Source organism: Sesamum indicum, linkage group LG5, assembly GCF_026168435.1.
Source record: "Sesamum indicum cultivar Baizhima isolate 11 linkage group LG5, ASM2616843v1, whole genome shotgun sequence".
NCBI classification, from domain to species: domain Eukaryota; kingdom Viridiplantae; phylum Streptophyta; class Magnoliopsida; order Lamiales; family Pedaliaceae; genus Sesamum; species Sesamum indicum.
The window spans coordinates 11463711-11535799 of NC_142661.1; the positions used below are offsets into that span (position 1 = coordinate 11463711).

At 34.0% G+C, this 72089-nt stretch overlaps 1 pseudogene across 1 annotated transcript; it reads right to left on the reverse strand.

Annotated features, from left to right (window-relative positions):
- Positions 1-43759: 43759 nt before the first annotated feature.
- Positions 43760-49245, reverse strand: LOC105162302 (nuclear poly(A) polymerase 1-like; annotated as a pseudogene). The gene is made up of 11 exons (XR_016065572.1): positions 49089-49245; positions 47546-47672; positions 47391-47452; positions 47197-47304; positions 47017-47079; positions 46761-46922; positions 46241-46491; positions 45804-46130; positions 45401-45565; positions 44152-45296; positions 43760-44033 (listed from the first exon to the last, which is right to left on the reverse strand). The product of XR_016065572.1 is annotated as a nuclear poly(A) polymerase 1-like (transcript).
- Positions 49246-72089: the final 22844 nt, after the last annotated feature.

The following is a 72089-nucleotide window of genomic DNA, read 5'->3' on the forward strand; positions in this document are numbered from 1 at the left end:
GGAAGAGACTATAGGATCACATCAATCTATGTTTCTTTTTCAAGATCAACTTTGAGATCCTTGAGCTTCTCCACAAGAGATAGCATCTTAATCCAATGCTCTTGTACAGAAGACTCTTCAATCAGCTTGGCACCGAAAAATGCTTTTATGACAACATATCTAATATGCTGGTCCGCAATAGCATAAACTTGGCTCATGCGGAGCATTATCAATTGGACATCACCATGTCTATCGTACTGTTTCTAGATGTCATTTGACATTAACGCCAGTATGATATTGCGAAACTTCCGATTGTCCTCATGCCACTTTTTTTGAAAGTTAAACATTCTTTGGATGTAGACCCTTTTGGCAAGACCCGAGGAAGAGAGCTATCCAGAACGTAAGTCTGGTTCTCAAAATCTAGGACAATCCTAAGAATTCGCAGCTTTGTTCTATTAAATTTATTAGCCTCAAGAATTTCAGTGAGTGGATTCTTAGACATCTACATCAAATGTAACATAAATTTAGTAGATTATTGTAATATTAAATATCAAGTTTAAGACTTTGTCTTCAGTTATTAACCCATCCCACAATTTTTTCAAAAAGCCCACCACTCTCATGTGGGATTTTCGAAAAATCATTTCCTAGTGGGTTTGGAGTCCACAAATGCAATTCTCCATGCCCCACTTTTACGATTCACATGGAAAAAGGTTTTATGGGAGGTAGCCTTACCATTCTCATCCAATGATATCTCCAAGTTATTTTGCCTCGCTCAATTAAAGTTGAATGTGAAAATTGAAGGATTGTCCTCGATTCCGAACCTAGGCATATATAATGGAAAAGCGACTCCCATCGGACTTGCAAAAGGAGTCCTTGCTTAAGGGATGCTTGATGCTCAGGATTAAAGCATAAGGACAATCGCAAGGTCCGCAGCATCATACCTACTTCTATCATCCATGAGCAATATAACAGGCGAGACGTTGTTAGTTCAATAAATACTCCACATAAATCATATTTATGTGGCACCGAACCGGCATATTGGATATGCCACGATAGAAGCATTATTGTGAAGCTTAAATGACTGAAGGTTGTCTGTACACAAACATTGGGCTAAGATGAAATCCCTTGTGGAGAAGCTCTAAGACCCCAATGATGATCTTAAAAGGAATGTACTTCATCCGTCCTTCGTCCTATTTATCATAAACTCTAAATGGGCTTGAGAAGACCATTTCATCAATTGATAAAATGGTTGGACCAATACGAGGCAACAATTAAAGAATCTGTACAGACGGTATTGGATTTGGAGGGTTTAACCTCAAAAGCAAAAGGCAAGGGAGCCAAACGTCGAATGAGAAAGAAGGATGAAGCAAAGTTAGCCGCTTCAAACGCTTTGATCGCCCCAGTCACCTTAATGAGCGAATGTAAAAGAAAAAATGGGATAATGGTTCGACAGTCATAATTTATTTATGATGTTTACATAAGGGGCATTAGAAGAGGGAGTATCGTGAACTCCCCTTCACCCAAACTATGGCATTTGTCGACCAAACATGATTACTGTTCATATAAACATGGTTCGATCGGTGGTTCACTAGATATGGACTTTTGAAAAACCGTCCAGTTGTAAAATATTGTGTTTTCTTAAAGTCGTAATCCAGACACTATATTTGATATGGTTTGGCAAACCTGTGTCGTACAAAAGTCTTGAGTATGAGGAATGATCCTGCATACGTTAAAGGACTAGTGGGTGGAGAATTAGACTTACAATCTAATTTATACAGGTTCATTAAGGAATAATACAAACATCACTTGTAATCAGAACTTAATTGAACATGCCTAAGCTCTCCAAAGGACAGTAAAAAAACTCAGTTACCTAAAAGGTTCGAGTTTCTGAAATCGGACAAGAGGAAGCGATGTAGGACATCTATTTGGATAAATGGCTTGGGGCCATAAAATCCTCTATGGAGTTCAAACTAGGTTTGGATGCCCTACATACTTATTTTGACAAGTTCATGAGGTACATGACTTGGTCAAGAACAAGGTGGAAAGTTAATGGGAGCCCAATTGTGTTCCAAGTGTTTTAGAGGTTCAGAATGTCTCGATTATTTGGAATGATATATAGATGTCTTGGAAGTCTAAAACACGAACATTGTTTATAAAATTTTTCATAATTTGAATTGGAATCCTATCTAAGGATAAGCTATCCAAGATTCAGTTATAGTAGACTGATGAGGAGCTTAGATATTTGACATCCCCTGCGTCTTTGTTGTAAACGACATGGAATGCTATTCGGTGCATTAAGCCCGATGTTGCTCATATTTTTTAAGCATAAAAACGTATATCGAGTGTGCACCGACGAAGCAACATATAGTTGTTGAAGGCCTATCTTTAATACCTGAATAAGGATTAAAGAATAGCTCTTGACGCACATTAATGAAGGTTGATTTTGGAAGGCTATAGCAATAGTAGCTTCCAGCATCATATGAATAATATTTAATCTAAAAAAAGAATGTATATTCTAGGATTAATGATAATGTTGTAATATTGGAAAGGTTCCAAGTGAAATACCACAAAGAACCTAATCATGAATAATTGAATGTATGGCATGCCTTAAAAGTTATATTGGAAAAAGGTTACGACTAAAAAACAACGTTCAATTATTGGGTGTTTTACCTAGCATAGCCGCGCCAGTAGTCACCTTGGAGGATGACGGGCTATGGCACAATATAAAAGGCCCGAGATCTCATTACAGGTCTTAGGAAAAATCTTAGACACCATCATCTGCTACGAACGATGATAGGAAGATGTACCATGCGGTTGGATCGCAGAACATCGATAGAAACGAGAGTAGACCCATAAGACCTAGCCGGTATCGCAGTTTGGTCATAATCAGATTAATTTAGAAACATGAGTAATTCGCTTTAAGGTCAAGTCTGAAATTGTTGGAATAGGTGACAAAAAAGCCAATTAGATTTGCGATTTTGTGAACCATTCGAGTAATCTTATTTAAGCAATATTGTCCGAACGAATATGATAAGTATTCGTCTTCGGCACATGTAAGTATTGTGCTTACCAAATTACATTAACTATAACTTTTGACGTCACAACACATGCCCATAGACCACTTTGTAACCCATGTATTTGGGTTGCGCATTGGATGGTGGCTATGAAAGCAAATTCTGTGGGTTGGTCTGAAATGTTCCAGGTTGAAGACCTCCAATCTGGGCATTGAGAGTCCTATTGAGACCTGCACTGAGTATTGAATTCATTGGATAAGTGCTGCGTTTCGTTGGCGAGAGGCGTTGGACGTCTATGAAATTTTAGTAGTTTAGTTAACAAAGTGGTTAACTGACTAAACTGAGTCGCGGGGATCACCATATGGAAGTCTTAGATACTTGGTCGGAATAACTTAAGTCCCCGGCTCCGATAGTACAAGAGTAGTCCTTAGAATTTAGGAATTACGGCAGTCACGTTCATGAGATGACTGCATCTTGGATTAGTACATCCGTACAAGGTATATATACGTATATTAGTTATTTGGAGTAACTAATGAAAACATAACACAAATAAAAATCCTACCCTAGAAGCTCCTAATTCGTCCACCTCTCTCACAAGTACACTTGGTGTGTTCTTTCTCCCTAATTTTCTTCTAGCAGAGAGAACTTGGGGATCTCATATTCCGGTGTGGTGAATACGTGTCTTTAGAGGGCTTCTACGTTGAAGTCTCGCGTGAACTTCGAAACAAATCAAGAGAAAGGTAATCCTTTATTTATGTTTTTTGCACTTCTTGTTTTAATTTCACCATAAGCCTCATTTAGTTTTATTGTTGTTATTATTAACTAGATCGAACGCCCGGGAACTCCAAGGGTACACCCCTTGAAATCATAGTTTTATTACATTTCGGTTTAAATTTACGAATTTTATATTACCACTTCTACTTGCGCGTTCCAAGCCGATCCACTCACATTTTTGTTGCTTTCAGTTCCACCACGTCAGTTGAAAACGATGCAACTTTAGAAGTAGCTAAGGAAGCGGTTTGGATGAAAAACTACATCCGAGACTTGGGTGTATTGCCTAGCATTGTTGAGATAGTTATCTTCTGTAATAACATTGGGGCAGTAGCATAAGCAAAGGAATTGAGATCTTATCACCGTTTCAAATACATTCTTAGACGCTACTATCTACTTTGAGAGATGGTGACTAGAGGTGACATGCGGATGGACCGAGTCAACTTAGCACAAGACACAGTGAATCCACTGACTAAACCGATGTCGCAAATTGCTCATATTCAACATCTTAATAAGATAGGTTTGAGGCCGATAGGGATTGGCTTTAGATCAAGTGGGAGATTGTTAGAATAAATGACCAAAAAGCCAATTAGATTGCTCTAGATGTATTTTATTCTAACAATTAATCAATATTATGTAATATTATTTTTAAGTAAATAAAATGAGTAATCGCTTATTTTGGTATCTCCTTTTTTGTTCTCATTTTGTATGTTTACATTTTCTTAAACATCACGACAAAGCCCATAGACCACTTGATAACCTTGCATTTTGGCCACGCATTGGATGGCGGCCATTAAACCAACTGCCAAAAGATTCTGTCTGAAACGTTGGAAGTCGAGGACTTTTAGAATGGGCATCAAGAGTCCTATAGAGACTTGTATTAAGAGTCGCATTCTATTACTGAGTACCATGTTTCATCAGTGACAAACGCGGGGCGTGTATGCGATCTTGATGGGTTGATTGACTAGGTGTTGAATGAACTGAACTGACTGGCGGGATTGTCATATGAAAGCCTTGGAGGCTTGGTTGGTATGACTTGAATCCCCGGCATCTATAGTACGAGAGTAGTCCTCAAACTTGAGGAATCATGGCAGTAACGTGCATTCTATGACTATGTCTTGTATCATAGATATGATCATCACGGAAGAGGTGATTGTGTCATAGATATGATCATCACAAGCCTTCACCAGTGCAGCGAAATATGTAGCGAGGACGGTGAGTTCCAAGAAGAGGATGCATCCCCTGTGAGTATGTGATAGAGGTATCTCCTATGCATTTGGAGATGCATTCATGCTCTATGAACTTATAACCACAGTCCTTGATCGAATAGAAAGAAGAGGTTCTCATGTCGAGAAACTTGGTGTAATGCGATCTGATGTATTAAGCATAGACGCCTAGTCCATGATGGGAACTGACACCTAATTCCATGACCTAGACTAAAGTCGGGAGATGGTAGATGGAAGGACCGTACCCATATTGACTCGGGAGCCTACATGGTAACACATAAATATTCCTAGTATCTAGTGCCATGGAACCGTTGTTAGATGGCCACCCATGGTGATGGGCTTTCTTGATTAAGGGTTAATAAAGAATTATTAATTAAATTAGATTTAATTAATAATACTATTAGACACTAGACCAAGTCTACCTGAAAGGTGAACCTAAAGAATCACTCACAAATCATCGGAAAGAAACAAAGAATTAATTTTGAATTAATTTCACAACTAATTGGATTACTTACAAAGAGAGATCAATTGGATGGATTAGACTCAAGCATATATTAATAACATTAATTTATATTGGGCTTGTCCTTATTATTTTAAGTTGGATCTTATTAACTAATAAAGACAATTTGGGCTTATCTATTTAATTATATTAAACACAAGTTGGCTCAATTAAATGGATTTATATTAAAATTGAATTTAAAAATTCATTGGGCTTGTATTTTTCTTTGTAAAAATTGGCTGAGCCACTAACTTTGAGCCCATGAAAATTCCATAGAAGAAAACAAATGGCTAGCAAATTTTAATTTTGAAAAATGCAATTCTAGAAATTATTGGGGATCCCTTTATTTGGAATAGAGAGAAATATACCTTGTAGATAAAAGAATGAATCTAGAAATATTTTTCATTAACAATACATGATATATATATATATATATATATGATACATAATATTTTGGAAAATATTTTATTATCACATTATTATACAACACAATAAAGTCCCTTCCTTCCTCACCTACCTCTCGGCCGCCCCTCTCTCTCTTGCACTTGGAATAATTTTTTCTCTTCTTCTCTTCTAGTAAAGGGAATATTAAGATTCCTATTCCGATGTGGTATGGACGAATTATAGAGGTTCCAGTATTGGAGCCTCAAGTGAAGAACATTTCAACCGAACGTTAGAAAAATGAAGGTATCATTTTTCACCCTTTCTATTTTTTGCTTTATGTGATTCCACATTAGCCTCATTTATGTTTTATTTTATTATATATCAAACGTCTGGGAATTCCAAGCTTACACCCCTTGAATTTGTTATTTTATGTGTTTTAATTTTGTTATTATGCTTTTTATTCGCCGCTTCAGTAGCATGTTCGTGGACCGTAGCACAGGATCCTTCAAGTGGTATCAATGTTGGAAATGGTGACCAGAAAGCCAATTAGATTGGCAGTTTTGAAAACCATTTAGCAATCTTTATGAATGTAGTAAGCATTCATCTATGGCACCATGTTATGTTGAACGATGTTTTAACGCCAGTACAAATGCCCACAGACTAATTGAATAACCCATGTGGTTGGACTGCGCATTCGATGATAGCTACAAAACCAACTTATGAGGGTTGGTCTGAAACGTTCGTCGAGGACCTCGAAACTGGGCATTGAGAGTCCTATAAAGACTTGCACTAAGTATTGCATTCATTGGATGAGTGTCGTGTTTCACCGGCGATAGACATGGGATGTCTATGCTATCTTAGTGATTAGTTGACAAGGTTGTTAACTAATTGAACTGAGTCCTGGGAATAGTCATATTGAAGCCTTGGAGGCTTAGTCGGTATGACTTGAACTTCCAGCTCCGGTTGTACAGGATTAGTCATTGGACTTGATGAATCATGGCAGTCGCATGCATAGTATGGCTATATCTTGAATTTAGCAAGAGATGATTGTGTCTTCGATGTGGTCATTATAAACTTACCCAGTATAGTCACATTATGTATTGAGGATGGTGGATCAAGATAGAATCTATCCCCTATCAGTATTTGATGGATATATCTTCTACGCGCACTGAGATGGTTTGGACTCTCTAAGTCTGTGGCCATAATAATTGATTGATTCTGCATAGTTGCCTGGTCCAGGATGGGAACCGACGCCCAATTTCATGCCCTAGACTAAGGTCGGGAGATGGTCGATGGAAGAACCATGCCTGTATGGAACTCGAGAGCCTAAACGTTCATGCTAACATTCACCTAGTCTCTAATGCCATGGACCATTGCTAGACGGCCACCCATGGTGACGGGTGTTTATGATTAATGGTTAATTAAAAATAACTAATTAATTAATTGTGTTGAACACAATGCCCAAGTCTAGCTGAGGGTGAGTCTAAAAAGTCAGACACAAATCACTATGGAAATGGTGGAATTAATTTACAATTAATTTGAGAAGAAATGAATTAATTTAATTGGATTAAATTAATTCAAGGAGAATATATAAATGATTGGATCATTTATGTAATAATCCATTTGATGGATTGCTCAAAAATTAATTAATTGGACTAACTAATTTTGAGCTTAGCACCTTTAAATTAATTAGATTAATTTATTAGATTTGGTTTAATTAATTGATTGGATCAATTAATTAGTATTTCGATTTACATTTATTTAATTGGATTAAATGAATCTTTGGACTTTGACGGGCTAAACTTAACTTAATTAATTATTATCCAATGGACTTTGATTGGGCTTGATTTAATTTGATTAAATTAAGATCGGTGCATACTTGAAGTCCCACCCCATTTGAGGGAGGTTGGGGCAAGTTAAGAAGGAGTTTATTTAATTAGTATTTCGATTTACATTTATTTAATTGGATTAAATGAATCTTTGGACTTTGACGGGCTAAACTTAACTTAATTAATTATTATCCAATGGACTTTGATTGGGCTTGATTTAATTTGATTAAATTAAGCTCGGTGCATACTTGAAGTCCCACCCCATTTGAGGGAGGTTGGGGCAAGTTAAGAAGGAGTTGAAACTCCTCACCACGATGAACATAATGGAGTGGTTATTTCTTCATGCTTGAAGGTTATATACATGCATGTGTATAGGTTGCCTTGGAGGCTGCTAACTTGATAGTTATTGAATTTTGAATTCAATTATATGTAATATACGAAACTACACACATATCAAGCATAACCATGAGATGAGCCACAAAATTTGCTCCTTTTCTCTATCAAAGATATTCTCGTTTTTGTTCTATATTAAATCGGATTCATGTTAGAACATAAACAATCCAGAAGCACTAAACAATAGTTTTAGTTTGGAGTTATTTTTGTTCTTATTCTTTCTTCTATCTAGCATTAGAAAAAGAACTATATCTATTCCATTTTGTGGTGTGGACAACTTAGAGGAATCTAGTTTGAATTCTCAAGTGAACGGAACGGGAGAACGTAAAGGGAACAATGCACGTTGCTACTCAACTATAGAAATAAAAAGGTAAAGTTTCATGTTTTGTTTCTATGCTTTTCGTTTCATCCTCTAGCCACTTTTCTAGCATGTTTATGTGTTGATTATTATGCTTTTGACAAACACTGAACGCTAGAGAATTTCAAAGGGAATACCCTTCTGAACCGTTTTAATATTTTTATTTCACCATATCAAACCATTCCCAAGCCATACTGAGTCTTTCAATCAAAACACGGTTCGATATAGGGGTTGATGGTTATGTGATATTTGCATGTTAACGTGCTTTTATGGCTTTTGAATCATGTTTTAATGCTTTTTGTTAAGTAATTATATGATGAAAATAGCTTGTTTGATTTTTACAATTAAATGGATGATTCAAGCATGTGAAAATTTGAAATTTTCTATATTTATGAAATTTTTTTGCTATTTTACATTCAATACACAAAATATAGGAAACAAAATCGCAGAAGCACTGCCGCTCTGGGGCACAGTGTTCGCCCGACCAGACTTGCGCAAGCAAGGGAGCCTGCACGCTCGGAAGCTGGCAGAGACCAAGCGCGCATGTGAGCACCTGGCAATGCAACCACGCGCGTGCACACGCACAGGCAACGACGGCAGTGCGTGCAACAAGGCTGACAGCCAACGGCTGGCTGTTTTTTGCCTATTATTCAAAGATTTGATTTTCTGGAATTTTCTTCAGTATTAGTTAACTGTTTTAATTTTTTGGGACAAAATTGAATTTTTTCTAAAATTTTAATTGCATAATTAATTGGCCAATGCACAGATTTTCGATCATCCTTTTGATTGCAGCTTGTGTTTTCTTCGTAACATTAATTTTTATGATATTGGATATCCTGGGGTATAATACTACATGGGATGTTTATTATGTGATGTATGGATGGATGATCATGGAGCCCACGACCTCTTGTAAGTTTAAGTTTATGGTGGGCTCGTATGCCCTTGTAATGTTTCTTCTCTCTTCCTTCTCGGTGAAACACTCAAACACTAACTCTTACTTGGTTGGACCAAGTTAAATATTAGGCCTAAAATGGACTTGGATCGAGATTGTCTTGATTTGACTAAGCCTTCCATCCACAAAAATGTGATGAGGAAGCTACTGTTACCCAAGTGTGGTCTTACAAGTCCTGGCACAGTTAGAATAGAGGAAAGCTACACCATCGTTGTGAAAAAAGAACACGTTTAGTATTTTCCTATCTCACGATTCGTGGGGGGGTGACGACTGATGTGTGATTTGGTTTATGGGTCGAGCTTAACATTGTGTAACATGATTCGCTTGCAGTCATCAAGATCATATGAAGAGATGAGGCAAAATATCTTGGAAATCTAATGGAATGAAAATAGCATCGATTGCCTCCCACGGGGCTTTTCCATGTGAGTCATAAAAGCAGGGCATGGTAAACTGTTCTTGTGGATCCCAAGCCCACTAGGAAATGACTTCCCAAAACTCCACTTAAGAGTGGTGGGCTTTCATATAAATAGTGAGAGAATTAAAGACTAAAAGACCATGTCTTGAACTTATCAATAATATTACTATCATATGTTGAAATCTGTTTAATTCTATATTGTAGAACATGTTTAAGAACCCCTTAACCCTGATAATGGAAACTAATGAATTCAATGGAACGAACTACAACAACTAGCTATAAAATCTAACGGTTGTCCTAGGTTTCAAGAACCAGGCCATGTCTTGGACAAGCTGCTCCCGGCGACCTTGCAGAAAGGGTCTTCGCCCGAAGAACGTGTGACGTTCGAGAAGTAGCATGAGGACAACAACAAGGTCTCAGTATCATATTAGCTTCGGTGACCAATGACATCAAAAGCAATATGATAGGTTGGAAAACGTTCCCTTGATAATGCTTCACATGATCGAAGTTTGTACAATTCCTGATAGGAATATTAGATATTCTGCTACAAAACTATTTTTTAGGACAAAGATGACCAAAGGATCTTCTATGCAAAGTCTTACGATCAAGATGCTATCCCTCGTGGAGATGCACGAAGACCTTAAGCTGGACTTGACAATGACACGTACATTGATGTGATCCTCCATTCACTTCCTCCCTGCTATGACCCGTTTATCATAAACTACAACATGAATTAACTTAAAAACTCTATTCGTGAGTTAATTAATATGATGGTCTAATACGAGGCATGATCTGCACCTATGTTACTAATAGGAGAGGCTTCAACCTAGAAGGCTAAAGGCCAGAAGGTCGAGTACTAGAAGAAGAAGAAGGAAAAGGAAAAGTCATCGCAGCCACTGCTAGCGCTCCAAGTGTCCCTATTGCTCTAGCGGGAAAGAGCAAAGGGAAAGAGAAGAACGGCGATTCACAGCGGTCGAGGGCAAATGATGTTTGCATTCATTGCTGTGAAAAGGGGAATTAGAAGAGGGAGTTCCCACAACTTCTCTCCAACCCAGGTCCGTTTGTCTCGAAGTAAATATGATAACTAATTCTGCTTCTTGGGTATTGCATACTGACTGTGGAGCTCACATCTGCAATGATTTGCAGGTGATGGAAAGAAGCACAAGGCTAAGTAAGGACAAGATGATCTAAGGGTCGGTGATGACAAGGTCGTTGCTGCGAAATCAGTGGGATCTCTCAACTTAGGTATTAGTGATCATATTCGGATAGAATTAAAGAACTGTTATTATGTACTAATCATGATCAAAATATTATTTTCGTTCCTGTTTCAGACAATGATGGTTATGCATTTAAGATTAATAAAAATAGTTTTTATTTGATGATTGATAATAACCTTCATCTGCTTGGTACATTAACGAACGCTTTTATATTTTCCAACAGTCAAATTGGATTATAATTGCCCAACAGAAACAAAAATTACATAATCATGAAAATGCACAGATTTGGCATGTAAGGTTAGGTCATGTCTCCATAGAAAGGATGAGGAAGTTGGTAGAACCAAGGAGTCTAGAGGTAGATGACTTGGGTAAACTATCAACTTGCGAGTCCTGTCTAAAAAGAAAATGATCAAGAAACTTTTTGTTTGTCACGCTTGCCACTGGTTTGTTGGACTTAATCCACACAGACGTATGTGGACCACTAAATACTCCGGCTAAAAGAAGATAGTCGTATTTCTTAACCTTTATCTATAATCACTCATAGGATGGTTATGTTTAGCTACTGAGGTACAAGTTTAAGGTATTTGGAATATTTAAGGAATTCAGACTTGAAGTAGATAATCAAACTAGCCATAAGATCAAAGCCTTTCAGTTAGACCGAGGTGGAGAATATTTAACTGGTGAGTTCATGGATTACTTAACAAAGAATGGAATTCTCTCTCACTGGACTCCTCTTAGAACGCCATAGCTTAACGGCGTGGCCGAAAGGAGAAGTCAAACCCTGTTGGACATGGTTCAATTCATGAAGAGTTTTACTGAATTGCCCCTATCCTTCTGAGAATACGCTCTTGATACAGCGGCCAAGTTCCTCATAGCGCCGTCCAAAGCTGTACCCCATACGCTATATATGATATGGCACAATCATGGTAAGAAAATATATCAAAACATAAGGTAAAAAAAAAAAGACAAGTTTTATTAAACATGATTTCTACAGCCTCAACAACGAGTTCCACATGAATTTATTTTAAAATATTCATCAAATAAATAAAGTTGAATCTGTTGTTGAACCCTAATTACGGAAAAAAATTTGTTAATATATTTGAAATTTAAATATTTATTTTTTAAAACTTTGACAGGAAAGAAAATTAATTTAAAACAAATTGAGAAACAAAAAGAAAAATAATTAAATATGTGTCTGAGTTTCCATTAAACTTGCACACGGAGCACAAAAGATGGGATCCAGCAATAGTACACCGGAATCTTCACAAGATGAATTTGAATTGGTGTTGGATGAATTTAGTGTATGTTCTTCAAGAATTCTGTTGGCAAATTATACACGATGACGAATTAAAAAATCGATTCAAAAGGAATTAAAGAAGGAAAAAAAAGAATCAGATGCTTGAGAAAAGGAATAATGGAGTTGCTCGCATAGAATTAATCTTACATTTCTGGAGTGTTTTGCCATTTCTTGGATACCGAAGGAATAAAATGTAACGTTCCTAGGGCTCTTGAGCGTAGTACTTTATGGACTTGAACAGTGTTTTGCAGTGAGTGTGTTGAGGGGGAAAAGGCGTGAGCAAATGTGAGTGTTTCAAATAACAAAGCTTGATTGGGGGTAGCAGAAGTTTTGGAATAGACGTTCTATTTATGATAGTCTACATTATGATAATCTACTAATTTTTCTATTTATTAATAGATGTCTAAAAATCCACTTAGAACCATACTTGATGCTAATAAATTAGATGGAACAAACTATTCGAATTGCCTAGGAAATACACTGAGGATAGTCCTCAATTTCAAGAACCTGACTTGTGTTTGGAAAAGTCCCTACCTCAGACTTTGCCGGAAGGGTTCCTGCCATGAGAATATTAGACGTTCGAGAAATATAGTCAGTGGCATGAGGACAACCGGAATGTAAACACTGGGCACGATGAGTAACAAGATCCAGAAACAGTACGGGAGGTATGAATATTTAGATGCAAGACATGCTTATTTTAGATTTTATTTGATATTTTTCATATGCCATATTTTAATTGTATGAGAAACTGAGAACATATATAATAACAATTATATCGTTTATAGCAGTGTGAGTGTCGTTTTGTGTTCTAATATTTTTAAATTTTCTGTGTGGCCAAATCCGTTCGTATCTTGTCCCTATCGCCGTGTCCGTAGCCACACATCATAGATAACTATATTAATCAAACTATAACATGTTATATAAAGAAAAATTTTAAATCCTTTTACTATTCACACTTTTTATAATAGTATAGACAGTGTTTATCTATGGTTTCATGCCATTTTTTTCTACCTTTTCTTTTAAAAAATGGATATGTGTGGTGATGGTTTAGGAGTAGCATTTACACATTTTGATATTTATTAACAAGGATCAATAATTTATATCGTACATTATTGAAAAGATCAAAACTTGTACACTTACATTTTATTCTATTATATTAGAGATAATAAAAATATTCTATAATATACATAGTAATTACATGTCAAATCTTAATTTACATTTTAATCTATCTTACTACAAAAAGAGTTCACTTTACATTATAAGTGATTTAATTTATTCTCATTATTCTTTTGGCATTTCTATGTTACTCTTCAAATTGTTTTCTTACATGACAATTCATTCAATTGATTTTCATTTGTCATCTAACCAATTTTGATATGTTAAGTGATTTAACTAATTCTCATTTATATGTATACTAGTAAAATTTAAACATTAAATCATTTCAATTTTTGTGATTTTTTATAGGTGTTATATGATAGGGGGAACCTAGTAAATGCGGTATATTATGAATATAATATACAAAAGAATTATATGATTAAATAAATATAATGTGAAAAGTAATTAGTAGGAATAAATGTGAATAATGTAAAAAGTAATTAATAAGAGTATATGTGTAATGTCAAAAGGAGTTAATAAGAAATAATAAGTATATTATTTTACATTTCTATCGTTAAAAAATAATATTTGGAAGGTTAATTTAGTCCAACCAAAAAAAAGAAAAAACTTTATAATTTTGTCTAAAATTTATTGGTGCCGCACATAATAACTAGAGAAAATGTTTTCTCATGAAATGTATTCGAAGTTCTAAATTAAATTGGAAGTTTAGATATTGTTCAAATTACATGGTTTTGTCTTTCAACCTAAAGGTCACCATTTTGAGTTTACTTTTATAGTAGTTTCTTGCATTTAGTAATTTTTATTTAATGTATGCTTTAATTTGAAATTATTTATCTATATATATCGATAATCTAATACACTATTTTCATGTCGACAAAATAATAAGAAAGAATAAGGAGAAAATCGATTGGCTATAAATAAATTATTGGGTTGTTTAAAGCGCAAGCAAAGATCTCTAGCTCTTCATCATCCATTTTATTTGCATTTTCATTGCCTAGATTTAATGGAATGCCTATTAAGATGAGAGCATATAACAAAGATAAGAGTTAAAATTCAACCAAACCAAAAGCAATTATGTTGGTAAGAAATGATTATGATTTAAAGTAGAACATTCTACATACCTTCTATTTTCTTTTCTATCTCAGTAATATTTCTTGTACTACTTCCACTTCCATCCCCACCCTGAATATGAGGAAGTTTTAATATGCGTCATGAAAAATTGACATAGTAGTTCATTCATTTTCTATATCTTATATCGCTGAAAGTTGGAAAATAAAATATATCCATATAAAATTTTGGTCAAAGATAAAATGAATTTATGGATTCTGAATCTACCTGTTCGAGCACTAGATCATTCCTCCGACAGCTATAGAGTATAAAAATTGCAACCTCCTTTAAAGAGCAGAAGCTTTGAGAGACTCTATCATGAATGTTGCATGAAAATTTGGTTGAAGAATGTTAGTTATATTACATTAGTTTTGCATAACTAAAAAATTTACAGATTATTTAGATAAAGTATTAAACAATTATTACCTTATCACTTGCATTTGAGGCATTGCGCTTTCTCTTTTGTAATATCCAACCCTCTAGTCATTCCTGTAGGGACAACTTGTGTCTTAGTTGGATTTTTACTGTCTCAATAATTTCTAGTAGAAGGTCCACGTCTTGTTGGAGAGGGACTTTCTTCACTCTTACGTTCAACTTGTCTTCATTATCTTGTATAATTATGTTATACATGTTCCTTTTCCCTACTTCAACCTGCCATACATATGTATGTCAGTAGAATAGATGAGTTTATTTTATAAATTATAATTTAACATTTTTGAGATAAAGAAACGTAAAAGTGGATAATAACAAAAATGCACGTGATTGCACACTAATATCTAATCTTGTTTCCTTTTTTTTAGTGCATGAGGGGCTAGAGATAAGTAAAAGTGATTACATAAGCTTTTTACAAACAAATTGTTATATGTAGATTAAAGAACAAATAAAAAGTTACCAAGAAAATAAATATATTTTAGAATAAAAAGTAATAAGATGAGATAAAGATTACTTCAGTACTCGAAATCAATAAATCATAATAGCAAATAAATTTCTAATCTTCAAATATTTGGATATATAAACCTAGCTTGCGTCCCAAAAAAATAAAGAATTACTATTATTTTAGTTTTATTGGTCATAGGAATCTCACATTATATCTTGTAATTGAGAAACTTCCCCAAACAAATGTTAAATTAATGGTCATGGACTAAACACATAGTTGCTAGTCGCTGATCAAGATGCCTAAAGAGCCGGGCTCAAGAGGGACTCAACCTAAGATCTGATTGACCCAATCAAGAAAAGTTGGTTGGTCCAATCCAAGCAAATCCTGGACTGATTTTAAGTTTCAATACTTGGAATAGGCCCAGCCTAATGACCTAGGACCTCCTAACCCTGGGTCGAGTTAGCGGGCAGACCTAATCGAGCTACTTCTTTTTTTTTTTCTAATGATACATGACATATAAGTTTTATTTTATTCTTGTAGCTTAACTATTTTATATTTTTTATACTTTTGAAACTCTAAAGAATTTTTCTTTATTCTTCTACTTCTATATTAGTAAAACAATTTACTAAAACTCATTGTTATTATTTTAAATATTTTTTGGGCTTGTCATTATTTAAGTTTATTATTTGTAGCTAGTTGGTTAAATTGTTATTATGTTCTTTATGCGGTCTTAGCTACTTTTTTTTTTTTTTTGTAGTTTTGATTTTTTGTTTGGTTTAATTTATGATTTATTTATTTAAAATAAAAGCATAAATTATTCAACTTTGTTCAAAAAAGAATCTCATCTTCATTAAAAAAGAAAGAAAAGAAAACAGGCACAATCAAGTTTGGTTTGAGTCTAGGCCAGTTCATCACCACTGCTATTGCACTTTGTCTTCATCCCACGTTTTGTGCTTAATTTAAGGTATAAAAATTAGTATTTTCAAATATGGTAAGAAAATATATCAAAAAATAAAGACAAGCTTTATTGAGCATGATTTCTATAGCCTCAAGAATGGACTCCGCATCAATTTATTTTAAAACGTTCATAAAATAACTAAAGTTAAATTTCTTGTTGAACCCTAATTATGGAAAAAAATTCTTAATATATTCAAAAATTAAATATTTATTTTTCTAAACTTTGATAGAAAAGGAAATTAATTAAAAATAAATTGGAGAAACAAAAAGAAAAATAATTAAATATGTACCTGAAGCTCCATTAATCTTGCCAACAGAGCACAAGAGATGCGATTCGGCGATAGCACATCACCGGAATCTTCACAAGATGAATTCGAATTTGGGTCGGATGAAATAATCCAACCAAGATCTTTAGTGTATGTTCTTGAAGAATTCTGTTGGCAAATTATAACGATGACGAATTAACAAATCGATTTAGAAAAAAGAATTAAAGAAGGAAAAAGAAAGAATCAAATGCTTGTGAAAAGGAATAATTGAGTTGCCTGCATTGAATTCATCTTACATTTCTAGAGTTTTTCGCCATTTCTTGGCTACTGAAAGAATCAGATGTAACGTTCCTAGGGCTCTCTGAGCGTAGTACTTTATGGACTTGAACAGTGCCCTGCAGTGAGTATGTGAGGGAGAAAAGACGTGAGCAAATGTGAAGTGTGATTGGTTAAGTGAGAGAGTGCGCATGTCACTACAAGAAAACAAGGTATTCGAGACAGAAACTTCCGTCTTTAAAACCATGATTTTCGTCTCTAAACTAAATTAGCGACGAAAACATCCATTGTCGCAGTCCGTGGCTGAAAGCCTTGTGGCTAAATATTAGCGATGGAAATATTCTGTCTCTAATTTGGAGACGGAACATTTCCGTCACTGATTCTATCGCCAAACAAGAACAGAATTTTAGGGTAAAGATTTCCGTAGGCAATCCGTCTCTGATTCAGTGGATAAAAAAAGAACTTTCTGTCTCTAATCGTCTCTAAAGGTAAAGTTTTTGTTTTTAATTCCGTGTCTAATTCCGTCTCTGAAACGCAGAAAATTTTCCGTCTCTGATCCGTCTGTAAAATCGTACAAATTTCCGTCTCTAATCCGCCTCTGATTCGGCCTCTAAACTTTCAAAATTTTCCGTGTCTAATCCGTCTTTAATTTTTTTTGGTTTTTTTGGCAGATTTTTTAATTCTGTGCCCAAATTAATATTTTGGTCATTATACCATCAAATACATTCAATCAATACCAAAATGTGAATTTTCCAAACCAAGAAATATAAATATTAACAAAAAAGATACTTATAATGCAACAAACAATAATATAATTGATGTCATTGTATTATCCAAATACTACCAAATAATATCAATGTATGCACTCCCAAATCAACAAACATAAGTCAAAGTACAACCCAAATCAACATAAACTAAGACATAAACAACCAACAGAAAAAATAAATTAATGATCTTTTCTGAAATATTGTTGCTCCTGCTGTCCCAGACCCACCAGCAAATTGTTGGTTTGTGTATCCCACATCTTGAAGTAATTTTTGAACTAATTCTTGTAGGTCTGCCTCCCTCTTTCGAGCTTCTTCAAGAGCAATTTTTTATTTTCTTCTTCTCGCCTTGAAAATTCTTCTTCCATCTTTGTAGCATTAGAGCGCATGTACTCCACAAGTACATTAGATACAAAGGAGTATTTATGTAATAAAATAACAAAATTTCTCAACATATAAACTAACCAATATTTAACTATCAATACAAATTATACTTGCACTAATTCTTTTTGATTTATTGTAGATGAACTCCCCAATTCCTTTGTTTTTTCTATGGCATCTTTGAAATACCTCAAGATCAGTCACTTCTCTACCAAGTTTTTTTTCCTATAGGTTACAAAACAATATTAATTCATATGCCAAAAAATTGCATAAAAGATATCTAAAAATTTTATACTTAAAACTTACCATTTTTTGTCTATGTGCCCCTACAGGAATAGAACCACCATTATGTTTTGTTATTGAACCATCTTTTTAGTCAATGTTGTGTATGTGTGTGTGAGTGTTTCTTACAACAAAGCTCAATAGAGGGTAGCAAAAGCCTTGAAAGTTACGTTCTGTCGTTTTCTCATAAAATTTTTCTATTAATTTCTTCTCTTTTGGTTTGTCTTTACATAATATTATTGTAACAATTAGACTGAAAGCATTTTTAGAAAGGCAAAAAATTATTTTCTACATTAGATTCGTCCAGAAAAGGCAAAAAAAAACTAAAAGAGATAGTATTTATGAAAATTAATTAAAGAGTTCATCAATATGTACGTATTGTTATATTGTAATCAACCATTTGTTTTTACAAAATTCTTTATATACAACTCCAGTTTTTGAGTAAAATTGAAAAACTTAAAGTAGTGATGAAGTTAAAATTGACACTCAAAAATGAAAAATTAATAAACCTTTCTTGCAAGTTCAATCATTTTGCCTTTATGAAGTTTGACAATACTTTTAACTAAGGATCTATTGATATTCGGTTTTGAAAGAAACATATGTGGTAGGTGTGTTTTAATATGAAAAATGTAATTAATGGTTTGGTATATAAAGATAGGTATAAATTTTAGTGATTATTACACTTTGAGGATTGGATTTCATTAATGAACTAATGTGTATAGTAATTTAAGTTTGAAATTGAATTGCAATTATATTAAAGTTATACAGATATACAAATGTGTGTCAGAATTTTTTGCACCAATTTATTTGGTTCTCTGCCAGCATAGAACATATCAATTTCAAATATTTTGAAAAGAAAAATAAATTGATACTTTTGAATCCATTAATCCATCAATTTTTCATTTTTGAGTGTCAATTTTAACTTCATCACTACTTTAAGTTTTTCAATTTTACTCAAAAACTAGAGTTGTATTTAAAGAATTTTGTAAAGACAAATGGTTGATTACAATACAACAATATGTACAGATTCATGAACTCTTTAATTAATTTCCATAAATATTATCTCTGTTTTTTTTTTACCTTTTCTAGAGGAAGCTAATGTAGAAAATAATTTATTGTATTGTATTCATAGATAGCATCAATATATACATTTCTTTCTAAAAATGCTTTCTATCTAATTATTACAATAATATTAAGTAAAGACAAACTAAAAAAGTATAAATTAATAGAAAAATATTATCAGAAAAAGACAGAACATTGCTTTCGCGGCTTCTGCTCCCCCTATCAAGCTTTGTTGTTTGAAACACTCACACATGCACACATTTAGTCACACTCTCTAACTCAACCACTCACACTTCACATTTGCTCACTCCTTTTCTCCCTCAACACACTCACTACATAATACTGTTCAAGTCCATAAAGTACTACGCTTAGAGAGTCCTAGGAACGTTGCATCTGATTCCTTTGGTAGCCAAGAAATGGCTGAAAGCTCCAGAAATGTAAGATGAATTCTATACATGCAACTCCATTATTTCTTTTTCAAGCATTTGATTCTTTCTTTTTCCTTCTTTAATTCTTTTTACTGAATCGATTTGTTAATTCATCATCGTCGTATAATTTGCCAACAGACTTTTTCAAGAACATACACTAAAGATTTGGCCGGATTATTTCATCCGACCCAAATTCAAATTCATCTTGTGAAGATTCCTGCGATGTGCTATCACCGAATCCCATCTCTTGTGCTCTGCCGGCAAGATTAATGGAGCCTCATGTACATATTTAATTATTTTTCTTTTTGTTTCTCTAATTTATTTTTAATTAATTTCCTTTCCTATCAAAGTTTAAAAAACTAAATATTTAATTTTTGAATATATTAAGAAATTTTTTTCCATAATTAGGGTTCAACAAGAAATTTAACTAAAGTTGAACCCTAATTATCAAATGACTAAAGTTGAATTTCTTGTTGAACCCTAATTATAGGAAAAATTTCTTAATATATTCAAAAATTAAATATTTATTTTTTAAAATTTTGACGGGAAAGAAAATTAATTAAAAAAAATTGGATAAAAAAAAGAAAAATAATTAAATATGTACCTAAGTCACCATTAAACTTGGGCACAGAGCACAAGAGATGGGATCTGGCGATAGCACATCACTGGAATCTTCACAAGGTGAATTTGAATTTGGGCCGGATAAAATAATCCTGCCAAAATCTTTAGTGTATGTTCTTGAAGAATTCTGTTGGCAAATTACACGACGCTGACGAATTGACAAATCAATTCAGAAAAAAAAATTAAAGACAGAAAAAGAAATAATCAAATGCTTGATAAAAGGAATAATGGAGTTGCCTCCACAGAATTCATGTTACATTTCTGGAGTTTTCGCAATCTATTGGCAATCGAAGGAATCAGATGTAACGTTCCTAGGGCTCTCTAAGCGTAGTACTTTATTGACTTGAATAGAGTTTTGTAGTGAGTGTGTGTTGAGGGAGGAAAGGCGTGAGCAAATGTGAAGTGTGAGTGGTTGAGTGAGAGAGTGAAAGTAAATGTTGTGTGTGTATGTGTGAGTGTTTCAAACAACGAAGCTCGATAGGGGGTAGCAGAATCCTCGAAAGTTACGGTTTGTCTTTTTCTCATAATATTTTCCTGTTAATTTCTTCTTTTTTGGTTTGTCTTTACTTACTATTATTGTATTAATTAGACAGAAAGCATTTTTAGAAAGAAATGTATATGTTGATGCTATATATAAATACAATACAATAAATTATTTTCTACATCAGATTCTTCCAGAAAAGGCAAAAAAAAGAGATAAAAAGATAATATTTACGAAAATTGATTAAAGAGTCCATTACTCTGTAGATATTGTTGTATTGTAATCAACCATTTGTCTTTACAAAATTCTTTACATACAACTCCAGTTTTGAGTAAAATTGAAAGACTTAAAAGTAGTGATGAAGTTAAAATTAATCATTTTGCGTTTATTGAAATTTGACAATACTTTTAACTAAGTATCTATTGAAATTCAGTTTCAAAGGCCAGATATTTTGAAAGAAATCTATGTGATAGGCTGTATTGTAATTTAAGTTTGAAATTGAATTGCAATTATATTAAAGTTATACACATAAACTAATGTCTGTAAGAATTTTTTGCACCAATTTATTTGGTTCTTTGCCACCACAGAACATATCATTTTCAAATATTTTGAAAAAAAAAATCAATTGACACTTTTCAATCCATTAATCCCAATATATATATATATACACACATATATATAATAGACACTTAAAAGAGCGAAAAGAATAATAAAGACTAGAGGGTTGGATATTACAAAAAATAAAGCAGCTTCTAGAATATCCAACCTTCTAAGGTTGACTATTCTCTAGCAGCTTCTGAAACGTCTCATGTAGAACAAACAAAATTATTAACACTTTTAAGCAAGAATTAATTTTTTTAAAAAAATAATATTAATATTGTACCTACTTACCGCCACCTCCAACGTTGTCGGCCCACTCCAACGGCCGTCCACTTTTTTGTTGTAGCACCTCTCCAATCACTCCATCTGCTTGAGGGGCTGACCCAGCTTTGCCTCCTGTAGAAGAAAAAACAATTTAGCATCTTATTTATAAAATAATGGTAAAGCATTTAAAATACTATTATTACTTACCAACTTCCTCTTGTGCATGTCGATAGAGGAAGACTCCCCCCCTGATACACAATTGAGGACGTCGTAGAGTTCGTTGCCCGATTTGCCTTATTCTTTGAGGACTCCCGCTGGAAGTCCACGCTGGCCCAGTACGTTTGGAGCTGGAGCCAAACCTTATTGGCCAGCCAGAGTGGCCTAACCAGGCTGGACAGGGCAACGAAAAGTATCTTCTGGATTTATTTATTGGCCAACATGTGGAAGACCCAAAACATGGACTCATCGTCACAGTCCAACCAGTAGGTCATCTACAATAATAAAATTAAATAAAATATTAGTAAAATTAATTAAATGATTAGATTATTAGATAAAACCAAATTAATTTAAAATTGATTACCTTAGACATGCTAATACTCTCAAACCAGAAATGCTAGTACTATGGCAGCATATGCCTTAGACATGGCTATGGACGGGGAAAGTGTCCCCGTCACGAATGCATTGATGCGCTCATGAAAGCGGCAGCCAGACCTAAAAAGACATGCTATATTAGACATTTTTAAGATAAAATAATACTAAAAATATTTGATAAATAAATTTACCTCACGTCATCAAGGCTGATATAGTGGGCGTGCTGATGGTGCACATATGTTTTTGTATGCTATTACCAAAGAACTATACATTTTTAAATAATTATTAATTATTGGAGATGTTGTCATCAATTTATTTTCTATTTCTAATGATTATGTAATTGTATTTTAATTTGAAATATTACTTTAATATTGTTATTGTTTACATTATTTTGTAAATAATATTATTATTGGAATTATTTGTCTAATTATGATTATTGACATTATTATGTAAAAATATTATTGTTGAGAGTTTTCTAATTTTGCATTGTTATGTAAATAATGTTATTATTGGGAATATTAACTTATTTTTTATGATTATTGACATTATTATGTAAAAATGTTATTACTGGAAAAATTGGTCTAATTTGTTATTATTGACGTAATTACGTAAATATGTTATTGTTAGGAATATCGGTGTAATTTTTATGATTATTTACATTACTATTTAAAAATGTTATTATTGAAAATATTGATCTAATTTTTTTTATTGTTTACATTATTGTTTGAATAATGTTATTATTGGAATTAACTATTGGTCTAATTTTTGGCATTGTTTACATTATGATGTAAAAATTATTTTATGGAAAATATTGGTCCAATATATTTGATTATTTACATTATTATTTAAATTACTTTACTATTGGGATTCTATATTGGTCTAATTGTTTGTTGGTTATTTACATTATGATGTACAAAATTAGCCTATTTATAAAATAAATTGCACATGTATACAATAAATTTCACTACAATTTAAGCAATATTATATAATACACACAAGAATTGCATAAATTATAGAATATTACAGTAAATTGCACAAATAATTACACTATACATTTACTAAATTATACAATAATTGCATAAATTACACAACTATACAATTAATTTTGAAAAATTACACAAAATGTCTATAATTGCAGAAATTCTTATACAACTATATATTTCTATATTGTAAAAATTGAATAAAATAATTTTTTTTTACAGAATTGCTTTTAAAAATTACAAAAAATTGACAGAGTTTTATTTAAAATCACCCAAATTTAAGAGAAAATTTTTTAAACTACCATAAATTTACAAAAATTTAGAGAATTACATAAAATTTACAAAAAAAAATTTAAAACTTTCAAAAATTTACAGAAAATTATTAAAATTACCAAAAAATTATGAAATTTTTTAAAATTTCATAAATGTATAAAAATTTTAAAAAATTACAGAAAATTTAAGAAAATTCTTTTAAATTGCTGAATGTTTTTTAGAATGTTTTATTTTACGCTAAAAAATCAAAAAAAAAAAATATAGCAAAAACCGTCCTAAACATGTTAATGATTAGAGAAAAGTAGACCATAAATTTAATTAAGGTCATCGGAAACATATAATGCTTGAATTAAATTGATACATACTCAGAAGATCAAGTATATTTGTATATATAAGATTGTTAAGTCTTGCGTAGATGTAAGTGGCATCTTATACTATTGTATTGGATTGTTTAATCAGACTGTTAAAATTTTTATCAGACTGTTGGATACTATTAAATCAATAAAATATTACATTCGATTAAGCTTTTGAAATTTTTGTTAGACGGATACTAATATATTGTATCTGATACACAATCAACGAGGTTAAGAACAATGGAACTGTCCATCAGACAATTTGATTTTAGATTAGATCACTAGATATGTTCATATATGGAAAGTATTGTTATGAGTCTAAGTTTAGAATTAATTAGGGTCCCGAATGTTGAGACATTATAATCGGGAAGTGAACGAGCAATCTAAGGGAATATTTAGGGATGGTTTTTGGAATTCATTTGGAAATGCTTTTTTTTAAATCATTTTAGAAATAGATATTTTATACATTTAAGAATGATTTTATTTAATTTCATATTTTGCAACGGTCAAATACCGTTCCTAGGTTTGATTTTCCCTCAAGTTTTCTATTGGCGCGAAATGAAATTTATTGAAATGGTCAAAATATATAAATCGTTCCTATATTTTAATTTTTCCTCTTTCTTATTTGGGACATTGTAATATATTGAACAATTTATTTTATTAATGTCGTTCAAAGTTGGAACGGGCTCTGGATCGATTTCCTAATTTTTTGAGCGTTCCTAAATAAAAAAAAATATGTTTTGTTTTTTAAAAATAATTATTAGCATGGACAAATAATTTGCAAATTCTACTTCTGAATTAGCTGGTAAACTATTTTTATGAATTATTATCGGTAATTTATTAATTTATACTAATTTCTATCGGCAAAATACACAGACACTTGATACAGAAAACAGTAAATGTTAATAATAATAATTATCTTCTTCAGTTTCGTAATCCTCATCAAAGCTATCCTCGTTAGACTCATCATCAGATTTACAGTTCCCCGATCAGGATGTACGTACTCCTTATTGATTATCAATAGAAAGCTCAACGATAAATTATATACCATTTGGGTCATGCAGGTCATAATTATGGTTGTCCTTCGCAACTTGTGGAGTAGGTATTATCTCAACCTCTTGAAACGCAATGTCGGTCCATCGAGATTCATGGGATATACGGCTTTGGGCATCACGTTCGGCCTCCTTTCGTCCAGCTCAAGCTTCAGTAAATTACATATGATCTCCAGGTCCTTCCGTGTATTGAAAGTATCCCTCGTTGTTCTTTTTATATTCATCACGGTATTGAATACATTGTCAAACACGTTCTTCCCAATGTGCATGACATCAAGATTGTGTCGTATCAGATGCATCAACTAGTATTCAAACTCCCAGAAAATACTTTTCTTTGTCCACTTACACTCGCTACCGTACTCGTCCGGGAGCGACAACAACACTTTTAGGGATGGTCCAGGCGGAGGAACTATCTGTCAGTCAAAGCAGCACGCGTTCCTACCTTTCAGCAGGTTGAATGAACGTATGTCTTCCATACAAACTAGACTCCGCATAACACTAGTGGAACACCATCCACATGCCATTCCATAAGCGGCAGATCATTCACAGTCCACATCAACACGGTGTGCATTGAGAATATCTCGTTTTTCAGTGTTGCACGTTAGTAGACCTACATGACGCTGATTCTGCAACTCCTCGATCAGCGACTTCAGAGTAAGCATCGATGAGACGTTCGGATTGGAAGGATCGGGGATCACCATCAGCACGAACATATACTCAGCACACATGCACATTCCTAGTGGGAGATTGTACGGTGTAAGTATAACGGGCCAACATGAGTACGTACGACCGTACTGTCTGTGCAATGCGAGCCCATCCATGCAAAAAACAGTCTAACATTACGGGGCTCTACTGCAAAATGAGAATATGTCCGGTGAAAACGCCTCCATGCATCTACATCAAACCGATGGCACATGGATCCATCTTCCGTATGATTGTTGGCATGCCACGTCATTTGCTCGGCAATCGCTTCTAAAACATACAACCTTTACAGGCGAGGAGTAATCAACAGGTACCTAAGAATGCCATACGGTGTCTTTTGGCGATTAGAATTTCGCTCACTAGTTGACTCGTGTCTAGCTTCTCCACAAAACTTTCTGTAGTCCATATAATGTCGTCCTTTCAGTACATAATGCAACCATTTTCACACACATCAATCTTCTCAATAGGTAAATTCAAGTTTTTATCAATTTCTTCGTACTATAGTAATCCTAGGGCAGGGTGTGCATGATCAGCCTACTAGGATATTTGGTTATATATATGCTGAGATAATGATTGGCGACCTTGATATTCACCAACTGAGTAACAACCCACAATTGTGATTGAGTGTAATCGTTCCACAACGGCTACTTGGCTGCATGCACTACATCATGAAATCAATCTGCCAATCCAGACACACAATTAGGGCCTCCTACTGTAATATGAACTAGGCCCTGCATTAGTAGGACTCGACCTCGTACCATTATCAGGCACAACATCCTAGTTATACTTAGAAAACTAGACAGCCGGCCTGGCAACATCAAAAACCATCCTCTGTGCTGAATCCATCTGCACCGCATCACCCAAGGCTTATTGGTACCCTCCATAACATTAGAAATGAGAGTTTGCTCCTCCTACAATGGGGTAGCGAAGGCGGCCTGAAAATACTCCTACACCCTCTCCTTGCTATGAGAAGTCCAATTATAATACTCCAACATAAAATCTTTCATAAATAAGTCAAAATTTACCTCGTCCATGATTTTGAAAACTTCATTTTTGCACTTGATTTTCTCACCATCTATATATGCATGTTGAGACTTTGGTCATTTTATAAATGTAGCTACACCATTCTCAATGGAGTAAGACCTGCCTATTTTGAAAATTTCTTCTCATACATCCATGATCCATCTCCTCAACTGTCTTAACATGACGACGAGTCCTACACAGGCACACAAATACACACACACACACACATAAACACACACACACATATATATATATATATATTATTATAGCATTAAATTTAATTGACAAAATTACAACAAATATAATCAATTAGAAAATAAAGTGTTAAAGTTATTTTCTTATCAAAATAACTTCAAATATCAATAAAAGTCGAGATAGGTTGACGAACAATAGTAGAAAAATGTTTATGGGATAGTGAGAGATCAAAAAAAATTTGAGAAACATTGAGAAAATAGAGAGAAAATAAGAATAGAAGAAGATAGTGACATTAAATGAAAAGAGCACACATATTTAACTGTTAAAAAATATCCGTTGATATAGATTTTGAAACGGTCCTTTCGATGAGTTTAGGAGCATTTTTTTTACTGTTGAAATATAGCCGTTGTATTTCATTTGCAACAGTCTCAGTAACACTAAATAAATAATACAAAAAAACAATTCCAATTTGTACCGAATTTGGAACGATTTTTGAAACACATTACTTCTTAAATAAAACTAATAATTTGGAACAATTTTTCGCATAATTGATTAAGGGTGTTCCAAAATTATTCCATATTGTACCTCATTTTGGAATACATTTTCTAACTGTCATCTTGTGGACATCCTTTGCCATATATTTAGGAATGGTCAACTCAAGACCGTCCCTAATTCTAATATTATGTTGCAAACAGAGTTCCAACCATTTGCAATTTCTATTTTGTAACAGTATTTGGATCGGATTTGTAACTATTTGTTTGGAACTCATGTTGGCACGGTTTGCCCGTTCCAAAATTGTAACCCAAAAAAAATGTAGATCATGCCATCATCTTTCAATATCTATTCATTATGTGTTCCAAAGACCGTTCCAAGATGAAACGGGTTTAGGAACGGTTGCCCTGACCGTGCCAAATCCCGTCTTTTTTTATACTGTGGTAATGTGCTCTAGTCAAATCCCCTCTATAAAGGTGGTGGGCGGAGCACAAGATCTAGGATCCAATCATAGCACAAGAGATGGGATCAGCAAGATTTTTAGTTTTACAAGTTAGCTTAAGGAACTACCACTATATATATATATAAAAAAAAAAAAAGACAGGATTTGGAGCAGGTTTAGGAACGGATTTTTTGGGTTTGCAACGATTTGCAAGACATCGAACTTATTTGGGGGGATTTTTGGAACGATAGGAAATCTGTCCTTACAAATGGCGTTACAAAATTTAGGAGCGGTTCAGGCAAGATCATTCCTATTTGGGATAGAAACTGTAGCACACTATGAAAATCGTTCCTAATATTAAATTTGTCTAGAAAAAAATATTTTTATAATTAGAACGGTCAGTCTTATTTAGTAACACGTATAAAAAACTTTTTTAGTAATGGAACAGTCAACGCAGTTTAGGAACATACGTTTGGAACTATTTTAGTAATGGTATTTGGAACGGTTATTAATTTAGACTTATAACATTTCTTTACCATTACTAAAATCGTTCCTAATTTTTAAATTTTATAATTTATTCATATATTTAATAAATCGTAATAAATAAATAAATTTATAAATTTTAATATATAATTAAATTAATTTAATAAATTTTTAATTTATTATATTTATGAATATAATTAATTAACTAAATATGAAATAATGAGATGTAGTAAACATTATGGATCATGAATAATTAAGAAAAAATATTATATTAATATGAAAACTTATCTAATTACAAAAATAAAAGAGAAACTAAAACCTAATCTAACCCCTTCTATTCAGCGACATCAATATCGTTCTGGTTTGAGGCCGGAGGGTTTGTCGAAGGTGGTTCTAGAACGTCTCCTGCAAAACAAATAAAATTATTAGTACTTTTAACCAAGAATTATTTTTTCGAAAAAAATAATATTAATAATCTACTTACTACTACCTTAGTCGCCCTCAACCCACTCCAGCCGTCGTCCTCCTTTTTCTTGTAGCACCTTTCAAATAACTCCATCCAGTTGGGGGGTTGACCGAGCTTTGCCACTTGAAAAAGAAAAAAACAATTAGCATTTTATTTATCAATATTGTCTTTTGTTGACAGATGAAGATGGATAAGCCTAACTAGTTCTACTGACAAAATTTACTTGATGGGCTAAACAAGTTTAAAAGCATGTGTGACCTATTTGTACATGGTAATAAAGGAACTATATATTTTTAAATAATTATTAATTATTATTTGCATAAATTACTCGAAATTATACATAGATTGCATAAATTACTCATTAAATTATACATAAATTTCATAAATTACACATAAATAGCATAAATCACTCAATTAAATTACACATAAATTGTAGAAATGACCGAAACCAGAAAAAATGGACAAAAAAATTTTAAAACTAACAAAACTTTTCTTTCAATTTTTTAAAAATTAAAAAATACCAAAAAATTACAATTTTTTTTAAAAATTACCTAAACTTTACAAAAATTTAGAAAAATTACAAAAACATTACAGAAAATTAGGAAAATTAAAAAAATTACAAAACAAATCAGAAAATTTTCAGAAAACCGAAATTAGTTTTTTCAAAATAATTTCAGAATTTTTTTTTTCAAAAAAGCCAAAATTTTATATCGAAAAAGGGCCAAACTTCTTTTTCGAAACTAGCCAAAATGTTTGTAAAAAAATTGGTGTTTATTTTATACGAAAGTGAGGGAGAAATGGAAGAAAAGTGTGGTAAAAAACACAAGAAGAAGAAGAAAAATGGTGGGGGGTATCAAAGAAAAAAGGGGGGGCAAAAAAAAAAAAAAAAAAAAACCTTGCCGTTTGATTCCAATTACCTCTAGACGGCGGCAGTGACGGCTAACGGCGGTGGAGCTGAGTATCAGGTGAGAGAGGCAGTCAGTGGAGGAGAGTGAGGGAGGGAGAGTGAAGGAGGAAAAGGGAGGAACAAATAAAAATATCTTCTAAGTGTTGTATATATACTGATTTTTGGAGCGGGCTTTAGAACCGGCAATTTTTAAAAAATCGTTCCTAAGACTATTCCTAGCAGAAAAAAAAAAGACGTCGTTTCTGTTGGCGAGCATTATTTAGAAATTCGTTCCTATTTTTTAACCGTTCCAAATAGTCGTTCCAACAAAAACAAAACATTGTCGTTTTGTTTCGAAATAACGTCGTTTCGGTATAAAATTAATACAACCATTCTATTGATTGCAAACAGTTCCTAATTGTGTCTCAAAATTATTTTTCAAAAAAAATTTAGAAAAGAAAAAAATATAGGAAAAACCGTTCCAAATATATTAATGATCAGAAAAATATAGAACATAAATTAATTAAGGGCATTGGAAACATATAATGCATTGAATTAAATTGATATATGTTCGAAGATCAAGTGTATTTGTATATATAAGATTGTTACTCTTACATAAATGTAAGTAGCATCTTCTACTGTTATATTGAATCTCCTAATCAGACTGTTAAAATTTTAATCAAATGGTTTGATATTATTAAATCAAAAAGATACTACATTCGATGAAGTTTTGGACATTTTTGTTATACAAATACTGAGATATCGTATTTGATACACTATTAACGATGTTAAAAATGACACAACTGTCCATCAGACCATGTAATTTTAGATCAAACCGCTAGATATTTTCACGTATGGAAAGTCTTGGTAATTAATCAGGATCCTGAATTGAAATATCGTAACCGTAAAGTGAACTAGGAATCTATGGACATATTTACAGATGGATAGCTTATAAATTTAGGCACGATTTTATTTAAATTCATTTTAGGAACGGTCAAATATTTAAAAATCATTCCTAAGTTTGATTTTCCGACCACTTTTTATTTGGTGCGAAATTAAAAGTTTTGAACTCATTTTGCGCGAAATTAAAATAAATTGACCGTTCCTAAGTAGGAAAATTTGTTCTTTATTTTCAAAAATAATTTTATTTGTGTGAGAACATTTTTTCCAAATCGTCCACAAAATCCGCTCCTAAAACCGTTCCAATTTGTAGCGGATTTTGGAACAGTTTTTTAAACACATTACTTCATAAGTAAAACATATAATTTGAAACGTTTTTGGCATAATTCATTAAGTGTGTACTAAAATCATTCCAAATTGTACCTTATTTTAGAATACAGTTTTCTAGCTATCATCTTTTGGACATCCATTATCACACATATAGTAACTTTGAATGCAAGACCATTCCTAATTTTAATAATCTGTTCCGAACAGAGTTCTAAATATTAACTGTTACTATTTTTTAGCAGTCTTTAGAAGGATTTTGTAATGGTTAGTTCGGAACACATATTGGAATGGTTTTGCGGCTCCAAAATTATAACCCAAAAAAAAGTGGATCACGACGTCATCTATCAATATCCATTTCTCATGTGTTCCAAAGCCCGTTCCAATATGGAACGGGTTTTGAAACGATTCCCTTACCCATGCCAAATTCCGCCTTTTTTTGAAGTATATATAGGGCCTTTTTCAACTTTTTCCCATTTATTATGGTTTTCTCATATTGTATCCAATTAGATGAAAATATTGTTTAATTTTTGTCCTCACATCTATTTGCCGTCCAATAATGAATTTAGCCTGTAGCAATCTCACGTGCATTTTTATTTATTTTTTGTCAATTATTAGACAAAAAATGCACTTGAGGACTATAGTTGAGAAACTTATCAACTCATGAAATGCAATGTGAGAAAATTGTAATAAATAGAACTAAATTGAAAAGGGTCCTTAAGGGACAAAAAGTGGAATTTTTGCCTTAGAGTCCCATTACTTTGTGTGCTTGTTAGATGGATCCAACCATTTTTTGTTTCAATTCATTTTTTAATCCAACATAGTGTGCCGCCCAATTCAATACAGTAGAGTCTCTACTTGTAAACCAATCTTAAAGTACCTTTAGTTCACCATAAAAGATAAAAATAGTTGTAGTTATTGGGATATAAGTTTATCCAAAATGATAAGTTATATAAATGAGTTCTTGGAACAAAATTATTATTCCAAAAGCTTCACTATTTCAATATTGACCCTTCAGTCTGATTAGATATTATCACAATAATATAGGTAACCCCTAGGACCCACCATTTGGTTAAATCTAACTTCATGATATTAGCTATTGCTAGGACACAATAATTGATTAATATGCGTTCCTTTTCTTTTCTTTTTTTTTTTAATACGAAAATCATATCATAAGTTTGCCACCAAGAGCTATGTAATACATTTAAGTAATAATTCAACTCCCTCAGCGCTGTAGTGAGCATTTCTTGCCAATTGATGTGCAAGACTGTTCGCTTGTTGATGAAGATGCACAAAAGTAATGGAATGAAATGCCACTGCTAATGTCTTGATATCTTCAGAAATTGGTCCTAGTGATAAGGAGATCAATTCAACAACCTTAAGTTTATTGATGATGGATAAGCAATCACCTTCAATAGGAACACTCCTTTGCTTCCAGGATGGTCTGGTGTAGTAGAAAAAGAGAAATATTTCATCCACCCTGCTAAGCAGATGTCTTTAGAGTTTCTTGCAATAACCCCTATACCCATAGATGATTGTTCTTGAGAATTCGCACCATCAAAATGACCTTTTACTGAATCAGTAGGTGGAGGATACCACTGATTTGTTTGAGCATGATTCTGTATTGTACTAAGACTTCAACCTCATGCTTTACCAGATTGCTCAATGTGGGTAATGCATTGTCGCAAAATTTACCAGCTAAAAACCATACTCTTATGAGGTACTATTGGATTCGAAACGTACTTCCAATCCTCAGTATTCGAAATTCCATTAATCAGGTTATAGGATGATGACGGGATTGCATATCACGAATTTGTACTAAGTGATGTGTACTTCTAATCAAAAACTTGCATTTTCATGTTGAAAAGTCAGATTATACGATCTACGGAGTGTTTACCTAACAAAATGGCCTACTTGCAACTAATTTTGGAAGGAGAAAATAAGGCTTGGAGGTTAGGCTCCTTCCACTGGGCACTCTCATGATTAGCCACCTAGTTTATCGCTAAACAAATTCGTATTTCAGAAATTATTTTGCTTTAAACATTCATCCAACCAAAGATGTTATCAAAAGGGCATCATTGAAGGCCTCAAGGTGTTTAAAACCCATACCATAGTCCTTTTCTTTCTTGCACAAAGTGTGCCACTATACCCAATGCTCTCTCCTATCGCCTTTCTTGTCCAGAAGTTAGACATCATGCCTTCAATCTCTTGAATAGGTGATGAGGGAAATTTTAAGCATGATATACCATACAGTGGAATAGACAGAGTAATTGCCTTTAGGAGAATCTCCTTACCCACTTGGGAGAGCATCTTCTTCTTCCAGCCTTGTACTCTTTGTCAAATCTTATGCTTAATTCTAGCACATTAATATTTCTTTCATCAAGCGTCCACCCACCGCCGGTTACCCCAAGTGTTGACTTTCGCTATGGCCAAGATATCTTTCAGATGCCTTTGGTGTTCGTTGCATATGTTCCTACTAAACCCCGTGCTTGAATTTTTGAGATTAATAATCTACCCCGATGCTTGTGTGTATCGGTATAGTATGGTACTATGGAAAGATGACGATGTGGCTTTGCAAAAAACACAAGGGTATCTTCAACCAAGAATAGGTGAGATATTCGGGGTGCCATGGTTGCCATTCAAACACCCTGGATCAAACCCATTGATTTTTAGCCGCTTTTAACATTCCACTGAGAGCTTCTCTACAAAATAAAAATAGTTAGGGCGATAGGTGGTCAGTTAGATTGGTTGTTAGTCATTCTCCAATCTTTATCGAATAATATTATATTGATGAATACGGTAACAGTTCATCAAGTTGGAAGTGTGTTTTATTGTTTTACCACTGACATTTAACGTGGTTTTCAATGTCACAACCAAATGCCCACAAATCGAAAAGTGAAACTCATGGAGTTGGGCTACAAATAGATTTGGCAGCTATGAAACCAACTCATGAGGGTCCCGGTCTGATATGTTCCAACTCGAGAACCTAGAAACAGGGCATCAAAGGTCCTATAGAGACTTGCACTAAGTATTGCAATTGTGTTTCGTCGGCAGGAGACATAGGTCTTCTTTGCTGTTTTAGTGGATTAGCTGGAAAGGTAATTGACTGACTGAACTAACTTGCGAGAATCATCATATGAAAAACTAATAAGGCTTGATCGGTATGACTGGAATTTTTTGCTTTTCATAGTACGAGATTAGTCTTTGAACTTGACTAATCATGCCAATCATGTACATATGAAACTATATCTTAGATGGGACGAGGGGTGACTGTGTCGTGAGACAGATCGTCATAAGCCTTATCCAGTGCATTCCCAGTATGTAGCAAAGACGGTGGATTTCAAGAGAGGATCTGCCCCCTGTCAGTATATGTGAGCGAGCTTTCTTATGCGCTCTAAGATGGTTTAGACTATAAAAATATTTAGCCAAAATGATTGGTTGATCAGGGATAGGTTTTTAAGATCAGATGGTAGAGTAAATGCGTCTCGAGTGTTAAGCATTGTTGCCCAGTCAAGGATGAAAACTGACGCCTAAAACAGTTACGCCCTACCACTATAATTGAATTAAATTAAATATTAAAAAAAATAAATGATTAGATCATTTATTTAGACCGATCCATTCACTGGATGACTTGAGTTTAATTAATTGGATTAATTAGAATTTCAAGTTAGCTATTAAAATTAATTGGATTAATCTTACTGGACTTGGTCCGACTTATGAATTGGATTTATAAGTTAAAAGAGAGATAATAAAAGGCTTGGATCCTTTAATTGGATTAAAGTATATTTTAATATTAGACTTATAAATTAAATTAGGTTTGAGTTAAAGTCCATTAGACGTGGACTTGATTTAATTTTAATTAATCAAGCTCGGTCCATTAAAATACAAGCCCAAGTCCTTCGTTAGACCATGGCTAGGTTTTTTTTTTTTTCAAAAAGCCGCCTGTGCCTAGGCTGGTAGTCTCGCGGACCCCTACCTATTTATTACCTCAAAAAAAATTATAGAATGTACAATTCAAAGCAGTAAACAAGGAGTACTTACTCCCTTTATAGTGAAAGAAATTCTAATCTATGTGCAAAATCAATGATTAACACTAAAAAACAAAGTCTACCCAACTCTAGAAATTAAATAGAGTTTGATCTGTAGACATGCTCATCCCTTTTATACCGTGGTCTGACTTGCTGCCTAGTGCCCCCGCCAATCTCTCCCCCAATGCCCGACCAAAAATCAATCTCAAAGCATCACTCAAGCTCACCGGCGAATGTAGGGAGTGCCCAGTTTATCTAGTCTGATAATACCTCGCAGTACTCCCGTAATGTCCTCCTGATACAGAACTCGAGTCAATTGTCGAGACGCGGCGTCCTTCGCAAGATGATCAGCCACTCCATTAGCCTCTCAAAAAACATGTCATACGTTCGATCCTAATTCCTGTTAGAGCTGCATAATGCGCATGATCAAATGCTACACCTCCCACATCCGAGATACTCGTGACTGTAAGAGTTGGAGAACTACGGTAACATCCACCTCAACCACTATGGGTGCTAAACTGTGTGCTCGATCTAGCTCTAAACCACGCCACATAGCAGTAAGCTTTGAGACCACACTAGTGGCCGTACCCAAAGCAAACTGGTATGCCAGATGCACCTGTCCAATTGCATCCGGAATAATGCCTGCCGCTGCTGCTAGTCCGGAGTTCCCTAGCAAGGACCCATCCGAATTCAGCTTGAACCATGCCAGACTGTGGGTACTACAACGCACCACTCTGGGTGCCCGAGGCTCCATCGGCCTGAAGCAGAAACCCATAGCCAACTGCCGGTGCAAGTCCCCCTTCCACTGTGTGCTCGTCATGACCCGTGCGGCATACAATGTGCGAAGCTGGTGCTGAACCTTCAATATGATTCTCGTGGCTGTAAAATGTACCCCATGATATTTTGTAGCATTTCGTTGCATCCAAGTAGACCATAGAATCAGAAATGGTACCAAAGTGGGAATATGCAAATCTGAGTGAAATGGAGTGGAGTATCGCCAAAAGTGAACCATACGAAGCAGGTCCCCCCTTTCACAAAGCTGAAGTCCAAAGACGTTAGCAAAATGCAGCCACACATCTCGTACTACTGCCCCTTCAACAAACAGATGAGAGATGCTCTCCTCTGCCCCACGACATTAGAATTTTGATGGGAAGCTAAATCCCTTTCACTTCATGCGTTCATCCACTGGGATCCAATCCTGGAAAAGCCGCCATAAGAAGACAGACACCGTTGGCCACAAGGAACGGTGCCATATATATGTAAAAAGCTGTCATCGAGGAGACACCTCGAATTTTCTCCCTGGCCGATGTTGTGGAATATGTCCCATTACTCGCCGCGGCCCACATAATTTTGTCCCTCTGTCCCGCTGCAATCTGTGGCGGGACTATCCCGAAAATTCTGGGGGCATTCCATTCTCCCTCATGCCAGTAATAGCATACCGGCTCCATAGTGTCGGGGGCCCCACAAACTAGCTAGGCTAGAGGCTTCTCACCAAACAAATTACCATGCCAAAAAGACACTGCACCCTGACCGAAAGTCCAGAATATTAGAGGTTCCACCAGATCCCTGATGCGACACAGGCGATGCCAAACAGAGGAATGGTTGTGATTATACGGCACATGAGTAGGATGAAGGGTCCTACAATATTGGTCATGCAAGAACTTTGATCACAAGGATGATTTCAGCCTAAATTGCCACCAAAGCTTCATGGAAAAAGCCCGAACATACTCCGCCAAACTCCGAATACCCAAACCACCTTCTGCTACTGGGCTACACATCTTATCCCATGAAGACCAATGAATATGCCGACGGCCATTGTACGAGCCCCAAAAGAAACCATTGAATATGCACTCAATGGTTATCAATACAGAGTTAGGTGGGTGAATTGCTTGAACCAGATATAAAGGCATAACTTGCAACACACTTCGAATCAAGGCCAGCCTCCCTCCAGAGGGATAGATTCGTCATCGCCCACCCCTGTAGCATGTCACATAATCTGGAGATGAGCGAATCAAACAGACCATGGCTAGGTTAAGGAGTCAAAACCCCTCCTCGGGTGTGGTGTGGCATAAAGGTGGTAGATGGTTGAAGGAGTCTTGCTAGGTTAAGGCTCTTTGGTATCTTGTGACTAGGTTATATATGAAGCTTGCAAAATACTCACAGCCAGCCAGCAGCTGCTGCAATAAATATAACCAGAAACTTATATTTATTCAAAATAAATGGACCTCATAATACTAACTACACTCATTACAACTAAAATTGGAAACCCCAATCAAAAGTTTTGGGAGAGTACAAATGGAGGGAGAAAGCAAACCTTATTATTTCAAGGCTAACAACGAAAGAAGGAATTAAAACAAAGAGGCACGCAGTCCTCACCCAACGTAATATTAGACCATGTATTAGGCCAATGGGCTTTGTGATCATCCCTATTATTTATCCAAGAAATAATAATTAACACATTTATATCAAATATAAACATGTTATAAAAATAAATACAATCCATGTAGTTAACAATAGATATCAAATATCTAATACCAAAAACATAATTAAATGCAGAAAATAACATATTAATAACGCAATTAATAAATGAATATCAACCATACATCCAATTTACCTAAAATTAAAATTAGCTAAAATTAACAAATTTAGAAAAATTGCAAAAATCAAGAAAATCCAATTTTTTGGAAAAAATGGCACAAAACGGCCCAACCGTTGGGAATAGTAGACGGCCGACTACTATGGGGCGCGCACGGGCGAGGTGCTCCTGCTTGCGCAATTACCGGGGCTCCGACCTGCTGCATGGTGCCCTACCAGCGGTCTGTGCGCGCCCTGCCGCTCGCCTTACTGGCCAGTGACCAGCCGGCAGAACAACATCAGCCGTACAACTCAGTTATTCAAATTCTTTTTTTGAATTTTTGCATTAAGAACTGAAATAAAACCATGCATTTACAGAAAATCCAATTTTTAAAAAATGCATAGATATCCATAATTTAAAAGAAAAATTGATATATATTTTCTAAAAACAAAACCATGCTTTTCAAAAGTAAATTAAACACGTTGTTCATGCTCACACATAATAACATGTTAATTCTAAAGCCACAACATCGAATCGGGCTCTGATACCACTAAAAGAATCGGTATGGCCCGGGTACACTACGGATGCGTGAAATAAAAAAATAATTAAAACGGTTTAAAGGGGTGTTCCTTTTGAAATTTTTGGGCATTCGGTGTTTGTCAAAAGCATAACAATCAATATATAAACATGCTAAACAAGTGGCTAGAGAATGAAACAAAAAGCATAGAAATAAAAATGAAACTTTACCTTTTTGTTTCTATAGTTGAGCAGCAACGTGCATTGTTTCCTTCACGTTCTCCCGTTTCGTTCACTTTAGGATCCAAATTAGAACCCCTCTAATTTGTCCACACCACACTAAGGAAGAGATATAGTTCTTTTTTCTTTGCTAGATAGAACAAAGAATAAGAAGACAAACAACTCCAAACTAATACTGTTGTTTAGTGTTTTTGGAATTTTTTATGTTCTAACTTGAATTCAATTCAATGTTGAACAAAAAGGAGAACATTTTTTTAGAGAGAAAAGAGAGTAAATTCATGGCTTAGGTGATGGTTATACGTTATATGTGTGTAGTTTTGTATATTACATAAAATTGAATTCAAAATTCAATAACAACCAAGTTTGCCTCCAAGGCAACCTGTACATACACATGCATATGACCTTCAACCATGATGAAATAACCACTCCATTATCTTCATCATGGTGATCAGAAAGCCAACTGGATCGACGATTTTGGAAATTATTTAGCAATCTTATGAATGTGATATTATCTTGATGAATGTAGTAAGCATTCATCTGTGGCACCATGTATTTGTTATGCTTACTATTTACATTAGACGGCGTTTTAACGCCACAACAAATGTCCATAAACTACTTGAATAACCCATGTAGCTGGACTGGGCATTAGATGGCAGTTATGAAATCAACTTTTTAGGGTTGGTTTGAAATGTTCCAAATCGAATACCTCGAGACTGGCAAACGAGAGTACTAAAGAGACTTGCACTAAGTATTAAATTCATTAGATGAGTGTCATGTTTCATCGACGATAGACATGGAATGTCTATGCAATTTTAGTGGATTAGTTTACAAGGTTATTAGCTGATTGAACTAACTCGCGGGAACCATCATATGGAAACCTTGGAGGCTTGGTTGGTATGATTTGAATTCCTGGCTCCAATAGTACAGGATTAGTCCATGGACTTCAGGAATCATAACAGTAGCATGCATGTAATGGCTATATCTTAGATCTGACGGGAGTTGACTATATCTTCGTTATAATCATTATAAGCCTTGTACAGTGTAGTTGGATAATGTAGTGTGGATGGTGGATTTCAAGACAGAATTCATCCCTTATCAGTATATGATGGATATATCTTCTATGCACTTTAAGATGGTGTAGACTTCTCTAAGTCTATGGCATAGCGATTGGTCGAATAGAAAATGATTTCCTTTGTCGATCAATAAAGTAAGTGCATCTCAATTACTCAGCATAATTGCCTAGAGCAGGATGGGAACCAACCCCAATTCCATGCCCTAGGCTAAAGCCAAGAGATGGTCAACAGAAGGACTGCACCTGTATGGAACTTGAAAACCTAAATGTTCACCGCAACATTCACCTAGTCTCTAGCGCCATAGATCGTTGCTAGACAACCACCTATGGTAACAGGCATTTCTGATTAATGGTTAATTAAAAATAATTAATTAAATTTTATTTAATTAATTATTTGTGTTAGACACAACGCCCAAGTCTAACTAAGGGTGTACCTAAAGAGTCACACACAAATCACTATGGAATTGGTAGAATTAATTTGAGAAGAAATGAATTAGTTTAATTGGATTAAAATTAATTCAAGGAGAATATATAAATGATGGGATCATTTATTTAATAATTCATTTTATACATGGCTCAAGAATTGATTAATTGGATTAATCAATTTTGGGCTTAACACATATACATTAAATGGATTAATTTATTAGATTTGGCTTAATTAATAATTGGATCAATTAATTAGTGCTTGGACTTAAATTTATTTAAATAGATTAAATAAATATTTTGACTTAGTTGGGCTAAAATTAATTCAATTAATTATTGTCCAATAGACTTTGGTTGGGCTTAATTTAATTTGATTAAATCAAGCCTGATCCATACTGGAAGTCCTAGCCCTTTGAGGGAGGTTGGAGCAAGCTAAGAACGAGTTGAAGCTCCTCACCATGATGAACATAAAGGAGTGGTTATTTCATCATGGTTGGAGGTTATATGTATGTGTATATATAGGTCGACTTGGGGCAAACTTAGTAGTTATTGAATTTTAAATTCAATTGTATGTAATATACAAAATTACACACATATCATGCATAACTAGCACATGAGCCACAAAATTTGCTCTCTTTTCTCTCCAAAAATATTTTCCTTTTTGTTCTACATTGAATTGGATTCAAGTTAGAATATAAAATATTCCAAAAGCACTAAACAACAGTGTTAGTTTGGGGTTGTTTTTCTTTTGTTATTTGTTCTATCTAGCAATAGAAAAAGAAGTATATTTATTCCTTAGTGTGGGTGGACAAATTAAATCAGTTCTAATTTAGATCCTAAAGTGAAGGGGAGACCCTAAAGAGAACAACGCAAGTTGATGCGAAGCTATAGAAAAAAAAATGGTAAAAAGTTTCATGTTGTGTTTTTATGCATTTTGCTTCATCGTCTAGCCACTTGTCTAGCATGTTCATACATTTATTATTATGTTTTTAGAAAAACACCGAACGCCCAAAAATTTCAAAGGGAGCACCCATTTTTAACCGTTTTAAATAATTTTTTATTTTATGCTTCCTTCGCGTTCCCTGGCCATACCATTCTTTCAGGGGTATCATAGCCTGGTTCGGTGTTTTGGCTTTAGGATTAACATGTTATATGTGTTGAGCATGAGCAACGTGTTTAATTTGCTTTTACAAAGCATGTTTTATGACTTTGAAGCATGATTATGTGTTTAGAAAATATCTATTAATTTTTCCTTTTAAATTACGGATATCTATGAATTTTTTGAGGATTTTCTGTAAATGCATGATTTTATTTCAGTTTTTTAATTGTAGAAATTCAAAAAATAAAAAATAAAAAATGAAGCACAACAGCCATTGTTGTCCTGTCGGCTAGACACTACCCAATAGGGCATGCTCAGGCTCGCCAGCTGGTGTGTGTGCCAGTAGGGCAGCAGAACACAGGCGCAAGCCCAGTGTGCGCGTGCACGTGCGGCAAATAGAAGACGGCCGTCTGCGGTCCGAACAGGTAGGCCGTTTTGTGTCGTTCTTTTCGGAAAATTGAATTGTTCTTTTTTTGTAATTTTTTTGAAATTATTAATTTTGGTAAATTTTAATTTTAGTTAAATTAATTTTTTCTGAATTAAATTGTGCCTTAAATCAATTCGGAAACAGTTTCCAAACAAATAAAAAAAATTGTACATCGGATGTATGGTTGATATTCATTTTTTAATTACATTATTAGTATATTATTTTCTACATTTAATTATATTTTTGGTATTTGATATTGGATATCTATTGTTAAATACATGGATTGTATTTAGTTGTTTAACATATTTATATTTGATATTAATGTGTTCATTATTATTTATTGCATAAACAATGGGGATGATCAAAAAGCCCATTAGCTGAATGCATGGTTTAATTTTTTGTTGGGTGAGGCCTGCGCGCCTCTTTATTTTAATTCCTTCTATCATTTTTTTGCCTTGAAGTAATAAGGTTGTTTTCTCCCTCCTTTTGTACTCCCCCCAACTTTTGATTGGGGTTTGAAAAGTGAGATTTTATTTATTTTGAATAAATGTAAGCTTCCAAGGAGATGGAGGCATAGGCCCGTTGGACGGTGCTCAGCGGAACTCACGACTGAAGAAGAACAAAGAGAAAACCTATTAAAATAATAATAGGTTACTATTTTCTAATAGTTAGTGGCACACCCTAGATTAACCATAGACTCACTGCGGGCTCAGTGGGTCATTTAGGATTGGGCTTGTGATTATCCAACAGAGGCGTGCTAGGCCTATTTTTGCATGTGGTGTATATTTTAATGTATGATGTGTTTGGAATACATCTGTTTATACTCAATGATTAAAATTGATGCATGCAGAAATCTTATGATGATGAGGTCTCAGTTACAACAAACTTAACTTTCACTTGGGCGGTCCAAGTTAAATATTAGGCCCAGAATGGAATAAAATTCAAATGGTTTGATTAAATTCAAGTCCTCCGAATATTAGCAATGCACTGATGAACATAATGACACTGAAAGAATAAATTCTCATGTGTTTCCAAGATCCCAACTTGACAAAGGACACATGCCCCACCGGTGTGATGCAGCAAGGTTTGTCAACATTAGACAACTTCCCCAAAATGACAAGCCTTAAGATAAATTGGTTGCGGGGAATCTTGAAAGAACCCAAGAATGTGAAATTCAGCCTACCTTGGGTCCTTAAAGACAAAAAAGATGGTGTGCTGCCGCCGTTGTAAAAATACCACCATTCAAGCGCCAAATAATACGATCCTCCCCATCATGGGTGGGAAAAGTAAATAATTCCTAGGGCATAATAATTATTAAAAAAAATTCAAAAAGTTTAAAAAAGTATGTAAAATCATAATTCATAATCTAAAAAGATATTTTGGTGAGATTATCATAGAAATTGATGAAAATCTAAAGGAGGCTAATTGAATTGATTTATTGTTAGAAAAATATTGGGGATATTAATTTTTTTCAAAAAAAAAATAAGATATTTGTAATTATTGCAAACCTCGGGAGGGGTGGTCGTCATTTATCCTAATAAATGTATTAATTAATATACAAATAATATCGAGCACTTTTGTTTGATTGCTCTTGGATATTAGTTAAATAATTGGTGTTATTCGTTAAATAATCATAATGAAAAAAGCTGTAAGATAAACAAGGACAAATACAGGTCCTCTCTATCACACGCATGGATTATAAGAGAGACAAAATTTATTAAAAGATTAATGTTGCCATCCATCGACATTCATATCGCCCTCTCCGACCTTATCTCTATTACAACCCTTAAAAAAAGAAGAAAGAAAGAGAAAACGAAAAAGGGTTCATAATACCATAGGAATATTAACATGTTTTATTTTAATTTCATTTTTATACGTAAATAAATCTGAATGTTTTATCTGCCAATTCTGATATTGCTTCATATATTTTACACATGTGGTTCCCTTTTTTTCCATTTTAAAAAAATAAAAAGAAAGAAAGAAAAAGGTAGCCCGTATGGGATTGAATTCATCTGCTTCAAAAAAAAATCTTTATTTTTAATTAAAATAATATATTGTAATTGATTTTTAATTACTATTTTCAAAATAAAACTTTATTTTTAATTACTATGTTAAGCCCAAGCGCAGAGAGAGAGAGAGAGAGCATCAAATGAAGGTTACTCACCGCCTACAGAGAAATGGACAGGTTCATGCATTCAAATTTCAACCCTTAACAATAAACCTCCATGCAAATGGAGCCCATTATGTATTTGATAACAACACACACTTATGGGTGGAAAATGGATGGGTAGGTCATGTTAGGTTTGGATTGGATCTCAGTTGATTGAATTTATATATGTATGTGTTTCATATATAAATAGATTATATTCTTAATTGAAATATTTACTTTGAACGCTAATGGTAGTGATCGACAAACATATTTTTAGGAGGATCAGTGCTGGTTCCCCAACTACCCTCCAGAGTGACTCAAACCCATGACCAAAATCGTAGGTGCAAGGTACTTTTTGTTAACCAGCTACCTTGGCTCGTCTACAACATCAAAGTTTAAGCAACTATTACATTTCTTAGACCAAGAGTCTAAAGAGAAATCCTAACTATGATTCTGGAGACATTCTCTGAACAAATCTCTTCATGCAGTGTTGCTGGTTGCCCTTGGTAAAGAGGTGAAGTTGAATCTGCAAAGAAATGAGTCGACTTATAATATGAACTCAACATAAACACCACAATGTGCAACAATTGTTGTGAAATCGCACGTCGTCTATTCAATCCCTATCGACTTGAGTGGAAAAATACCTGATAAGAGGCTTCTGGGCTGCCACATTTGCTGAAGCGGACGCCCTAGAGAGTTCAGAAAACTACATCCAAGAGTTGAAAATGTCAGAAGTCCATCTCAGTTCCCTTGTGCATATATAGTTGATGAATCAAATTGTAGACATAGCAGGCGATCGCATTCAGAGTACTGCTCGGTTTGCCGCTTCAGGCTTCTTCTTCAATTGCAAGAAACTCCAGGTCTTGCCAAATTTGAATTCAAGTTTATGATTCCAAGTAAATGTAGGATTGGAAGAGCATCACCGCTTGGCATTTTACTATGGCAAAACCGGACAAAGGAACAAGAAACAAAGAGACAGCAGCAAAAAAGGTAAGCTGACAAGACCTCAAGCTCCTCCAGGATCCCATTTATTTGAATGCTGGAACTAGAATTGGTTCCACTCCACGCTACAGCTCGCTCTGCAGTGATGAACATTAATGGTTGAGTTTCATTTGCCTGACGGTGGAGTTGAAATTCACTGTTCGGTTGTACGCTTTCTACAAGCCCATCATGGTCGTCTGAAGAACCTTGGCGACTGTTACCAGGTGGAGAAGACTCACCAGAAGAAGATGCAGGCAGAGAACGGGATCCACTTTCACCAAATCCAGCAATTTCAGTGTCGTTACATCTACTCTCTGAAATTTCCATTTTGCAAACATCCTGCTCCAATCGTTGGCTAGCCACTGTGCTAACAGGCGAAGGTACATTGCTTGGTGTGCTGGAAGATTCTGTGGAGCCAACTGGACTATTGAATTCGTCTTGTTTCATCTTCTTCATGCTCGTAACAGTCTCTGTTTCTGGGAAGGCAGATGCAAGTGACCTTTTGGCGAATCGCTTCTTTGCTGGATTGGGGGGGCGTACTCCACCAGGGGACAAAGTTAGGTATGTCGTTCCATTTCACATGGCATACATCAATCCACATTGTTGGCTTCAAGGATGAGTATGCGTATACGTCGTACATAAATTCCTCCACCGACCTCGTTACATCAAATTGTTTGCCTTGTTGAGGACCAGTGCCTTGTTTCCTTCGCAAACCCATAAAATAACTGTGGCGAAACGGCTTTGATTTGTCCGAAAAACCGCCTGTGTGAGGATGGCACTGAACTAAACCACCCGTGTCCCTTTCTATCTGGAATTATCAAATGACACCAAGAAATCATCCAACGGAAACAGACACCAAACAAACCTTTCCAATTCTGGGAAAGAGCACCTAAAAGGAACGTTTCGACCAACCTTCAGCGTAAGCAAGCGTATTCTTGACTCGACCCAACCTTTCCAATTCAACAGGTCACCTTCATTCTTTGCTGCAATGTCTATCTGCAGATAATTTCTGTACGCTTGGAAGTTAGTGAAAGGCTGAAACATAGTATCCCAGCTGGCTGTCTTTGCTTCCACTGCCTACATCCATAACAACAATGGAATTTAATTGAACTGCCACATAGCAAACAAGTCTGTATCCTAGAAGTAAATAAAGAAGCACAAATGAAAAACGAGGGTTCTAAAAAGCAAAATTTGGAGAAAAATACAATAATTGCAAACAAAGGAGCTTCTTTCCAGGGCACAGGTCACAGAATAAATTCCATTTGAAGACGAATCTTTGTTGGCTAAAAGGGATTAACTGCTGCAGAAGAATAACCTGACAAATTTCATTTCCACGCTGAAATTCTTCCATCATGACTCGTAGTGTGCTTGTTGACACATTGTAGCTTGAGTTCATGCAGGGATATGCAGGAGTTATTATCGGCATGAGGTGTGATCTATCCTTGTAATTTCTTCTAGGATCCCAGAAAGGAAGTCTTAAAGATCCTTCTTGAATTGGGCACAGCATCACAGGAATTGGCCACCGCCACATGTAGATCCAAAAGAACTTCGACACCAATGTGCTTGGTAGAGCATTTGGGTATAGCTGGCAAATGCGAGCAACGAGCAATGCCCAATTTATACAGCCTAGGAAACCAGTAACCTGGCAAGATGAAAGGAGAAAGACTTAGACCGAGAAATGAGAATGCTCGAGTATTATGTTTATATTCATGAGTGATAGAAAAGCAAGGATTGCTCGCTTAAATTCCTCACGTTTGAGTATACTCCACGCCTTTTAGCCCATAGCCTCATACATCGCAGAGTAGTCCGAAACGTCTAAAGGAGGAAAAAGAATGTGATTTAGAAATCATGTTAAAAAAGTACTTCACAGATAATTGTGTGGTACACACCTTAATATTCGGGACGAGCTGCAATATTTGATCAGTCACCCTACAACCATTGAGACTGCGAACAGTCTGTTCACCCACATATCGCAGTATAGATTCTTGAGATATGTCCAAGTCCTGGAATCGAACAGATACCCAAGACAGAAAGAATTTATAGGATATCCAAAAGCACAAGTTTCAAATTAAGACATTCAATGATTATTTGAACAACAGTACATAGCTCAGATATAAGTGATATAGGCTCCAGTGAGGAGATCAAATCTATTAAGCAGTCAAACTTTTTCAACATCATCCGAAAATGGTTTCTAACTATTGCATCACATTCTTAAAACAAGCACCGATTCCTGGAATGAAAATAAAGGCTACTACAAAGACAAGATTCATACTTCAGGAATAACCCAGAGGGACACATTTGCATAGAGGAGATCAATGGAAACACCATCGAACTTGAATTTCATCACTGGAACATGAGCGTCGGGTACCGCATGCAACTCTTGTACTTCAGGAATCTCAGACAACATCTTCTGAAGCCCACCAAAAAAGTCTTTCTGTATGTAATAGAGTTATTTTCTTTCTTCCATTCATCAAAGCAGGAAAATTCAATAAGCAAAGTTCACAGCTAAAAAGGGAAGTCCGCCATACATTTCGGTCGGCATACTTTGGTCCAATACATAATGTGTCAATATCAGCACCGGGTCCATGTACCTATCAGTTTAAGTTAAGAATGAAACCTAATCATGAGAGGCATGTTTAAGCAAACATTTAAAAAGTTCAACAATTTAAAATAAGGAAAATGAATATCAAGTGAGAGAAAATTCATACACCAAGGCGATAAGAGCCAAAGGTGAATATCTTCGCATTTGCGTGGCGCACTGTACAATCACTGTGACCTTTGGCGCGGCTGACACTTTTGATCCATGTCTTGACGATCTGCATGATAATTGCATTTGAGTAACCTAGGTATCTAATACTAGTGAAAAGATTAACAAGATTGTTTAGATTAAAAATAGATTAACCTGATTCAAGCTACCAAGTACTTCCTCCCGTCATATGGCTTCTTCACGACATTCACACAATGCTGCATTTTCAAGAAACTGCAACCAATTTACAAGTAAGAGTATTTACCAATATTTCTTGAAGATTTTCAAGAAGAGATGGGTAGAGAAGAAACCTTTTCCAAGTCTTGATTCATAATAACATCGATCTCGGTGGGTCCCACTGTTGAAATTGGTTGTCATATCCCAGTACCGGAAGCAATAGCCATATTCTTTGATCCAAGTCTATCCATCCTATTTTCACTAAAAGAACAAAAGAAAATAAAAGGGCCGCAGTTAGAAGTCTTTATACAATCAATTTAGTTGACCTTCATCTATTTATTCTATTTGGAAATTATTATAAAAAGAATAAAAGATTACAAAAATGGGGATATTCGAAAAGTGTGAGAGAATTAGGCAGAACCGCATGTTAATGCGGTTCTTCAACTTTTTTTAGACTATTGAAATGATTATTGTGATTGGTTTAATATCCATATTGACTTATGTTTTCCTATTTTTTATTTATGAATATTTGCAAATGCATGAAATCTCTGCAAAGATAAACCCATTCTTATTGCACTCACTTGGCACTCTTATTGAGATGCTTAACCAAACATTTCATGTTGCAATTTCACAATTTGTGTAATAGTTTTAAAAGCAGATATACAAATCTTTTACAATTAAAGAATCCATTATTTTTAAACTAAGGCAAGAAATAGATGATAGACCAAAATTATTGCACTGACAAGTCAAAAGTTGAAACAAAATACATGCCTCTCATAAAGATTGAAGCACCCCAAATTTAAAAAAATAAAAATAAAAAATTGCACAATAACCCTTAAAGAGTCAGTCACATGTACAACAAATTAAAAATATTTACATATTACACTTTTTCTCCAAAAACCAATATGAAAAGAAAAAACAAACACTAAGGCCATGTTTACTTCAGTGGATAATGGATGATATCCCTGACAATTTTAGTTAATAGTGTATTTACTAGCAGTTTGATCAGCCTGATACTAAACTAACTGGCACAGTATTGATCCACATAATTGGCTGACTGTATCACCGATAGAAATGGCTGATTGCAAGCCAAAATATCAAATCAGTAAGGGTATTAATCAATAAATCACCATTGATTTTGATTACTTAAGTTATTACAATTCTTGTTATAATCATACAACAATAACTCAAGATCTTATGCTTGCTCACCAAATCAACCAAAGTATCAAATGGATATCGAGGCCTATGCAAACTAACGCCGGGTAAATAGAGGATAAAATAGAATAGTAGAAAATATCGCACAAGAACGAGGTATAAAGCATAAAATCGAAAAATAAAGAATTAAACAAATCATAGTGCCCTTGAATGTGCCCCTGAATCCGATTAAACAAGAATTAAACAAATAAAGAATCCGATTAGTATTAAACAAATAAAGAATCCCGTTAGTATTCAAGAATCCAACAACAAGAATTAAACAAATCAATGTGCCACTGAATCCGATTAGTATGATAATAGAACTTTAATCTTACATATAAACTGCTACAACAGTCATGAACTTTCGCAACTTTCACCCTTTCTTCAACTTGTTTTGGTTATAGAAAATACATGATACTAAAAACACACCCAAACCCAAGAAAAAGAAGAATAAGTAGAATGCAACAGAGAAAGAAGGATTACCTGGAAGCCGTACTCGTCGCCGTCCTTGCTGCCGTGAATTTGGGGCTAGGGTTCTAAGAGATGGGTTTGGGGAGGAAATGAGAAAGGAGAAAGAATGGAGATAGAAAGAGAAGAGAGAGAGAAAATGGAAGAAGAAACGAGAAAAAGAGAGAGAAAGAGATGGGTTTTTGACTTTTTATATTTACTACTACTATTATTATTAGTAGTATTATTTTTTTTTAAATCATGAATTCAATCATTAAATTTTTACATAAATATAATTGAAATTAATATATGTTCATAATCTGAAAAATTTATATATTTATAAATATTAGTATAACATTGATTTAACTATCATCTTACATTGTTGAATAATATGGATTAATTGGGCCATCAAAATTCAGATCATACCTTTAAGTATGATCAAACTTACAGAAAAATACATTTGGTAAAGTTTAAATTTATTGGATATACGAATGTCGAGGTATCATACTCGAAACACAAGAGTAATCATTCAAGACGGTGTATCGTTGACTCAGGTCAAATGATACCGTCTGATATGATCTAATGCATAGAGTCTTGTATATATTTAAATTTCGTATGAATCGGGTGCCCGAATTTTAAGATATCGTAATTATTGATTAAACTTTTTAATCTCATTATATATAATAAAATGATAATTAGAATTGTTCAACCATCATCATCATCATCATTATTATTATTATTATTATGATTTTTAGATTAATTCATAGAAATTACTAAATTTTTTGACATAAATTTATAAATAATAAAAAATCATAAGTGAATTACTTGTCAATTTAAAAAAAAAATATAACATAATACGAATATATATTAAAATATGACATAAAGTTTATATATGTCATATTAAATAATAATTTTAATTATAAAAAAATATTATAATTTACTAAGTTGTTGATTAAATTTAATTTTGTATAAAAATTAAATGTATAAATAAAAGTACCATAATTTATTATTATCCAAAATAAAATATATGATATTGATTAATAATTATAATATACGGTCAATTTTAATTATAAAATTGATCCAATATTAAATATAAAATTAAATATATAAAACATTCAAAAATAAATTATATGTAAAAAAAAAAAAAAAAAAGCTCGCGAGCTGTGAACAAATACAATTGAGCTCGAGTCGCAAACCGGCTCGACTCATCTGCTACCCCTGTTATAAACACAATACATAGAGCACTGAATACAACAAACTTAAAAATATTACAAAAAAAAAGAATATTTATCACATGCATATATATCGCAAGAGTTATCATTCATTTACCTATCACAGTTTTATCCCATCTCAAAAAGTAAATAGGGCCATAATGACTTAAGTTAGATTAATTAACTTGCTTACTACTTGTTGCATCATTATTATTATGTTAGGTCACGTATACTTTCTTGTATAAGACCTGATACCCCAAGTAGTTTCCAATAGTAGTTTGTTTAATCAGTTTTTTGTTAGCCCGGTAAAATGTGGGCTGGCCTGTAATAAAGTCACCATTGAGGGTGATTGTAATAAGGGGTTTTGATGTGGTTGACGTTTTTCTACTAAGGGATAAAATCGGGACCTCGGCATAATTGTGCATCAGGTGAATTGCAATTTTCGAAAGAGGTACTGTTTTCAAGAAAATGGAGTCTCAATCAATGAATAGTAACTTACATTAAAAAATTAATATTTTGGTATTTATAGTAGTGTTGGAAGTTATATGGGATGGTGGATTGCATTTGCTTAATGTGTGTCTCATACATATCAAATTACTTTTTTACCCTTACAACTTAATATATTTTTTTACTAATGTATATCAGGCTTCAACGCGGGTGACTAGAAAATCACTAGGACAACCCATTTTATAATTCTTCTTTTCTTCCACTTTTATATTTGATTTTAACTATTGTTAATGTTCCTATTGTCCTCCACTCTTGGATAATTTACTGCATGCCTTGTCAGGTGCAATTACATTTAACCCATTTCACCTTCCCAAGCTTATTCTGCAGCACACTCAGGTGAAGTTTCTTCCTTTTTCCCCCACCTAATACAAAAATTACCAGATTTTTCGGTATAAGTTTTAATTTTTACTTCTCTTCTTCAACATTTGAAACCCCTTGGCGGTCCCTTCTCTCAGCACTACGTCGACACTGTATGTTACTCTTGGAGAGTAAAGTGTGTGAAAGAATAATGAATTCTTAGAGAAAGCCGTGTAGTTGGGCAGCACAGAAACCAAATGATTTTCGGGGATTTGAATACAAGGAAACTGATATTGGAAAATTAAGTTGATTGGAGATAAAAATATTGATAACTACTCCCCAATTATTTTATTAAATGTAATACCAGAAGCTTATAGTCATGTAAAAGCTGCAATTAAATATGGAAGGAACAATATAAATTTAGAAACTGTGATTAGTGGTTTAAAAAAGTAAAGAAATAGATTTGAATGCTAATAAACCTAGTCGGGACCAAAATGTGGTTAATTTTGTTAGAGGAAGAACAAAATATAGAAACTCTTTTCATAAAAGGCATAGTAAAGAAAAGAATAAAAATCATAATAGTTCTGAATCAAGTGATGATGAGAAGGGAACTAGGGATGAAAAACATAAAGATATGAGGTGCTACAATTGTGGTAAAAAATGGTCATTTTATAAACGATTATAAAATGCCAAAACGATATAATAAAAATAAAGAAGAAGCAAACATAGCATTTGATGAAACTTCTGAAGAAGAATTAACAATTTATTGATTTTGTATCAAACCATAATTTTTAGCTTTAGTCACTGTGTGCAATTTTATGCTAAATGCATTAAAAAATTTTCTTAGTGAATGATGTTAGTCTTTATGACTTTGCCTTGATGGCTGATGAGTCTTTGTGTCTGTCTTTGTAAAACAACCTCGGTGGCTAAAGTGTTTTTGTGATTGAGCCTATGTGGCTATGTGATTTAACCTTGGTGGTTGTATGTGTGTATTTGCGATCTGTGTCTAAGCGGCTGGGGAGTCTTTGTGAATGAGCCTAGCTAACTATAGGCTATAGCATGGTTATTATTTGGAAAATTCACTTAGTGTTATTTGCTGTATGCAAATGTTCAATGTGCTTAGTGCTAATTGTTGTGTGCCATACTTTGTGCTTAAGATATCATCTTTTAAAATGTTGTTAATAACATCTCTTTCGCACGAAAATTAAGAGCTATGATATTTTGCCAGATCCAACCCCTTGGGCCTGGATCCTTCTTATGGGTCCTGTTCCAAGGGAGAATATATTGAAAAAATGGCCCAAGACCATTTATTGTAGGCCCAGCCCAAAAGCACAAGTCCCCCACTCACTTGGATGGCTCTCAAAATGCAACCCACTTTATTGGCCCATGATCCGACCCACCCAGCCCATGACCCGACCATGGTTTTCTATCCTACTTATTTCTAACCTAACCCTAACTTCTCCAATTCATCCGCCTCCCTTTCTTCTCTCGTCTGTCTGCTCTCACTCCTCTACCTCTCTTTGTCACCTGGTTTCTCTCGCCTCCTTTTTTCGAATGGCTTTGAAACCATGTTCCTAACTCCTCTTTATCTCCACCTCTTTAATGGCTTGGCCCTTTAGAGGGTGGTCTTGGCCAATGAACAACGACCGAAAGCGTCTGTAATATTTCACTTATTTGCTCCCCCTATTTTCTGTGATAAAACTTCTTTGTGAGCTAAAATAACCTTTGTGGTGGGTCTTTGTGATCTTGATTAGTTGTGTTGGTGGTTGGCCCTTTGTGAGCAACCATAAGGTTTAGGAGTGCCCATTTTTTGTGGTCGTGAGCTCTTTTCGCTCTGGATCTGGCTCTCTGAGCCTTGCATTTCTTACTTACTGTTTATGTTAAATATCAAGATCTGCATTCTTCATTCATTGTATATCTTGATATGTAATATTGAGGATTTTGTACCCATTGATCTGTAATAATTTATTTTAGGGTTCTTGAACTTCCAATGAAGGGTGAAATCCCAACAACTGATGAATGAAGAGACGGTCGAATAGCAGCAACTTGGGTTTCCATTGCAGCTCGAAATTAGCAGTAATCTTATGTATGTATGTAATGTATATGGAGTTGGGGAGTTTTATGCTAATTTGGACAAAGTGGGTTTATGCTCTCCTTCCAAAAATTACCTCTAAATTAGCTAATTTTTATATTTAGGAAATAAACTACTATTTATAATTATAAAAATAATATTTTATAAAACTTGCACAGGAAAATTTTGTATTCATAAATATCACATATATAATTACATTAAATTTATAGAAAATCATATATAAATATTTCAAATTAATCACAATCATACATATGCATACTCTAAATCTTTTTTTTTTTTTTTTATCATGTTTAGATATTTGATTATATATATCTTATTAAAATATGTATAGTCTTGATTTTACATATTATATAAATATTAGAAAAAATATTAAATTATTTAATATATATATATTTCATATCTTTTGTTTTACTACTGCAGATACTTATTTCTTACCTAAAAATAACTTTTTTGTATTCTCGAGTACAAAGATAGTTTTGTGTATAATTATCGTAAATATATATATATATGTCTGAATACACACTCCCTCTATTTGTATGCGTACTTTTTATATTCCCATAATATTTGTAATTACAATTTTTAATGATATAGTTTGTAATAATATTTTGACGATTTATAAATAGAACACGATGTATTTCATTTGCGAATAACAATAAGAAAAGAAAATAAGACAGACTTTAGAGATAATAATTATTCTGATTTTTTTCATATAAATTTAAGAGTAATAAACTAATGAACTTAAATTTTTTATAAGTTTACAACAATAATCATTTTATTTACGATAGTTTTACTTACCTTTGATGAAACAAAAGAAGCATACAAATAGGTAATTGGGAAAAAAGTTTACAAAGTGAAGACGGCACTAAAGTGAAGTAAACCAAATCTAAAACAATGCGAAGAGAGAGGGGAGATGAGTTGAGTTGACAGTTCAATTTATCTTATTTGAGGTTAAAAAAGTAATTCAAATTCACAATCAATTAAATAATCAAAGGCAAGTAAACAAAAATAAAAAATAAAAATATTAATAACAATATTCTAAGCTAGTAAACAACTTATTAATTGGTCAATGAAATCATAAATTAATATTTAGTCACTTAATCCCATACGTTGAAGTAAACATGACGGACAAGAAAAACTTCTTTTATGTATTATAATGCTTAATAGTGTTATCTTTTTTATGAAAATTATTAGGAATATCAATATATATATTTTTAAATAAATAAGTAATTTATTTTACATTTAAATATAAAATAAATTACTTCATGAATTGTTGTAATTTTAAAAATAAATGAAAGTAAAATGCTAATTTTTTTATATAAAATAATAATTTATACATTTATACTATCACAAGAATTATTTGCATTTTTGTTTGATCTGGCCTCTGATTTTAATCAAATGGCTCCAATACCGTCACAAACTTATCAGTATAGTTCATTGTAGTTTTTTAAAATTTGTGTAGAAAAATATACACTATTATATTTGTATGTTTCATTGTATTTTAAAATTAATATAATTTTAAAAATTAATTAAATATAATTAATTTATTAAAAAAAATAAAAAAATAATACAATTTGTTAATTGGGCCAATTGGCCCAATTCACAAAAGTGAATTGCAATTGCAATTCGACTTGGTTAAACTTAAAAAATATAAAAAATTTTATTCGAGTCGAATTAATATTAATATATTAAGATAAATTATATTAATATAATTTATTTATTTTTATTAATAAAAAAATAATTAGCCCGAGAGATATACATATATGAACAACTTCTATGATGATCTATTTTAAAAAGGTTTACGTAGGTTTAGAGGTTGGTATTATAAACACAATACACAGAGTACTGAATACAACAAACATAAAAATGTTACACAAAAAAGAATATTTTATAAAAATATGAAAAGTTATGAATGTAAGTTTTATACAAATATAAAAATTACGTTTAAAAAAGTTCTATATCAGTTTAGAAGATTTTATAATATTTTAAAATATTTTTAAAAGAATTTTTTAGAATTTCTCTACACAAGATTAAGATTAATGACCACCGTTTATTTGAGAAGCCCAAATGTATAAATATCAAATATGATACATTTCTAATAAATTAGTTTTGGTATCAATATTTCCATTCAAAATTTTGCTCATTAAAATCTTTAACTTATTTGTTCACTTTCTTTCTTCAGATATACTTATAGCATACATAAATATTTAATTTCAAACAAATATATATATATATATATGTATGTCTATCTATTATGAAAATAGTGCTCCTGAAGTGAAAATAAATGCTACTACAAAGATAATAGGTTCATACTATAAATATACACTCACAAACGGCGGCTAGTAACACCGCATTAATTTTTTGTAAAGTCAAAAATTCGATAAGAGCCAAAGGCGAATATCCAACACTAGTGAAAAAATTAACAAGATTGCTTAGATTTAGAATATATTAACTTCATTCAAGCTATCAAGGACTTCCTCCCATCGTATGGCGTCTTCGCGACATTCACACAATGCTGTATTTTTAAGGAACCCCAATCAATTTACAAATAAGAGCATTTACTAACATTTCTTAAGAATTTCAATAGGCGAATACAATGCTGCATTTTCAAGAAACTGTAACCAATTTACAAGTAAGAGCATTTACCAATATTTCTTGAACAATTTTAATAGGGCATGGACAAAATGCATTTTCAAGAAACTACTACCAATTTACAAGTACGAGCATTTGCCAACTTTTCTTTAAGAATTTCAATAGGATATGGTCACAATGCCGCATTTTCAAGAAACTGCCACCATTTTATAAGTAACAGCCACCAACATTTCTTGAAGAATTTCAATAGGAAATGGGTAAAGAATAAACTTTTTCCATGTCCTGATTCATAATAACATCGATTTCAGTAGGCCCCACGATTGCAATTGGTTGCCATATCCCAGTACGAGGTGTAGTAGTCGTATTCTTTGATCTAAGTCTTTCCATCCCCTTTTGTTGAAAATTTTAAGATCTGCCTTTTCTTCTCTTAGATATTTTTCCTCACCTCTTCACATGATCTTGAGAACTCCAAGCGAATCATGTTATTCTATGTTAAAACCAACCCATCAACCAAATCTTACCTCAATTATCGCCCCCCACGACTCGTGAGATAGGAAAACAACCAGCGTATTCCTTTGTTCATAACAATAATACAGCTTGCCCTCTATTCCAAATGTATCATGACTCATTAGACCATACTTGGATAGTGGAAGCGTCTTCATGATATTGTTGTGGATGGAAGGTCTGGACAGATCGAAATGCCATTTTGATCCAAGTCCATTTACTGTCGTAATATTTTAATTCGTGTTGGTTACCCATTAATCAAGTCATACCTCAACTGTCGCCCCCACGACTCGTGAGACAGGAAACAGTGAGCGTGTTCATTTGTTCACAATAATAGTGCAGTTTGCCTCTAGTCAAATGTGCCACGACTCGTGAGAACACACTTAGTAGTGGCAGCTTCCTAACCATATTATTGTGGATGGAAACGTTGGACAGACCAAATCATTTTGATACAAGTCCATTTTGGGCCCTAAAACCTTAACTTGGTCCAACCAAGTGAGAGTTAATATTGAGTTGTTTGATCGAGAGCTCATCACAAAATAGCATTGCATGCATAAATATCAAATATTTAAAGCATTAGGTAAATGCATCGCATGCAATAAAACCTAGCATACCCCTATTGGATAATCACGAGCCCAACCTATGCGATCCACTAAGCCTGCAGTGAGTCTAACGACTGTCTAAAGTGGCCCTATGCTAATACAAAAAATGTTTTAGCCTTCAACATATAGATGGGCCTTGTAGTATCTTCGTGGGCCGCCTTCTCCATGGGCCTCCTCCTCCGTGGACCTTCTTCCATGGGCTCAATTAAAATAAAAACCTCACCAAAATATTCTATACTACTCTCATTATAATTTAATAAGAAACCCCAATCAGAGGTCGGAGGGAGTACATTAGAAGGGTGATAGCAAGCTTTATTATTCCAAGGCTAAAAACGAGAAGGAGAGAGAAAATAAATCACAAGGGCACACAGGCCCACCCAACAAAACTAAAAGATATACATGCGGTCTAGGGCTCCGTGGTCATCCATCTATATTCAACTAGCACATAATATCAATTAACCATCCTAGATAAGAAAATAAAAAGTCCCAAGAAAATACCGGTGGTATCCAATATCATGACAAAAAATTATATGTAGAAAACAACAAGTTTAAAATTTTTAATTCAAAGGGATGATAAAGCCCATGCATTCAATGCACGCAAATCAACCATATTAATTAAAGCAATTTAATTATAAAAAAAATCCAATTTTCTCCAAAATTAAATCAGTAAAAATTAATATTTTTCAGAAAATGTGCAGAAATTAAAAAGTTCAATTTTTCAGAAAATGGCCCAGACGTCTGCCGTCAACTGGACAGCAGCCGCACTGCCTGCACGTAGGGCCTGCGCTATCCAGGCTATGTGCAAGATCTTGCCCGCGCGCACACGCTGTGCACTGCCGGTCAGCAGTGCACTGCTACAACACTAATTTTTTTTTTCACTCATTCAAATAAAACTAAAACCAAGTATTTTTACTAGAAAATTCAATTTTCTTAAAATACTTAAATCATTCAAAATTGCAGAAACTAAACATGTTGATTTTCTCATATAATCATTCAAGAATAAGTAAAAATAAATATCATACTTGAAAAGCAATAAAATCATATTATCAGACTTATTCACATAAATACATAGCCCCTACATCGAACCGGGCTCTGTTACCACTTGAAAGCAAGAAAATGCGAGTGGATCGACTTGAAAACCAACAAGCGAAAGCCATACTATAAAATTCCTAAATTAAATGTAAACGTAATAAAATCATGATTCCAAGGTGTGACCCTTGGAGTTCCTGGGCGTTCGATGTAATTAATAATAACAACATAAAAACTAAATGGGGCTTATGGTAAAATCAAAATAATAAGTGGAATAAACATAAATCGAGGATTACCTTTGTCTTGATTTGTTTCGAACTCCATTTCGTTGATCCATTCACATGAGATTCAACGTAGAAGCTATCTAAAGACACGCCCACACTACACCGGAATATGTGATCCCTCATTTCTCTTTGCTAGCAGAAAATTAGGCAGAAAGAACACACCGAGTGTGTTTGTTAGATAGGCGGCCGAATTAGGAGCTTCTAGGATTTTTTCCACATAACTAATATACAGATATAGACATCGTATGGATGTAATAAAATGTGTCTAGGTTCATTCTACAATCTATAAGGTAATAAATCCTTTATTCCAAATAAAGGATGACTAACATAGCACTTTTCAAAAGTGAAATTGTTAGTCAATAATTTTCTTTTCTAGATTTTCCAACAACTTAATTAGGGTTGCAATGGCTGATTTTATTAAAAATAAAATAGAATGCTCAATTAATTTTTATTAAATCCAATTTAGTTAAAATTCACCTAATTAAGCCTATCATATATTTAATCCAATTAAATACATGAACCCAATAAGCTTTTACTAATTAATAAGTCCAACTTATTAAATAATAAGGGCAAGACCAACATAAATTAATCTTATTAATTTATTTTTAGGCTCCTCCATCCAATGGATCCCTCTCATTTATAAGTAATCCAATTAATTATGAAATTAATTCCCAAATAATTGCTCGTCCCTTTTTGGTGATTTGTGTTTGACTCTTTAGGTTCACCTTTCAACTAGACTTGGGCTAGTGTCAAATACTATGGCTAGTGTCAAATACTATTATTAATTAAATTTAATTAATAATTCTCGATCAATCCTCAATCAAGAAAGCCCGTCACAATAGGTTGCCGTCTAGCAACGGTCCATGGCACTAGAGACTAGGCGAATATCCATGTGAACTGTTAGGCGCGCGTGTCCATACAGGTACTGTCCTTCCGTCTACCATCTCCTGGCCTTAGTCTAGGGAATGAAATTAGGTGTCGGCTCCCATTCGACTAGGCGTCTATCTTAATACTTGAGATTGTGTTATGCCAAATTGCTCGACATAGGAACCTCGTTTCCTATTCGACCAATGACTATGACCACAACTTTATAGAGCATAAACGCATCTCCAAGTGCATCCGAAATACCTATGTCACATTTTGACAGGGGACTGATCTTCTTCTTAGAACTCACCATGCTCTCTACATGCTTTGACTGCACTGGACATAGCCTATGATGACCATGCCTCAGACACGATCACCTCTCGCATAAATCAAAGATATGGTCATCGCATGTACGTGACTGTTGTGATTCCTCAAGTTTGAGGACTACTCACATAGTATCGAAGTCGGGGACTCAAGTCATACCGACCAAGCCTCTAAGGCTTTCATATGATGATCCCCGCGAGTCAGTTCAGTCAGTTGACCACCTTGTCAACTAAGCCACAGAAATTTCATATACGCCAACTACATGGGTTACAAAGTGGTATGTGGGCATCTGTTGTGATGTGAAAGCAGTGCTTGATGTAATTTCGTAAGCACAACAGATACATGCGCCAAGACGAATACTTTTCATATTCGTCAAGACAATATTGTTTAAATAAAGATTGCTTAAATGGTTCTGAAAACAATCAATCTAATTGGCTTTTTGTTCACCTGTTCCAACAAGAATCCGCTGTGGTAGCTAGCTTGTAACTTTTCCAAGTAACTACACCACCATTTAGCTTGAATACAAAACTTGATTGAGAGTTTTCGTCATTATGCCCAACTGAAAGTTAGCATCACTGTAGTCTTTCAGTATAAATTATCCACCATCGTAGATCAAGAACATATCTTTAGTCCTTTTCAGGTACGTAAATATGGTCTTGACCATAGTCCAGTGCGCTTCACCAGCACACACCGAATATTTGCTAGTTACACTTAAAGCGTATGCGAATCGGGCCTAGTGCATTAAACATCATACTGAATACTACCCACGGCTAAATGGTAGAGAATGTCTGACATTCATTTAAGTTCCTCATTAGTCTTGGGAGGCTGTTTCTTGGACAACTTAATCCCATGCCTCATTGTAAGGAATCCTCATTTTAAGTTATCCATCTTGTATCTCTTCAAGACTTTCTCAGTGTACAAGGATTGAGTTAATCCTAACATTCTTTTGGATCTATCCCTGTAGATCTTGATGCCAAGGATGTAGGAAGCATCACCCATATCCTTCATGTAAAATTGAATGGACAACCATGCTTTTATATTTCCTAATATCTTGACATCATTCCCAATGAACAACAAATTATCAACATAAAGTAGAGGGTACGTAACCGAGCTCCCTCAGATCTTCTTGTATACACAAAGATTAGATTCATTTTTTACGAAATCATATCCCGTATGACTTCATCAAAATGTGTGTTCCAAAAATGGGAAGCTTGTTTGAGGCCAGAGATGGACCTCTGGAGATGACAAACTTTCTATTTTTCTACAGAAGAGGTGAAACCTTCTAGCTAATCCACGTAGATCACTTACTCGATGAAATCGTTCAAGGAGGCCATTTTAACGTCCATCTGCCATATTTCATAGTCATACCACGCTGCTATAGCAAGCAATATCCTAATGAACTTAGCCATTGCCACGGGCAAATAGGTTTTCTCAAAGTTGACCCCAAATCATTGAGTGTATCTTTTTGCCACGAACTTAGCCTTGGAGGCAGTAACGTCCCCGCTCGCTCCAAGCTTATGTTTTTATACCCATTTGCAACCAACTAGCTTAACACCTTTAGGTGGGTGCACGAGGGTCCAAACTTGATTCGAACCATTGAGTCCATTTCGGATTTCATGGTCTCAAGCCACTTATCCGAGTCGATGTCATACATTGCTTCTTTGTATGTTGTTGGATCACCATCTAATTGGCTAGTCAAGCCTAAGAATCTATACCTACCAGGAAGTTGACATATTCTAGATGACCTACAGAGAACTAGAGCACTATTACTGGGAATCCTAGGTACAGATGGTGTTGCATTATCTTGATGAGGTATCTCACTTGGATCTTCAAGCAGTTCCTCATCATATTGGCTATCTATGGGAAAACCCTTTTCCAAGAATATTGCATTTCTCGAGACAAAAATCTTTTGTCCCAATGGGTCATAGGAATAATACCCCGTAGTTTCTTTTGGATAAACGAAAAACCTGTACAGACTAGACCTTGATTCTAGTTTGTCTCGTACTAGCCTCTTGACGTATGTCGGGCTACTATATACTCTCAAGTACTTGTAGAATGCTGGCTTGCCGTGCCATATCTCTTATGGTGTTTGGGGGCACAACTTTGGATGGTGCCATGTTGAGCAACTTGGCGCTGTCTCAAGAGCGTATTTCCAAAAGGACAAGGGTAGTTGGGTAAAACTCATCATGGATCGAACCATGTCCAATAGGGTCTGATTTCTCTTTCCGGCCACGCTGTTAAGCTGCGGCGTTCCAGGAGGAGTCCATTGATAGAGAATTCCATTCCCTTTTAGGTAATCCATGAACTCACTACTTAAATATTCCCTACCTCGGTTTGACACAAGGGCTTTGATCATACGACTAGTTTGATTCTCTACTTCAAGTCTGAATTCCTTAAATCTTATAAAGGGCTCAAACTTGTACCTCATGAGGTAAACATAACCATACCGTGAGTGATCATCAGTAAAGGTTATGAAATACGAGTATCCTCCTTTAGCCGGAGTATTTAGTGGTCCACAGACATCTGTGTAGATTAAGTCCAACAGACCAGTGGTAAGCGTACTTTGTCCAACAAAAGGTTTCTTGGTCATTTTCTCTTTTGGACTGGATTCGGAAGTTGATTTTTATCCAAGTCGTCTACCTCTAGACTCCTTAATTCTGCCAACTTACTCATCCTTTCTATAGAGATATGACCTAACCTTGCATGCCAAATCTGTGTTTTCATGATTATATAATTTTCATTTGTGTTGGGCAATAATAATCCAATTTAACTGTTGGAGAATATAATTAATGTATTAAGCAGATGAAGGTTATCATCAATCATCAAATAAAAACTATTTTTATTGATCTTAAAAGCATAACCATTGTTTAAAACAGGAATGAAAATAATGTTTTTGATTGTGGTCAATATATAATAACAATTCTTTAATTCTATCCGAATACAATCACCAATAGCTAAGTTGAGAGATCCCATAGTTTTCGCTGCTACGGCCTTGCCATCACCAAGCCTTAGGACCATCTCGTCCTTATGTAGCCTTCTGCTTCTTTTCAACACCTGCAAATTATTGCAGATGTGAGTTCCACAGCCGGTATCCAATACCTAAGAAGCAGAATTAGTTATCATATTTACTTCAATCACAAACGTGCCTTGGTTGGAGAGGAGTTCTGGGCACTCCCTCTTCCAATGCCCCTTTTCATGACAATGAATGCAAACATCATTTGTCCTTGATCACTGTGAACCATTGTTCTGAACCATTGTTCTTCCCTATCCCTTTTTCCTTTTGCACTGGAGCAACAGAGGTGCTTGGAGTGCTAGAAGTGGCTACAACAACTTTTCCTTTTTCCTTTTTTCTCTTCCAGCGTCTGGCTTTCTTCCCTTTTGCCTTGGAGGTTAAAGTTTCTCCTATCAATACCACTGGAGCAAACTTGTAGGTCGTTGCCTCGTATTGGACCAGCATAATAATTAACTAATGAATAGACCTCTCAAGTCTATTCATGTTGTAGTTAATGATAAACGGGTCACAAGAGGGAGGAAGTAATTGGAGGATCACATTGATGTACGTGACATTGTCAAGCCCCAACTTTGAGGTCTTCGAACTTCTCCACGAGGGAAGCATTTTTACCCCATATCTTTGCATAGAAGAACCGTAAGTCATCTTTGTCCTGACCAGCATAGAAGAACCGTAAGCATTTTTACCCCATGTCTTTGTACTGGCATATCTAATATGCCTATCAGGAATTGCATAAACTTCCTTTATGCGAAGCATTATCAAGGGAACGCCTTCCAACCTATCATATTGCAGCTTTTCTCATGCCACCTCTCAAACGTCCCACGTTCTTCGGGCAAGGAGCTTTCCAACAATGTCGCCGGGAGCGGCTTGTCGAAGACATAGCCTTAGTTCCCGAAATTTAGGACAATCTTTAGATTTCGCAGCCAATCGTTGTAGTTTGTGCCATTAAATTTATTAGTCTCTATTATCAGGATTAAGGGGTTCGTAGACATTTTCTACATGATATAATTAAATAGAAATATGCAAACGATAGTAATATTATTGATATTACTAGTCTCTATTATCAGGGTTAAGGGGATTACGTGGTACAGCCCGGGAGCGTGTTGGCGGAAGCGATAAATAAAACGCATAATAGAAAAAATTAAATACAAAAAATAAATGAGTTCAAGGGGTGTACCCTTGGAGTTCTCGGGCGTTCGAGGTACTAAAAATAAAATGAACATGGGCCTGATGTTGGATTACCAAAACCAAAAAAAATAAAACGGTGAAAAATGATACCTTGAAATGCTCCTCGTTTGAGGCTTCAATATAGGAACCCTCTCATTCTTCCACATCATACTGGAGTTGGGATCTCTACGTCCTCTTTGCTAGATGAGAAAGAAAGAAGAAAATTGCACCAAGTGCACAAAGAGAGAAGGGGACGGCCGAATGGTTTTTGGTGGAAGGAGGAGATTTTCTTTTTTTGTGTAATGATCATCATAATTATTTCCCAAATAATTATATTTCATATATATATATATATATCTTGTTTAGATAATTAAGAATATTTCTAAATATATTCTATTATCTACAAGGTATATTTCTCTTTATTTCAAATAAAAAGATCCCCAAAAATGGCTAGAATTGAACTTTCCAAAACTGCAATTTGCTAGCCATTTACTTCTTTCCATGGAATTTTTCTTGGCTCAAAATAATTGAGCTTGAACAATTTTTACCCTTATAAAAATACAAGCCAATGAATTTTTATTTAAATCTAATTTAATTGATTTGAACGTTTATTTAATCTAATTAAATACTTATACCCACATTATCCTTGTTCTTTAATAAAATCCAACTTATTAAATTATAAGACAAACGAAATATAAATTAATGCCATTAATTTATTCTTGGACCTTTTTCTATCCAATGAATCTCTTTTTGCAAGTAACCCAATTAGTTATGAAATTAATTCCAAATTAATTCTATGTTCATTTTTAGTGATTTGTGTGTGATTCTTTAGGTTCACCTTTTAGCTAGACTTGGGCTAGTATTTAACACTATTATTAATTAAATCTTATTTAATTAATAATTCTTCATTAACCCTTAATCTAGAAAGCCTATCACCAAGGCTGGCCGTGTAGCAACGATCCATGGCACTAGAGACTAGGTGAATTGTAATGTGAACATTTAGGCTCTATAGTCCATACGAGTACGGTCCTTCCGTCTATTGTCTCTCAGCCTTAGTCTAGGGCATGAAATTAGGGGTCGGTTCCCATCTTTCACTAGGCATGTATGCTTAATACTTGAGATTGCATTACGCCAAGTTTCTCGACATAGAATCCGCTTTTTCCTATTTGATCGACGACTATGGCCACATATTCATAAAGCTTGAACGTATCTCCAAGTGCATAGGTGATACCTCTGTCACATACTGAGAGAAGATGGATCCTGTTCTTGGAACTCACCATCCTAGCTACATACTTCGATTGTACTGGACAAGGCTTATGATGATCATGCCTGTGACACAATCACCTCTCACGCAGTCCGAAGATACAGTCATTATAAGCACGTGACTGCCGTGATTACCCAAATCTAAGGACTACTTCCATAGTATCGGAGCCGACGACTCAAGTCATACCGACCAAACCTCCAAGGTTTTTATATGATGATCTCTGCGAGTAAGTTCAATTAGTTGACCACCTTGTGAACTAACCTACTGAAATTACACAGACGTCCAATGTCCGACATTGATGAAACGCAGCACTCATCTAATGAATGTAATCAGTGCGAGTCTTAGTAGGACTCTCGATGATTAGTCTCAAGGTTCTCGACTTGGAACCTCATATTATTCATATTTATTCCTACTTATTACTTTTCACATTATGCTTATTTACTCATAATTTTTTTGTATATAATATTCATAATGAATCACATTTACTAGGTTTCCCCCTATCATATAACACCTACAAAAAATTAGAGAAATTGAAACGATTTACTGTTGAAAGTTTTACTAGCATGATATAAATGAGAATTACTTAAATCACTTAACATACCAAAATAGGGTAGATGACGAATGAAAATAAATTAAATGAATTGTTATATAAGAAAACAATTTGAAGAGTGCCATACGTATGCTAAAACAAAAATGAGAATAAATTAAATTATTTATTATGTAAAGTGAAAACTTTTTGTTGTAAGATAGATTAAAATGTAATTTGAGATTTGACATGTAATTACTATTTACATTGTATAACATTTTTATTATCTCTAATATAATAGAATAAAATGTAAGTGTACAACTTTTGATCTTCTCAATAATCCACAATAGAAATTATCAATCCTTGTAAAGAAAATATAAAAATTTGTAAATGCTACTCCCAAACCATCACCACACATATCCATTTTCGAAAAAAAGAAAAGAAAAAGTTGAAAATATGGCATAAAACCATAGATAAACAGTGTCTATACTATTATAAAAAGTGTGAATAATAAAAAGATCTTCAAATTTTTATTTATATAAATGTATAGTTTTACTAATATAGTTATCTATGATGCATCAGACACGCCGATAGGGACAGATATGAACGACACTGCCACACGAGAAATTTAAAAATATTAGAACAGAGAATGGAACTGACACTGCTATAAACGATATAATTTTTATTATATATGTTTTCAGTTTTTTATAAAAATAAAATATGAAATATGAAAAATATCAAATTAAACCTAAAAATATCTTACATCTAAAATATTTAACCAAATGTGGCTTAAAAAGTATTACATAATCGATTTATTTTAAGAAATACACAACAAAAATTTCTAATAATCTAAAATTGTAAATCGTCAAGACCATCTCTCGAATTTTTAGTAAATTTATCCTAAAATATTTCGTCTGGGAGGAGGGAATTATTATTTTTTGTTAAGTCCAAAAATCTTTTTTTTTTTAAGACAACCCAAGACTTTTTGAAATTATCGAAAAAATCTTAAACATCAAAAACATGTCGGACACACCAATAATACAATATTGTGTCCTTTTTTTTATTTTTTTAGTTTATATTTTTACGCATGCGGATGTTGTGTCTGACAAGTGGCCGAGCCATGTCCAATGCTACACTGAGTAATTTTTTGAAGTATTCGTGCATTATATATAGTTACTAACAAGAAATAATAGATAATAATAAAACAATTATTAATTAGGTCATTCAGTAAATTATTGACACAGATATAAGAATACTAACTTGGCACATATTAAAATTTAAATAAACCACAATTGACCAATCATTCTTATTACTCTTCTTATTTTATTTTATTTTGCAATATCTATGTATCCATCTTAAATTTATTAAAGGTCATTGGGGATTCAAATAAACTAGTTTTCTTATAAACAAAGTAACTAACAATTATTGAGCTAAAGCCTTTCCAAAAAGATATATCCAATTTCACAAACACTACTAAAAACATATTTGATTGGAACCACTTTTCTAACGATCAGCTTTAAATTTGTAGCCATGATAAAAATTTCCACTCCTCAAAAGAAGGTCCGGAAAAAATTCATAAAACTCTCCTGTGCTTTAAAAAGTTTGTAAAAAAACCCTCCTGTTATGAGAATAGGTTAAAAGTCCGACTGTGTTTTGTAAAACTCAGCTCAATCGCCCCTCTCCATTAAATCCAACTAACTATGTTAATTTTTTAGAAAATAACCGTTATACCCTTACTTAATATATATTATTTCTTAGTTTAATGATCGTTGGATCTTCTTTTATCAAATATTGATCATTAAATCTAATCAATGAATCTCAACTGTTGGATTTTAAAAAAATAAAAGGTCTAGATTCAATAAATCATTTACCTTATATTATATATAAATAATTTAAAATTTTAAAAATATATTATTATTATGTATTAAAAAAATAAAGCTAACTAACCCACCCCCTACCCCCACTACCCCCCCCCCCCCCAAAACCTACCACCATCTCCGTCATGGTGGCGCAGTTTTCTAAAATCATCCTATCTCCATAAATTCTTTACCAAATTAAGTGAGGCCAGTCTTGTTAAAATTCTCTTGAAGAGGCGAGTCTGATGGTGGTGGTTAATGTTCGAGATTTGACCAGACGGCGACGAATCGACAATAAATATGTTCGGCTGTTGTGGCTTAAGCCCAATCTTTACGATTGACGAAAACTCAAATTGAAGCTATGAAAGTTCATCTTGAATAGAGGATTCAAATGGTACCATTGTCCATCGGGAACTCGTCCGGCACCAAACATGGAAACAAGTTTCCAGCAAAAAAGGGACGAAAATTGTTCAGTTTTTTTAATTAATTTTAATTATATTAATTAAATTATATTGTAGTTAATTAAGAATATTTTTTAAATAATTATAATAATTAAATATTTTAGCTAATTAGGAATAATTATAATAATAATTATTGTAATTAAATATATATTTTAATTAATTAAAAATAATTTTAGATTTAACAATTAATAATTATAAAATTATTTGAATTAAATATAATTTAATTTAATACTTAATATTAAATAAATTAAATTTAATTTATTATTTTAATTTAAATTATAAAAACATACAAAAACCAAAGAAAAACAAGAAAGGGCATTTTAGTAAAAAAAAACACCTAAGAAATAGGTAAAAAAAAAGTTAAAAAAATACCCTCACATGCACAAAAAAAGCGCGTATAATGCACCTTCCGTTAATTACTAATAAAAAATATTCTTCTTGCTGAATTTTACAAAACACAAAGGGATTTTTAGCCTATTCTCATAACAGGAGGGTAGTTTTTGCAGACTATTTAAAACACAGGGGGATTTTATACATTTTGTCCAAGATGGTCCCAGTTTTTTTTACCTATTCTGGGGATGCGACCTAACAGATATCATAAGAACCATAAAATCACCAAAATAATAGTATAATGGCCAAACCAATCACGTCTCCTAAAACTTCAACCCCTTTCCCACCACCTTGATCTCTTTCTTAGTGAAGCCATGTGTGGGTGCACGTTGAAGAAAATAATAAATATAAAAAAGTTTATCAAAATACGTTAAACACATTATATGGGCTAGCTACAATAACAATCAAGCCAATGAGGATCATATCAGGCAAAGACCAAATTATGTGATTACCACCATATGTCTCCCGAAAGACCATTTACTACCTTATCTTTCATATAGAGATCAAACACACGACCGCATATAATTTGCCATGCCTAGGTACATGGCAGCACCAATAACACACAGACAACTTAGCTTGCCAATGAAAGGACACCCAAGTGGGAAGTGAACGACGAAGCCTCAATTGGAAGCCTAATGCTACCCCAGCATCCCTTGCTAACTATCTAACTTCGGGCCCATTGACTACTTAGCAAGAAGCACATGATCAAGTTTAGAAAAATCCAATCGAGCCACCATATGGAAAATTTAACATTTATAGACCACGAGCATATTGAATATTATGATGAACAGAGCAATATCAATATAATGGGACCTCCTGGATACTCATATGGACTCTAGAGGTGGCTCCCAAAGGAAGTCGATATCGAATACCAAATTTCATATGATCAACATTCTAATCACGTTGTAGCAATAAGCTCCATAGAGCTCTGAAGATCCGCTCAAATCCAATACATAACCGAATATCATATTCATTTTATTGTCTAAGAACAATTTCAAGAAATATTTTACTCAAGTTTGTAGTAAGAGAAGACCACTTTTTGTATAAATATATAAGCATGCACGATGTACATAGTATTCCTCCAGTTTTTCAAATACGAATGTACTTTTAAATGGCACTCACAATAAAATCCATATGAGGGAAAATAACATTTTTGGTCCCATAAGTTAGATAAGTTTCATTAGCACATTTAGTCCAGTAACTTATAGAAATTAGTACTTTTAGTCATCATCCACATTTTTGTCTATAGTTTAACGGTGCAATGCAGGTGCCTAGCATGTGATCATTAAGTACTTTTGGCTACTGAAAAAATTATTTTTTTTTCTAAGCTTGATACCATTTTTGAGGAAAAATATAACTACATTTGAGGAGAAAAAATAAATTTTGAAAGAAATTAGGGCAAAAATGTAGTGATTTCTCTTTTCTGTCACAAAAATTGAATTCTATCCTTCCCATATTTTTATAAGTTAAAGCCAAGTAGAAGCAACATAGAAAATCATGTATTTGACAAGTGAATCAAATGGCCAAATGAAACACTCATATGCTACTATTGAAAAAACAGTCAATTTTTCTTTCGAAAAAAATTACTTTGCCGCAACATGTAAATGAAGGGATTCTCATGGTACAGCCCAGAAACGCGCTAGCAAAAGTGGCAATGAAAACGCATATAACAATTAAAATTAAAGTGCAAAGTAAACGAATACAAGCGGTGTACCCTTTGAGCTCCCAGGTGTTCGATGTCGTATGAAAATTACACAACAATAAAAATTAATCATACGAGGCTATGGTTTGAAATATAAAAGTAGAAGCGTAAACTTAAAACCAAAATTTACCTTTTAAATTTCAATCTTCCAACCGGTTAGTTCGTTGAATGTTCACCCAAGACTCCAACATAGGAATCCTCCAAAGATGATCCACACCGCACAGAAAAATGAGACCTTGATCCCTTTGCTAGGAGGACTCAAGATCAAAAACTCATCCTTTGAGAGAGAAAGAGGGGCGGCCGAAATTTCATGGAGGAGGGAGAGTTTTTTTTCTTTTTTCTTTTGTTGTATTGTGTAATGAAATATTACCCTAATACATACTGTGTAATCATACACAATATATATTTATATACCTTGAATAGATAAACAAGCATGTGTCTAGATACATTCTATTATCTATAAGGCAATTCTTCAATCCATTCCAAATAGAGAAGAGTCTAATTATGACTTAACTAGCACTTTCCAAAAATTTAATTCTTTGGTCAACTTTCCCTCCATCAATTTTGCTAGTGGGCCTTAATCATTGGGCCGATTTTATGTAAAATAAATTCAAGGCCCAATAAAATTTAATTAAATCTAATTTAATAAAATTCATTTAATAGAGCCCACTAGGCATTTAATCCAATTTAATACTCAATCTCAAATTGTCTCTTATTAATTAATGGAATCCAATTTATTAGTTAAATAAAGACAAACCCAATTTAAATTAATCCAATTAATTTAAACTTGAGCTATCCATTCAATGGAACCCATGTGTGAATAGTCCAATTACTTACATATTATCCAATTAATTCAAAATTAATTTCTTGCTCTTTCTCAATGATTTATATCTGACTCTTTAGGTTCACCTTTTAGCTAGAGTTTGGCTAGTGTCCAACATTATTATTAATTAGTATTTCTTGATTAACCCTTAATCAAGAAAGCCCGTCACAATAGGTGGCCGTCTAGCAACGGTCCATGGCATTAGAGACTAGGTGAATTTTCATATGAACATTTAGGTCCTGAGTCCATACTGGTATGATAAGTCAACGTTCTTTTTTAGTAAGGACTCCATTTACAAGTCCGATGGAAGTGGCTTATCCATGACATAAGCCAGGTTCAAAAATCGAGGATAATCCTTCGATTTTTCCAGTCAATTTAATTGTTTGCATTCCATTAAATGAAATAAATCTCAAAAAATAAATTGGAAAACGTATCCAAGACATGCGTTCTAAACGCAGAGTAGAAAGAATAAGTAGATTATTCCAATACTATTTTGTGTTAAGACTTGGTCTTTTAGTCATTTAATTCTCCCACTATTTTAACAAAATCCCACCACTCTCAAGTGGGGTTTTGGTACATCCTTTCCTAGTGGGCTTGGGATCCACAAGAACAATTTACCATGGCCACGTTTACGATTCACATGGAAAAAGCCTTTTGGGAAACAACCAATGCGACTCTCATTCCATGAGATTCCCAAGATATTTTGTCTCACCTCTTTACATGATCCGAAGAATCCAAGCGAATCATGCTACCCGATGTTGAGCCCGACCCATCTACGAAATCACACCTCAATTTTCACCCCCCATGACTCTTGAGATAGGAAAACAATGACCACGTTTTTGTTCATAACAATAATGCAGCTTGCCTTCTATTTCAAATATGCCACGACTCGTGAGACCATATTTGGGTAGTGGTGAAAGGGCACCAGAAATTGCGAGCGCATAAGTGGAAGTGGTTAAAATAAATTACGTAAATAAAATGAAATCGCAATGAAATCATAATTCCAAAGGGTGTACCCTTGGAGTTCCCGAGCGTTCGATGTAGTTAATAAAATAAGCAACAATGATAAAACTAACAGAGCCATTGGTTGAATGAAAACGAGAGGTACGTAAATGTAAATCAAGAATAACCTTTGATTTGTTTATTTTGAACCTCGTTTGTTTGATCCGTTCACACAAGGCCTCAGCGTAGAAACCCTCTAAAGCTACGCCCACACCACACCGGAACATGAGATCTCTCAACTTAATTTGCTAGAAAAGAATTGACGAGAAAAAATACACCAAGTGTGTACAAGAGGGGGTTAGGCCCAGAGGTGGAATTGGAGAGAAGAAAATTATATTCTTGCTTTTTTATATATTAATTATTTCAAATAACTAATATACATATATATACCTTGTATGGATGCAATAAAATATGGTTAAGTTCATTTAACCATCCATAATGTAATAAGATCCTTTATTACAAATATAGAATCACTAATCATGACACTTTTCAAAAGTGAATTTGGTAGGGAATATTTTCCTTTTCTAATTATT